Source organism: Triticum urartu, chromosome 4 (genome assembly GCF_003073215.2).
Source record: "Triticum urartu cultivar G1812 chromosome 4, Tu2.1, whole genome shotgun sequence".
Lineage (NCBI taxonomy): Eukaryota > Viridiplantae > Streptophyta > Magnoliopsida > Poales > Poaceae > Triticum > Triticum urartu.
Window position 1 is genome coordinate 604151883 of NC_053025.1, and position 69359 is coordinate 604221241.

Consider the following 69359-nt stretch of genomic DNA (forward strand, 5'->3'; position numbering starts at 1 on the left):
TTCAAAAATGGAGAAACAACCTGTCGTCTTCACTGGTATGATTATTCAAAGCAAATAAATGCCCTTATAACCTCAAAATTAAATAGAGCTTTTCTCTAGTAAAACATCTTTTTGTGAGAGTTCTTTCAATCACCTATTGTTATCCATCATTTGAGATATTTGGTACTCCTGTGGTGGCTTGAAACACTTGGCTGATGAGCAGAAGGGGCACTGGAGACAGAGGAAGGATCGAAACTAGCACATTCAGTCCACCCTGCTTGGAGCCTGAAGACGTCAGGAGACTTCCACCCCGTGTGGGTAAATTGCTTGATGTGATGTGCTATTGTTTGTGCATGGTTATATCTCGATCGGCCTGTAACAGTGTCATTCGCAATGTGGCAGTGACCTTGATACCGTGGCCAATTGTGTTTTCGAGTTGTTCAGATTGCGACTCTGCTTGGTTCATCGGGTTGCAAACCAGACCTAGCTAGCACTTGGTCTGAACTGGTTGTATCAGTACCATTCTATAAACTGTTCAGGCTCTGTTTTCCTCCGTCCGTACGGTTGTCATGCGTTCTTCTTGCATGTTAAATTTTATGACAGCACCAGTACTGAACTTGTGATCCGTGCGGTGTGTATTTGTTGTGCTAAACTAGCATAGAATAGATCTATTTTTCCTGTAATTTAAATCCATTGATTAGGAAGGATAAGTAAACTTTGAAAGAAAGGAAAATGATCGTCTAATTATGTGCTGTTAGTAGCTAGATGGCTTCTCTCTCTTTTTCATCTGACGAAAGGATAAGGAGGCAGCCTACCCAGCGCTACTGGTTCCTCGTCCATTAGAGATGAGGTAGTAGGTGACATGGGAATCGATGTCGTTGCATCCGGGTTGGGCGCCGCCGTCGCCGCCCGTCTCCACCACGAACTTCTGTCCCCGCAGGGCTGTTCGGCTCTCGCTGTGCTCCCGAGCTTGGCACAGCCTCGTGTCCGACCATCACCGGTCGTCTCCCTGTCGCAATTGCAATGTCAGAGTTGCAAATGGTGATGAAAACGACGATGGTGCTGCTGCGACATCATCACTCATTGCAAAAAAAAAATCCGCAACATCAACAATGTTGCAGAAGTCCTCCCGCAACATCATCTTTGTTGCATAAAATTCTTGATTCACAACATAGATGGCATTATCTTTTCAGTAAAAAAAATTCTGCAACATTATTCATGTTGCAAAAGTCCTCCCACAACATAATCTATATTGCAAAAAGGTGAAGATGAAAAAAAATAATTCTGCAACACCACCACCTACTGCAAAAGTCCTCCCGCGGCATCATCTATGTTGCAAAAAAAGTTGAAGACAAAAGTAACGCTTTGGTGGTTTTGCAACAAAGCAATTGTTGCAGAGCGAGCTGCGCAACATCTATCTTGTTGGAATTCCCGACGCGTCTCATTTGGAAGATCGGATGGCTATTTATTCCCCAATCCAACGACGCAGGCAGGAGTAGCGCGGCTTAAACGGAAAGGACAATTTTGATTGAGAGCCACGGAATCCAAGTCCTTGATAACACACTAATCGGCAAGGAAAACGTTTAAAATAAACCGGATGAAAACAACCAAACACAAGCCTCCGCGTGCGATCGACACGCGTCCCTTCGCTTGGCCCCACACCCATGTATTTTTCTCCCGCATCTTCGTCTCCTTCGCGACTCACAATTCTTTCCTGCAGATCCCCTCTCTCTCTTGCTTCCCACATGGCGCACGCTCTCCTGCTGCCCACTCAAGATGGCCACTCGCTCTCCTGATGCCCACTGCCGTAGCCGCACTCGCCCTTCTCTTCCATGGCCGAGTTGTTGCTACTGCAAGGGGCGCCGCTGCGTTGCAGCCAGTAGGCAGAAGCTTCAATGTCGACCACCACCTGCCATGGCCGTCGGAGTTGATGCTGCTACTGTGACGGGGAGCATCTGCATATGGCGTCAGAGCTGCGATTTGAGCATCGCACATGGCCTTCCTGAGCTGTAATGGAGAGCGGCACTGCAAAGGTGACCGCGGCGAGTGGCCAACGAGGTGACGCTGCAACTCCGACGAAGTTGCCTTGAAGCTGTTGGGGAAGCACGCCGGTGTTGCAATGGGGCAACCTCCGGCCGCTGGAAACAAAGTCGGTGCTCCAATGGAGCTTCACCGGAGTTGCAATGGAGCTTCGCCGGAAGCAAGTGCTGCATTGTAGCTTGTCGGAGTTGCATCGGAGCTTCGCCGGAGCTGCCAGTGCTGCGTTATAGCTTGTCGGTGTTGCACCGGAGCTTCGCCGGAGCTGCCAGTGCTGTGTTGTAGCACTGTCGGAGTTGCATCGGAGTTTCGTCGGAGCTGTCAGTGCTGCATTGTAGCGTTGTCGAAGTTGCATTGGAGCTTCGCCGGATGTCGTCGGTGCTGCGTTGAAGCTTCGCCAGACGCCGACGGTATGCCATGAGAGATGCAGTGGAATTGTTTCCGGGATGCAACAATGCGGCATAGAAGCAGTCGCGCACTTACTACTGTCGTTTGGCGTTGCTATGATCCAACTGCCACAGCGGGCTATGATCCAGCGGCCACGGCGGGCTAATCGGACGGCCGCCTAGCCGGATGATTTCTTAGAGAAATCATCCAGTTGATTTGTAGCATCGGCCAATCGGCAATGTTATTTCTCTACGACTAGTAAAATGTGCACGTGCAATGCACGTATCATCAAAGAGTCATGGTTCACACCCTCCTAACTTCTCCCACTAAGGGAAAAATGGGGGCGACAGTTTGCCCTTCCCTTTGTCATCGAGATAGTGGGTCCCCTCATACATATTTCACTGCTCCAAACCGAGGGGGGGGGTGTTTCGACTCTAGCACGATGAGGATGTCGTTGCACAAAAATAATACAACCCGCTCTCGTCCACCACCCAAAAAAATTGGACAATGCACCATTCATGCATTTTTTTTCTTTCAGTGGAAACAACAATCTATTAATAAATAGTTTGCAATGTCATGTGCAATCAGTTGCCTAGCAACACACCTATGCTCTGACTTTGGTTTTCACCGCATTGCTTCATCTCTAAATGTTTAGAGCAACAGTCAGTAACACCCCCCCTTTGTGGTTGCAAGCACTCACGTGGTTGGTCATTATTTTGTGAAAAAGAATTGAAAAGAATCAGTATTTACCTTCACCCATTCACCCATTTTCTCTAGTCTTAACCACCTATCCAGTTGCCTGGCCAGTTGTATTGTGGCAATCGCATCAGGTGTACCTGCAAAATAGGTTTTTCATACAATTGTCATGAGGTTGAGTTTCTGCATCATTTTCCCTTGTCATATTAGTGTTGCTTCAATATAAACATAAAAATAGCTGATTCGTTTGGTCAGAAAGTAAATACCAGGGTTTCAAACATGGTTGACGAATTGCATTGGAGCTTACAAGGTATGAATGTCAAACTAATAGTAGTAACGGCATGCGTGTTGAGAATATCTTGTCCTATATGTCTTTTTTTACGGGTAAAATCTTGCATTAATCAAATAGCATCATCATTACAATCTGCTTTACTACCTCTCGCAAGCCGGAACCAAAACGAGGAGACAAAAGATGATTGATCTCAGCAATCAATGATGCAAACATTGATCTGTGTAGATCCTTCTCCTTGAGCACGTTCACTACTGATAGCGTGTCTAGTTTCACACAAATAGGCAACTCTGATCTCTGAATGGCAATGAATATTCCCTCCATACAAGCACATAGCTCTGCTTCGTGTCCTATATTATAATGAAGAAAATAAAAGTTTAATTTCATATGAAGTATTTTAATAACCTTAAGATAAGTATGACTTCATTCATAATCATCTTTATCAATAACTTTGAAACCACAATCTCCCACACTTACAATTTTCAGAGTCCTAGTCTTCTCAAACATTGCATTCATACTTCCTGCCAAGAGAAAGGTCAAAATAGCTATTAGAAAAATTAAGGCAGCCTAGAAACACAAATATGAGTTAATCAATACTCGTATTAGTTCAGAAAGTATCATTCTTTCAATAGCCAGTCTCCAACCTTTTATGATTTAGTATGATTGCCACGTTTACTGGAGATGTGGCCAATGCGTTATCTGCTCTCTGATGTCCTGCAAGGCTACTAAAAGCAGAGAAATCATTTGCATATAGATAAGTAATTTTATGCAAAAAAATAATGGTTGAAAACTTACTTAAAAATGCAATGCTCCAATTTCGCAAACACTCATTTCTTTTTTTTTCCGGGAACACGCATGAGAATTGCATGTAAATATATTAAGAAGGGGAGAGTATATCAACCTAAAGAAGGCCAACAAGAGCAGCAGCGCCACAAAGTTTAAACAACTATAAAACAAAAAGATGACGCAGCTTGCAGCTAAATATCGTTGTCTCTTCAGCAAAAATATTTCCATGAAAAAATCTAGCTATAACTTAGTATTTTCTATTTATATGTGGCGTGTTGGTTTTTTTTTCAATGAAGAAAATGAACAATGCATTTTCTATATCTCAATTCTTAATCCGTAATTTGTTAGAGCTTCAGTTTTACTCATCGTCCTTAAACTCTGTGTTTTGAATGAAGGGACGAAAGAACCATCTCCAGAACCCTTTCCCTCTTAAACTATATAAAATTTATTTCGGAAATTTTATTTAGTTTGATTTCTAGAACACGGAAGAACATTGGTATAAATCGCTTGCACACCCTGTCCTTGCTGTGCTCTTCTCTCCTCACTCTTCTTTTCACTTACTCGCTGGTCCATGATTAGAGCATCTCCAACAGCCGCGCTAAACTAGCGCCGCGCCGCAAATTAGGCCGTTTTAGCGCGCGCGCAACGCGGCGGGTCGTTCCAGCGGACGCGCAAAAACGGCGCGCGCGCTATAACGGGTTGGGCGCGCGATCGAAAACACTTAGATGCGCGGTGTATTTCGGGCGCCCGCTGCAGCGCGCGGCACACTCCAGCGCTCACGCCCGCACTTCCTCTCCCACTTCCACCCCCCGTCCGGCCGCGCCGCCGCCGCCGCCCGCGCCCCCCGGCGACCGTTCAGACTTCCCCGGCCTATCCCCGCGCTTCCGCCCCATCCCCTCCTAGTCCCGCCGGCGCTCGCGCGCCTCCGCCGTCCGAGGAACAGCGCCCGAGTGCTCGCTGCCGCGCCGCGCCCGCAAGGTGTTTGACAAAACGCCTACAAGGTATGTATTGCTCAAACTTCATGAATTTGATGCATGTTTTGAATTGTAGTTTTTATAGTATAGTATTGAACATTGTAGATGAGTTCGTCGTATGATTCTTCCGAAGAAGAATTTGATATGGAAGAGGAGGAGGATCTTGCAATGATCCTAGCTATGCATATAAAAAAAACCGAAGCACGGTGGTTCGGTTATGGGTCGGCAGAAAATTTGGAGGGATAGGATCGATGCCCACAACAGATTGATCAGGCATTATTTTGCGGAGAATCCCATATACCCTGAGTCGTATTTTCGTCGCCAGTTTAGGATGAGCACCGAGTTGTTCAGGCGCATTGCAGAGAAACTAGCGAGCCATGACCGTTTTTTCAGCAAAGGAGGAATACCCTGAGGAATACCGCATTGCAGAGAAAATAGAACCTTTCAGAAGGTGACGACCGCTTTGCGTATGTTGGCATACGGTATACCGGCTGATCTTGTTGATGATCACTTGGCTATGGGTGAGAGCCAAGCCATCATGTGTGTCAAACGCTTTGCAGTGGGAATTGTGCAAGTGTTTGGCGAGGAGTATTTGAGATCTTCCAATGCTGAAGACGTCGCAAGGCTATTGGCGATGAACAAAGCTCGCGGTTTTTCTGGCATGCTTGGCTCAATAGATTGCATGCATTGGAGTTGGAAGAATTGTCCAAAGGCATGGCATGGGCAATTCCATGGCCAAAAAAAGGGTTCCACTATAATCCTTGAAGCGGTGGCCGATCAGGAGACTTGGATTTGGCATGCATTCTTTGGAATGCCTGGATCTTTGAATGACATCAATGTTGTCAACCGGTCACCACTGATGAATAAGATTGCAAACGGTGAGTTGCCACCAGTGCAGTTTGTAGCAAATGGCCGTACGTACAACTATGGCTATTATCTAGCGGATGGCATCTATCCAAAGTGGCAAACCTTCGTGAAGCCGTTTAAAAAGCCGGAAGGTAAGAAAAATCTTGACTTCCACAATGCTCATGCGGCGGCTAGAAAAGATGCGGAGAGAGCATTTAGGATTTTGCAAGCCCAATTTGCTATTGTGAGAGGACCGGCTAGATTTTGGGATCAAAAAATGCTTTGGTACATCATGCACGCTTGTGTGATCATGCACAACATGATCATCGAGAATGAGCGTGGCCAAGATTTAGACTACTCACAGTATGAGCTCTTGGGATATCCCGTGCGAGTGCGACGGAGGGCTGAAAGGGTTGCCCGTTTTATTGCCTCCTATCATGCCATTCGGCGTCCCGCAACGCATAATGAACTTCAGAATGATTTGATTGAAAAGTGGTGGGCATGGCATGGACGACAAAGAGCATGATGATATCTGCATTCGACATTGTATTGTTCATGAACTATTTGTTGTGTTTATTGCATTTGTTGTACTGAACGATAAACTATTTGTTTGAGTTGTAATGATAACGAAATTGAACTATTTATTGTTGATTTATTTTGTTTGTTTGCTCATAAAATACATGTATATGTGGTTTGTGCGGCGCGCGCGCTATATTTTTACACTCTGCTGGAGCGGCGCGCGCGCTGCATTATAGCGCGGCTGCTGGAGCCAGCACAGGCGGACGCGCTAAACCAGCCGAAGCGCGCGCGGCAAACAGGTTTTTTACGCGCGGCGCTTAGCGCGGCTGTTAGAGATGCTCTTAGACGACAAAAACAGAGCCCCTAAATCCCTGATGGATGCGGTGCTGAGCGACTGCACCTGTGTCTCAAGTGTGTGGATGCCTGCGTGGTGGTCGTCGCATTGCGCGATGCAGTGTCCATCATCAGCGCCTGCATGCTGGCTGCCCGTGTGCGACACGTCGTCGCCATTCTCGGCCTGCTTTTGGCGACCGTCCTCCAGGACAGCTGTGACGACGCCCTGGTCGTCATCCGCGGGAACCTTAAAGAGTCCGTGGAAGTCCGCGACTCCACGAGGCGTGCGAGTGCTGGACGTCGACCTGCGCCATGCCAAGGCCATCGTGAGCGCTTACATGTTGGCCGCTAGCATGCACCACATAGTCATCATCGTTGGGCTGCGTGAGGCGGCAATCCTTCGAACGGCATGCCGTGACGTCCATCTGCGACCTCGCCGTCGCCTTGGTGAACGCCGCCCTCCGCGGGCACGCTCGCACGACTCCGTTGCCTTGCTGGATGCCGCCTTTCGCGGGAACGCCACCATTGCCCTGTTGGATGCTGCCTTCCGCGGGAACATCACCGTGCGGGTGGACTCCGTCGCCCTACTGGACGCCGTCCTCCGCAAGCAAGCTATCTGTCTTCCCAGTTCCCACAGATGGATATCTTCCATGGCCATGAGCTTGACGGGGAGGAGAAGAGGTGGACGAAGATGAAAGAAGAAAAGATAGAAGGAGAAGGCGTGCGATCTGAAGTAATTAATGCGGGAATTACAACGGAAGCGAAGGTAGAGGAGCATAGTTGGAAAGAATCGCCGAAATATCCCACGCACAGATCTCACGCGCAGATCATGGATTATATTTGGCAAAATATTATACCCACAGTAAACGAAATCAGGGGAGTAATTAGTTAGAATTTTTTCCTAAAGAAAAGGTGCGTGAGGATGGTCTGCGGCAGAACATCCAATCTGAACCGTTCGATTGATTGGCAGACCACCGGGACATTAGACTAGCCACAATGGGTAGTAACATGGACTAGTAACATGCTCATGTTATTAGTCTATGTTACTACCTCTGTAGTGGGAAGTAACATATGTGTGGTAACATGGAGCCCTTTATTTATTAGGCTATAGACACATTTTGCCTTGATATGTGTGATGTTACTCATACTATTAGTAACTAGCTATGTTACTACCTCCGTCACGGTTTAGAAGGCGCGGTTGAAAATTCTCTGGGACCTAGGTGGTTATCTATTGGTTATGAGATGAGTTAAAAAATAGCATTCACACTACGCATGCATATAGAGATGGGCTAAAAAATAGCATTCACACTACGCATGCATATGGAAATAGTACTAATAGCTACTAGAAATAAATGCAATGCGCACTAAACTTTGTCTATTGTAGAAACGCACGCAAATTTAACTGTGCCTTCTAAACCGTGACGGAGGAAGTACTACTTTCATCTCTTTCTTCATTTATTGCATGCCACATCACCTATTTAACCTAGATATGTGTAATGTTACTATCTATGTTACTTCCATTATGGGTAGTCTTATGGGTTCTCAGATTTCACTTAATCAATTAGATCTGAGGGCTCTGCTTATTCCGTGTACATTTTATGGTGTGTCTTTAAAAAAACCTATGTTTGCTCTTTTAATAGTAGTGTAGATGTAGATACGAAGGCAGGTCTAGCCACCCTCGACACCGTCCTTCTTGTTTCCCCAAAACCCCTTCTTCCGGGGCAGCCCCCGTATTAATCTCGTTTCCCCAAAACCCCATGGACGAGCTCGCCAGCGACCGCCCCGGCCTGCCGCCGCCACTCCATCTTTCGCATCTCCCGGACAACATGCTCGTGGAGATCCTCCCGCCAGAGCCCATCCACCTCTTCTGCGCCTCCTTCGTCTCCAAGCACTGGCGAAGCCTCGTGCACGACGCCCGATTCCTCCGCCTCTTCCGTGAGTTCCACGTGGGGAACTCCTCGGCTTCTTCAGCAACCGGCTGGATCATTCCCTCTTCGTCCCCACCTCCGGCGGCTTCGCGCTCTCCGCCGCCGCCAAGATGTCCCACCGCGACTGGTGGGCCCTCGACTGCCGCCACGGCCGTGCCCTCCTGGAAAAGTTAGGGTCCCGAACGCTCCTCGTCTGGGACCTCGTGACCGGCGACCGGCGCTACCTGCCCCTTCCCCCCGCCTGCAAGCGGAGTGACAACGGCGCGGTTCTCCGCGCGGCCGGCCACGCCGATTGCCATTGCCATCGGTGCCCGTTCCTCGTGGTGTACATGTTCAGACGACGTAATTCTGCTGCAATCTGTGCGTCCGTCTGGTCGTCCGAGACCGGCGTCTGGAGTGAGACCACCTTCATCATTGTACCATATTTATCAGTTGTTCCGGAACCGTCAACTCTGGTTAGGAATAAACTCTACTGGCTGCTGGAAAACTCTGGTATCTTAGAGTATGATTTGGATCATCATGGGCTGGGTCTAATTCACGAGATGCCATACGACGCTCTCTGGGCGGGGAAGTTCCTCCTCATGCCGGCAGAGGATGGACGGCTTGGTTTGGCCGGAGTTGACGACACAGTCTTCATCTGTGGTCACTGATTGCGAGCATTGATGGGCGGGTAACATGGACACATCAAAGGGTAATTGATCTTGGGAATTTCCTCGGGCCAGAAGTGGCGGCGAACTGTATCTATGGAATTGGTTTTGCTCAAGATGCTGGGGTGATCTTCATTCATATGCACGCTACCGTCTATATGATCCATCTCAAGTCCATGCAGATCAAGGAGGTGTCAGAGAAAGGGTTGTACGGCGGCGAACTTCATTACACAAGTTTCTATGCTCCAGGTACTGCCATTGTGTCCAATGTTGGCATTGAGGAGATCAACATTATTATTATTTTTGATAGAGTAGAAAAAAGGCATCCCTATTCCTTCAATGTATTGTGCACAAAAGAAATAAATATAAATTATTGAATATTTGTTTCAAGATAGATAATCTACAGTGTCTTGATGAATCGTATTAATCTTGTATTACATGTCATTTTGTAGCAAAAGCAAGTGTTTTGTGCAAGGTGAGATATATTATAGTGGTTTCATTGAAGCGTCACCATATCTTATCAGTTCTTTAGCCCAGTTGCCATTGGTTTATTGACTAATTTTTTTCATAGGAATTACCATTGGTGGTGGAGATGATCAAGCTGAAATGTTGAACAACAGTTGAGATGATTGTGCTATCACATCTGCGGCGATGCTTTTGTTGGTAGATGATGTGACGTTCCCTTTTTTTTTTTGCTTGGATGGCTTGACAATTTTGCCGTGCATATGCAACTGGTCGATATTCTCTCCATTGGTAAAGAAGCTGGCATGCTATAGAATACAGTTAGAACCCTGACGCTGTGTTTTAGTTCTGTTTCTCTACCCCTTGGACGGCAACAGCTCTCAGATCGACCTTAATTATTCGGCTTTTCTCTTAGAGCTGGGAAACACTTCCCCCTGTGCCTGCACAATTCATAGCTCATTGTGCTAATGTGCTACCGTGATGCAATTTATCATGTCATACATTCTATATCCCTTTGATCATCAATCAAGAGTTGGAGTATGCATTTCAAAAAATATAATGACCAGAAGGTTTTGGTCCTTCAAACATGAATTCATGCTCCCATTTGTGTGGGTACTAAGAGCATCTCCAGCCGTTCGGCCTCCAGGACGTCGAAAAAGAGCTGTCTGGGGCCGAACCGGCGTTTGCTTGTCGCGTGGGGGCGATTGCGTTCCCAGTCATCGCCGTCAGGTCGCCGCCAAAATCGCGCAAACTCAGCGATCTAATACGAATCTGGCACAAACTCGGTGATTTTTCATTGAAATTTGTACAAAGACAGAGAAACATACAAACTACGCCTAGCCCTACTACGCCGCGGCCGCCACCCGCCTTCTACATGCCGAGGAGCCTGTAGAAACGGGTGTAGTCGCCGCCGTCGTCATCGGCGTCGCGCGCCCTGCCGGAGCCGCCGCCGTCCCTACTGCACGCCTGGCCAGGGTCGCCGACGCACGGGGAGTTGGACGGCCTGGCTTCGTCCTCCTCGTCGCTGTCAAGGACGACGACGCCGCCCTCCTCGCGTCCGCGGCGCCGGGCCTGGAGCTCCACGTACTCCCGGTGCTGGCGCGCCACCTGCTCGCGGACGTAGTCCGCCTTCGCCCCCTTGAGGGCGGTCTCGTCGTCGGTGGCCATCTCCGCGTGCTCCGGCTTCACGGGGAGCAGCCCCGGCTCGGTCTTCGGCCGGACCAGGCGGAGGGAGCGCGGGGAGGAGCGGTCGCCCTCTTTGATGACGAGGGCGCCGTTGGGGGTGTGGCGACGAAGCGACGTTTCCTCCGGCTCCAGCTTGATGGGGCGGAGCGCCGGCGAGCCGGAGCCCGACGATGAGGAGGTCCCCGGCTCCATTCGCTACAGCGTCCAGGAGCTGTCACGGCGGCGAGAGAATGACGAGCGCAGTGGGTACTAGAGGCGCGGCGTGTTGCCGGTCTCAATGTGGTCGAGGATGGCCTCGAGGGTGCGGCCGGGCATGCCCTACCACTCACGCCGCCCGTTGGCGTTGAGGCGGCCGCGGGGGATGACGCCGTTGGCGGAGGTGATATGCTCTTCGCGGCGGCGCTCGAAAGTGCATCGTCCACAGCGTGTGGCTGTCGGCGGCGTACATCGGCTCGTTCCGTTGCGCCTTCGTCAGCAACGAGCGGAGCGGGCAATCTCGGCCCGCCGTTCGGCCCCGGGCTGCACCAGTACCGGGACGCCGCCGACGCTCAACTTTCACGAGCCCGGCACCCGCATGTCTGGGGGCGCCAGATAGTCGGCCTCGTAGAGGAGGCGCGCCTCGTCCTCATGGAGATGGCGTCGGCCGAAGCCGTTCGCCGCCGCGGAGTCGCCGGGGTACCGCTCAACCATTGCTCGTCGGCGAGGAAGAGGGGGGAGAGGCGGCTTCTGTGGGAGACGAGGCGAGAGAAGGCGAGTTGTGGCGACTGATGCGTTCACCAACGGGGAGGTCGGCTTTTATAGCCGATTCGGGGCGCGCGTTCCGGACGCCTTCACTGCACCGCCCGTGAGGCATCAATGGAGGCTGACCGGCGCGGCAGCGCGGCAGCCTTGGCATTGATTCCTACGGGAACCGAGGCGATGAGGACGACGAAGCGGCGTCTCGCTGACTCAGCGGGCCCATTCTCGTTCGCGCCAAAATCGCTTTCCCCGGCGCCCCCCAGCGCGCCCGGTTTGGCCTGGGTCTGCCGGCGTCAGTTTCGGCCCAAACCGGCAAAATACGGGCTCCTGGGGCGCGACTGGGCCGTGTTTTGGGCGCCGGCGGCAAAAAAACGCCTTGAGGGGCCTGTTGGGGGTACGGCTGGAGATGCTCTAAATCTCAACTTTCATTTCAAGAAAAAAGTATAACTGTAAATCAGATGTTTCTTTACCATGCCTTGTGGTGTTTACATGATATTACCCCTACTGTGTACAAAGTTGACCACCATACTGCACATGACTCGTAAGCTTGGTAGTACAGTGTTCACTTTTGGCAGCATGTCATTCCTTGGTTCGTTCCAGGTCATTTTTATACTGAGATGTGCAGAGAGACTTGAGAACATGTTTAAGTGGTAGTTACTGTTTTCCTAGTGTTGTTTGAACTTGCAGATATTGTTTTCTCTGAAATTTGCCCCTCAAAAGTAGCCAAAATTGGCTCTGTTTGATGAAGTTGCTCGCTATGCAAGTACCTAGGTCATGTTCTTTGTCTCTGTGGCACTCATGCAAGGTGCTCAATATTTTGCCTGGTGATGTCGTAGATGTTAGGCGCTTTGTGTGGCTGTAACAAACTTGCAATGCCAAATGTGGCACTAGCTTGCCAAAGAGGATGAGTTTTTTTTTTGCGAAACAGGACGAGTTAATCATGCAATGTTATCTTTAGTGATTTCTATAGATGTTATCCGACTGCGACTTGCTAGATATAAAGATCTTGTTGATGAGAAGAGTCTGTTCAATTTTTTCATGAATACGCAAAGCTTGCGTATTTTTCATTGATGAGAGAAGTGCATATTTCAATTAACTCTTGCCTTAGTCTAATTTACAAACCCCAAGTCTAATAATGTCTACATTACAACTCCCAACTATTAAAACCGGCCAAGATTCAACCCTCCTCTCCCTTTTTGACTGGTTGACCATCTAATCAACATGTCCAGTCAGCAAGCTACATCAGCAAAAAATTCAAAATTAAAAAAACTGCAAAAAAATCCAAAAATATATAATCAATTTTTTAGAAAAACTATAAAATAAAAATAAAACTTCAAAATTCTGGAAAATTGAAAAAAGTATGTGCCTGTTTTTTGAAAAAAAGACTCAAAAACAAAGTTCAAAAACTTTTCCTAGATGCTTAGTATTGTTTTCTTGACTTTTTTTACAGTTTTTTATTTTTCCTGCATTTTTTATGTGAAAGACTTTTTCTGGAATGTTTGAATTTTTTTTGTGAGGTTGCTTGTTGACTGGATGGTCAACTGATAAAAACCGGTCAATGGGGGAGGGGAGGGTTGAATCCGGATTGGTTTTAAGAGTTCGGAGACGATATTAAAGTTGATAGTTTGTAAATTAGACTATGCTAAGTGTTACAGGTTGAAATATGCACTTCTCTCTTCATCGATAAAAGAAGTTGAAATGAGAATAAAGGGGGTACATCATATGACACAACCAAAGATGGCATAGACATGGTGCCTGGAGCGGAGAGACATGAGATGCTACAACAAAGCGCTAAAGTACCCTGAACAAGAGAAACAACCCGAGCCGAAACAATGTCCCAAGTCTTGAATAGCATCACCGAGTACACCACGAGATGACACCTTCATGAAGGGGAACGATGTTGATGTTGCTGTCGTCTGATCTGAAGAAGCGGATCCAAGGTTTCCCCTATTGCTCGAAGAGGGGCACAGGAAAAGGCCGTGGAAGCGGCTTCAAGAAGGGGACAACATCCGCACATGTCGCTGCTGTTAGCATCATCAAGCCGAGCAGAGATTTCACGATGTCTAGCATCAACAAGCTGCCATCATAACCTGCAAGTGGATCGGCGGGTTGAATGCGGAGCGCCGAAGTAGGCTTTCGGGCTCTGCCCCCCGTGTGATTGTCGGGTAGGCGGGCGTCTTGTCAGCCCGCCAGTCACATCCGATCTGAATGTGGGGAGGGCTCTCGAGATGACATATAGAGAGAGAGAGAGAGGGGTGTTTTGTGTGGGTCCATGTAGCCAGTCCTAGGTCTGGACTTCCCCAAACCTCTCCAATTTGATGCCGGTTTTGCGGGATTTTGGATGCCCGGACCAATCTGGGCAATCATGGTGACTACCGTTGGATGGTTAAATATTTATGCGTGTTTTTGGCTGTTTTTGGCGATCTGTGTGTTGCCTTATGGCTCAAACATTGAGAGAAAATATATACAAACTGGGTTTCTTTTGCATAAAACGCCTCAAACAAATGACTCGAGGGCCCATTTAGCAAAAAACACAACCCCATTTACCCTCGCGTGACAAAAAGTCAAAACAAAAGTAACCCCCGGCATGCAATTCCCCAATTCCCAAACCTATGGAGAAGCTCGCTGGCGACCGCCCCGGCCCGCCGCCGCTCTATCTCCCGCTTCCCCCGGACGACCTGCTCCTGGAGATCCTCCTGTGCCTCCCACCGGAGCCCATCTACCTCTTCCGCGCCTCCTTCGTCTCCAAGCACTGGCGCAGCCTCGTGCACGACGCCCGCTTCCTCCGCCGCTTCCGTGAGTTCCACAGGGGGACGCCTCCCGTCCTCGGCTTCTTCAACAACCAGTTGGAGCATCCCCTCTTCGTCCCCACCTCCGGCGGCTTCGCGCTCTCCACCGCCACGATGTCCCACGACGACTGGTGGGCCCTCGACTGCCGCCACGGCCGAGCCCTCCTGGAAAGGCTCGGATCCGGAACGCTCCTCGTCTGGGACCTCTTGACCGGCGACGAGCGCCACCTGCCCGCCCCCCCGGCCTGTGACGGGATGTACAACGGTACGGTTCTGTGCGCGGCCGGCCACACCGTCCACGGCGACTGCCGGCCGTGCCCGTTCCTCGTGGTGTACGTGTTCAGTCGAAGTAGTTCTGCGCTAGGGGGCGCAGGGACCAACTCAAAGACATGGTGCGGTCTGAAAAAGTGGATTTTATTGGCCTTGTCGAGACTCTCAAACCCTCCTTCTCCTCGAGTGAACTTTTGGCTGTTGCTGGGATAGATAGATTCAGGTGGAATTTTGTGGCCTCTGTTGGTCAGTCTGGTGGCTTTCTTCTGGGCACCAATAATGATATATTTGACTTTGTAGCTTTTGATCACGGTAGGTATTGGGCTAGTACGGTAGTTTCCCATCGTTCCCTCAACACTCTTCTTGAGTTCATGGTGGTATACGGCCCGGCTGATCATTCCTTCTCTTATGATTTCTTGGACGAGATATATGATAAAATTGACTCTTGCCAGATCCTCCTCTTGATTGGGGGTGATTTTAATCTGTTGAGATATCCTTCTGACACGAGTTCCGATAACTTCTCCTGGGCTTTGGCTGAGGCATTCAATGCTTTTATCAGGGATACGGCCATTTGTGAAATTCCTAGGGTTGGAGCCCATTTCACTTGGACTAATCGGCAAGCTTCCCCCATTCATTCGGTTCTTGATAGGGTCTTTCTTTGCCCTGGGTGGGATGCCCTTTTTCCTAGGGTGTGTTTGCGTGCCCTGGCCATTGTGGGATCTGACCATGCTCCCCTTATCCTTGATGATGGGTCCGGTCCTATTGGCTGCCACAGGTTTCAATTCGATGCGTCTTGGCTCCTCGTTGAGGGTTTCCCCACCATGATGGCCCGGAAGATTTCGGCATGTATCTCCTCTCCCCGTCGTTCTTTTGGCCCTATGGATGATTGGCATCATGTTTCTTATTGCTTGCGCAAATTTCTCAAAGGTTGGTCTAGGAATCATTTTGCTGAGTTAAGGCGCGACAAATCGAGGCTGGGTGCCCAAATTGGATCTTGATAAACGTGCGGACAACTCTGGTCTCTCTGAGGATGAATGGCAGATCCGTTACGGTCTAAAAAAGGCGCTCCTGGATATTCATCGCCAGGAGGAAGTTTATTGGAAACAAAGAGGCACGATTAATTGGACTCTTAAGGGCGATGCGCCCACAGCTTATTTCTTTGCCATTGCGAATGGCAGACGTCGTAGATGCCTAATTGACAACCTTTTGATTGATGGTGTCAGGGTTGCTGACCCTTCAGTCATTCTTCGTCATGTGGTCCAATTCTTCTCTAACTTGCTAGCGGCTAAACCTGAGCTGGGTTTTACGCTCGCCCCGGATTTCTGGCCTCCCCTTGAAAAGTTGTCGAGCGCTGATAACGACCTCCTGCTTATTCCCCCATCTGAAGAGGAAATTTTTGAAACTATTCGGACTGCCAATGCTAATGCGGCTCCCGGACCTGATGGCTTCTCCATTCCTTTCTTTCGACAATTCTGGCCCCAGCTTAAGGGCCTTATTAAAGCTATCATCCAAGGTTTTTGGCTGGGCACCGTTGACATTTCAAGGCTTAATTACGCGGTTCTCACCCTTATTCCTAAAATCAAGGGGGCCGACTTGATTTCGCAATTTTGGCCCATTACTTTAATTAACAACTTTGCTAAGATGCCAGCTAAGGGCATGGCTACCAGGGTGTCCCCGATAGCCCATCGGGTCATTAGCCCTTTCCAATCCGCTTTCATTAAAGGGAGATTCATCTTGGATGGGGTTTTGTGTTTACATGAGATAGTCCACGACATGCGGATGAAGGGGACCAAGGCTGTGGTCCTTAAGCTTGATTTTGAAAAAGCGTACGACTCGGTGAGTTGGAAATTTCTTAGGCAAGTCCTCTTGGCTAAAGGTTTTGAGGGTCCGGTGATGCATCGGTTGATGCAACTCGTCTCAGGTGGGCACACGGCAGTGGTTGTGAATGGCCAAACTAGTGATTTCTTTGCTAATGGTAGGGGTCTTAGACAATGGGACCCTGTGTCTCCTCTGCTTTTCCATTTTGTTGCGGATGCTTTATCTCGTATTCTCTCTCGGGCCGCGTTGGCTGGGCATATTTCTCCGGTGAGCTCTCACCTTATACCTCATGGTATAACTCATCTTCAGTATGCGGATGACACCATCATTATGGTAGAGCTCAATGAGACCAGTCTCATCAATCTGAAATTCCTTCTGCTTTGCTTCGAAGCTCTCTCGGGTCTTAAAATTAACTTTTCCAAGAGCGAGGTCATTGTGACTGGGGTTTCGGAGTCGGAAGCGCTACGGGTCGCTCACCTTCTGAATTGTTCCCTTGGGTCGTACCCTCTCAAATATTTAGGGATTCCTATTTCCCCTTATAAGCTCTTGGCTAAAGATTTTGCCCCGGTGGTCGCTAAAGTTGGCAATAGAGTCCTCCCTTGGCGCGGCCGCTATAACACGCAGGTGGGCAAAGTTGCTCTTACCAACTCCTGCCTCTCGTCCCTCCCGATGTTCCTGATGGGTTTTTACCTTCTGTCCAATGGGACTCACTCTGGCTTCGACAAGCATAGGGGTGCTTTCTACTGGAACTCCGCGGACAATAAACGCAAATATAGACTGGTCAGATGGAACATCATTTGCCGTCCTAAGGACAAGGGGGGCCTTGGCATTATTAACACGAGAGTCATGAACAACTGTCTTTTGATTAAATGGTGGTGGAAGATAATGACTCTTGAGGAGCGCCCTTTCTGGCTTGCGATTCTTAAAGCTAAATATTTCCCTACCTCCAGCCCAATGTTTGCCTCTGCTTCTGGAGGGTCTCAATTTTGGCGCCAATTGGTTAAAGTTCGGCCGATTTTTCGGTCCCTTGTCAAATTTGTTGTCAGGAATGGTAAATCGACTCGTTTTTGGTTGGATTGGTGGGTCGGTGACACCACGCTTGCGGTTGCCTTTCCGGTCCTGTTTTCTTATTGTGCTGATCCCGAGATCTCTATCTCTGAGCGCTCGGGGCAGGGTTGGGTATTAGATTTTCGGCGATCCCTTTCCCCTGTAGAGTTGGAAGACTGGCAGCGCCTTACTGCTTGCTTCCCCCTGCTTTCAGTGGAAGAGGATGCCGTGGTTTGGCCCCTTTCTTCGTCGGGGCGCTTTTCTGTTAAATCAACATATCATAAGCTTATCTTTGGTGGCTGTTCGGTAAAGTTTAAGGATATTTGGTCTGCCCGTATCCCTCCTAAGATTAAAATATTCCTATGGCAAGCTGTGCGTCGTAAGCTGCCGGCGGCCGATCAAATCAAGAAAAGGAATGGGCCGGGCACTGATAGGTGCATTCTTTGTGGGGCTCTTGAGAATACTGACCATATTTTCTTCCATTGCTCCTTAGCTAAACTCATGTGGTGTTGCATCAGACTTTGGCTTCATGTCAACTGGGCTCCTTCCTCCTTTGAGGACCTTAGGCGATATTCCAATTCCTTATCTGGGCAGTCCAAGCGGGTCTTCTTAGTTGGTTGGGCTGCGATCGGGTGGTCTTTGTGGACTATTAGGAACAAGTTCACGATTGAACTCATTTTTCCGGCTAACCCTGTCAGCTGCTTATTTAAAGCCAATGTCTTTTTGCAGCAGTGGAGATTGTTGACTAAGGAAGGGGACCTTCAGGCCCTCGACGACATGTCATCTAAAATGAAATCTACGGCGTCATTCCTTCTGCGGCGTACTCCGAGGACGGCTCCCTAAGTTTACCCCGATGCTTTTTGGTGAAGTGCTGGCCTGTGTGCCATGTTAGGCTGAATGCCTTGTAATGCTACTTATGATCCATGGCTGTTAAACTCGTTCTGGGTGTTGCTTCTGTTGCTGTAACTCTGCCTGGTGGCTTTATTTATAAAGTTGGGTTCCTGCCTTTTCTCTAAAAGTTCTGCTATCTGTGCGTGCGTATTGCCATCCGATACTGGCGTCTGGAGTGAGGTCACCTCCATCGATGTACAATCTTTAGTAGTTGATCCGACACTGTCAGCTCTAGTTGGGAACACACTCTACTGGCTGCTGGAATACAATAATATCTTTGAATATGATTTGGATAATCATAGGTTGGGTCTAACTGCGAAGTTACCAGGCGACACTCTATGTAGCTATCGGGGGCAGGTTGTCATCATGCCGACAGAGGATGGACGTCTTGGTTTGGCCGGAGTCGAAGGACTCAATCTCCATCTGTGGTCACTGCTGACAGGCATTGACGGGCTCGTAACATGGACACATCAAAGGGTCATAGATCTCGAGAATTTTATTGCACCGGAAGTGGTGGCATCATGTATCTATGGAGTTGAGGCGGTTGGTTTTGCTGAAGATGCTGGGGTTATCTTCATTTATGTGCACCCTAGTGTCTATATGATCCATCTCAAGTCCATGCAGATCGAGGAGGTCTCAGAGAAAGGTACCTTTGGCAACGTACTTCCTTACACAAGCTTCTATGCTCCAGGTACTGCCATCGTCTGCACCAATTTACCAACAAGTCCTTCATGTCTGAGTGGAAGATAACTCTTTCGCAACTAACAAATGTATATGAAATTATGATGCCGTTGCATTCTTACTTGCATATGTTTCTCTTCATCCAGACCCAACATCTACCATTTGTGTGCATCATTTTGCATAATGAATTAGTATGTATTGGGGAGAAATCAACTTTTGATGTTCTATCAGTGGTACTTTTAGATCTCTTGTAGATTTAGTCAATACTGCTCCATTTAAAGGTGATTTATTACTATATATACAGTTGAAAGGAAGAGCATAGCTGTTTCTGAGCGCCGATTTATAATTTCTTCTGTCATTGTTGCCCTACTGGTGTTGGATAATATGATCTCACTCACACATGAGAGTTGTGTTGCGTAATAAAATGACGTCGCCACCAATTCATTAGCGAGTCATTGCAAGATTTGTTTCTCTTTCTGTTTAAGCTACTGGATTCAGTTAAGGTATAAATGGTCTGCAGTGTCTTGAGTTGACATTGTAATCTTGTATTACATGTCATTCCTAAAATGTTCCTTATCTTGTAGCAAAATCAAGTGTTTTGTCGTCGTTGGATGTTGCTCCGGTGGCCCCGGCGCTGGTCACCGCTGTTGGGGGATGGGCAGGAGGCTCTTTCCCCAGCGCAGCTTCTCGCGAGGAGGCCATCGCTTTCGGTGGGATCCCGGATCCTGTCTCTGCAGGGAGACGGGTCAGCGGGAGACTGCAGGAGCAGCCGGATGTTGATGACATGCAGCTCAGGTGCGCGTTGAGGACGGCCAAGTTGCGTGACGTCGAGCTTTCTACTGGTTATCTTCAGGGCCACAGCATTGATCCGTATGTAGTCATTACTCACTCCGACGGAGGCCAGGGGGCGTTTGGCTACTGCGTCTACCCGATGGGAGATGGTAGCTCGGGGTATTTTCAACCGGTTTGGATGGCGGTCATGTAATAGGATAGGCATGTAGTGCTCCTATTTTATTTGCCAGCCGGTTGTGGCTTCTTGATTAGGCTCCCTTGAGCAGCTTGTTTTCTTTTCGTACCTTCAGATGTTGGAAATTTTTGTGACTGCTTTTATTTTTTAATTATGAGCCGTATGCATCTTTCTGATGCAGAGGCCGGGGTAATACCCCTTCTCTAAAAAAAATATAACAGTGGCTTCACTGAAGTGTCACCATCTCTTATCAGGTGTTTTCTTGCCCTATTGCCATTGGTTTACTGACTCATCTTCTCATAGGAACTATAATTGGAGGTCGAGATGATCAAGCTGAAATGTTGAACAACTGTTGAGATGATTGTGTTGTCACATCTGCGGTGATGTTTTGTTGGTTAAAAGAGGTGATGTGACATTTGTCTCACTGTATTTCTGTTGTTCTGCTTGCATGGGTTGATAATTTCCTTGAATCTGCAACGGGTCAATATTCTCTGCAATAGTAAAGAAGCTGCCGTGCTCTACATAATACAGTCAGAACTCTGAGCAATGTGTTTTAGTTCTGCTTCTCTAGCCCTTAGACGTCAACAGCTCTCACATCGACCTTATTCGACTTTTCTTGGAGCTGTGAAACACTTGCCGCTGGGTTTGCACAGTTCATAGTTCATTGTGCTAATGTGCTGCCGTGATGCAGTTTGTCATGTCAGTCATTTTATATATATTTTTTGACAAGTGGACATTTTATATCCTTTTGATGCATAGTTGCATCAGTCGTGAGCTGGGGTCTGCATTTCAGAAAATAGAATGACCAGAAGGTTTTGACCCCTTCAAACATGAAGTCATGCTCCCATATGTGTGGGTTCAGTTAATCTCAACTTGATCATCTTGAGACAAAAGTATACCTGGAAATCAGATGTTTCTTCATCATGCCTTATTATCCCTCGTGTTTACAGGATCTTACCCCTTCTGTATACAAAGTTTACCACCACACATGGTTGGTAGGCTTGGCAGCCTATCGTCGCTGCAGGTCGTTTTTATAGTGAGATGTGCAAAGAGACGTGAGAGCATGTTTAACTAGTAGAAACTGTTTTTCTAGTGCTGTTTGAGCCATCCTGAAGAGTGGTGGCATTTCAGCTTCAGGAACATATCCACACCTGCATGACTAATCAACAGCTAGCACACTCCACACGTGTGCGATCCATCCGACCGACAAAAGCAAAATTTGAATATTTGCTTGATTGCATGAAACATATCCACCGTGGACTAAACATTGTGATCATATTCAACACAAATTAATAGATGTTGAGTGGTAGGAACTCGGATGGCACAGCACCACCATTGTTGGCACAATCAACTCATGATTTCAGCACGCATTCTTATCATATTTTCACTAGATTTTTTCGGACAATCCCAAGGTAAGATTGATTGACGGAGTCAAGAGATGGAGATCTTGGTTTAGCAGCGGCTGCCTGTCCTTTTCTTTCGTGAAAGGTATGATCTAGAGTGTGATTCTGATCCCGTGATTGGGTGCTTGGCGTAGAATGAGTGGAGCATACTAGGAATGCCGAAGGCAAGAGAACATGGCGTCTTTAACTCTCCCAAGTCCTAACGCACATTTCTGGTTGAAAATCTTCTATACCTAAATAGTTAGCCCCCACTAACCTACTTCTCTCCACATGCAAGCATGCCATCACAGCATGCAACATACATGAAAAAATGCCCACCTCAACATGAAAGCATTCAAGAGAATTTTCATTCTATTATGTTATTTTTATTAATAAATATTTTACAACTATACAATAATCAAACATTGTAAATATTATGTATGTTTTTAGTTCTCATATTATTACACCGAATTTTCATGTTGCATAAAATCAAATATCACTAAATTCTATTACAAAACATTATCGCAACAACTTTTGGGGTAATGTCATTTAGTTATTAGCAATGGCGACGTCCAAAATGTAGCATCAAAATAGTTTTGCATACAAACTGTTTCCTACACCTTAGGTATCGAAAGATATTTGGCATGAGATATATGTACAACTTATTAATGCCATCTCTAATTTGGTTGTTGGTCATTTCTTCCTCGTCCTTCTTGGGGAATACTGAAGGCTGCACACCATGAGTCACATTATTCGTCTCCTTTCAAATTATTCATCAAAAAATATTTGGGGCGAGAATATGCCATCTCTAATTCGCCTCATGACAATTTCTTGCTCATCTTTCTTGGGGAATTTTGAAGGCGGTGTACCATGAGCAACACATGCGTCACATTCCTTGTCTCCTGTCAGAACTATCTTATTCAAGTTGCGAGATCGCTGCAACACAGATCTTATGAATGTATATTGTTGTTCTATTAACCTAAAGCCGGCGAATTCGAGCTCTTTCAGAATCCTGTTCTTGGAATTGTTGAAGTCCATCTCCCACCAAGGAGTCCTTCTTTTGAAAGTAGAGAAATGATCCCTTAACTTTAAAACCAGCAAAACTTAGTCCCTCTACTTTTAAAACCGGATAAGTTTAGTCCCTCATGTTGTTTTTGATGGTTTTCTGCAGACAACTAGCTTACGTATGCACGTTAATTGATCTAAGCTGATTCCTCTCGGGCCAAAAGCACCGGCCAGTGTTAGCTCTCAACTCACACGCTCAGGTGCACTCTGATGTGAACATCAGCACTTGAGTAGTTTGTGCAGCAAACAACTTGACGCGCTGCTAGACACTTGCAGCGACATGGAACGACATATGGATGCAGCTGTCGGACTCGACTCGCACGGCCTCGACATAAAAATAGTGAGCTCGTGCCCTGCTAACTGAATGAGAAGAAAACGGAAAAAAAATCAAGCGCATCAGGGAGAGCTTGCTTTATACTCAAGCGAGCTAGTACGAGGCTACCTTTGTACAGGAGAATGGCCGTGTGTTGGGCGCTGCTTCGGCCGGAAGGGGTGGCGTCATGGCCGATAGCCACCGCGCAGAGCACCACCCGGAGGGATTAAACTTATCCGGTATTACAAATTGAGGGACTAAACTTATCCGGTTTTGAATATTGAGGGACTAAGATTTACTGGTTTTACAATTGAGAGACCATTTTTATACTATCGAAAAAGTTGAGGGACGAAAAATATACTTATCCCTTTAATGGGCCGGCCTTTGAAGCATCCGTTTGCGTCAACACATTTAAGGCCCTGCTTGGATTAAATCATTTATTTTCCATTCCAAATACACTTGTAAAAAATACAGTCATCCGCCCGCCTAGAAACTGCTCATAGCCGGTGAGTTACACTTATAAGTAAAATACAACCATATTAATTTACATCCATTCCAAGCGCGGCCGGCCTAACCAGCACTTATCCATCTTTGATGTGCAAGTTCAAAAAGTTTCAGCTCCTAATTCGAACTACATTTAGAGGACAAAAAAGAGAAAATCAGATTTGATGCGCATGTTACCTCGCTCGTTCGCTCTCAGCGACGGCGCAAGCAAGCAGCGACCAACACATTCTTCTTCGATAACCATCCGCATCTTCTCCGCCACAGGTAATTTCCCCAAACCCATCAGGACCAGAGCTCCATCGCTGTCTTCTTCCTGATAATTTCCCTGTGAGTTACGAAACCGTATGTGTGCAGGGAACTGACCCCGTGAGCCGCAACTCAACAGGCCCTTGAGTTTCTTGGATCTTTCCTAGCTAGGATGATGCTGGTGCCGATCGATGCCCCTCCGCCTTGATTACAAGTTCACATATCACACACGCTATGGTATGAACACAGCTTTGATGCTGAATTGTCAGAATTGACTACATTTAGCCGCGCTTGCAACCAGCGACGTATATTGCCTTCCTGTGCACCAGTGGCTGTCAACTACTAGCACAAGTCACATGAGTCTTGCCCAAGCTTGGGCACCTTCATGTGTCGTTGATGCTGCATCCACAATTTAGTCGCGTTCACAATCGGCGCCGTCCATCGTGTCCATCTTGCCTTCTTGTGCACCACTGGCTGTCAACTACTAACAAGTCAAAAAAGTCTTGCACAAGCTTGTTCCCTGTGTCACCCAAGCACAGGTGGCGTTCCCTCCTCCATTGATGAATTGTATGAATATTGCTAGCTCACATATGATGGGGTTCCAAGAAAAAACAGAGGTCAGCAAGTCTTGCACAGACCTCACAAGTCAGCAAACCTGTATTCAAGATGTTGATGTATGGCACGCACGCAGACCCACCAATTCATGACCAAGTGGAATTCCATGTTCTACTTTTTGACAGATGTATGGTGGCGTGCTTCGCTCGGTTGTTGACAACGCATTCTAGAACTTATTATATGCGCGAAAGTCTTCCGGAGTTCCCACGGGAGATGGCGGGAAAGTCTTCCGGTTGCTCTGCAAATCACATCTTTGATAGGAAAGTCTTCCGGTTGCTCTGCAAATCACATCTTTGATAGGCTTCTAGTAATATACAGTACAGGGTGCTCTGTTCTCTCCCACCTTTTGGGTTCTACAAACAAAATTCTGTTAGCCAGCATGCGGCTGGTGCTCTTGTTGGTGTGGCTGTGGAGCTTGGCACCCACTGCCATGAACATCAAGGTGGCATCTGCAGCCCCCCATCCTCCATCTGCCCCTAGCCTCGCGCGCTGCCCCAAAACCTGTGGGGATGTGAGCATCTCGTACCCCTTCGGCATCGGGCCAGGCTGCTTCCGGCGAGGCTTCGACCTCATCTGCGACACCACCACCAGGCCTCCCAAGCTCTTCCTAGGCAACACCACCACCCAGGTGATCAGCCTCTTCCCTTCAGGAACCGTCCTTGCCTCCATCATGTACACCATCCCCATGGTGCCGGGTGTTGGCACCTACAACCTGTCCTGGGAGTCTCCAGGGAGGAACCTCAACATCGCGACCTACAACTACCTGGGGTTCCTCGGCTGCGGCATCGGGGTCTACCTGTACCACCCTGACACGGGTGACCTCGTCGGCCACTGCACGATTAAGTGCACCTCCATGGCGAGCTTGCTCCTCGTGACGGAAGGTGGAGGGATCTGCAACGGCATGGGCTGCTGCACCGTCACTTTCCCCGTGGCGTTCCGAGGGTTTAGGGTGACCATCGTGAAGAACAACGAGACAGTGCCACAGCCTTTTGCTAACATCACCATCAAGGCTTTCTTGTCATTCCGCCCGTATATCTTTAGTATTGCGGACCTGTTGTCCGATAAGATAAATGCGAGCACTGTCGGTGCTTCCTCTGCTGCGTACCTCTCGACTGTGATCACAGATAAGCCCAATTGCGCAAAAGCTCGGTCGGATGATAAGACACGGTATGCCTGTGGCAGTAGCAATTGTGAGGATGTGGCAAATGGAGGCTACTCCTGTACCTGCTCTGGCAGTTCTGATGATGGTAATCCCTACATTCTTGATGATTGCAAACAAGGTACTCACCCTCCTTCCACACCTAGTTTCTTTTTCATTTGATCCAATTATATGAATTATGTTTTTCAAAAAGGTACTCCATCCGTTCCTTTTTATAAGACGTTTTGGACAGCTGGCATTGAGCTGTTTTGTGCTCTGTCTGAATTGTCTAAACGTCTTATAAAAGGGAACAGAGGGAGTATATGATGTGATGTGTTAAGAACATTCTGGAAATGATAGTCAGGGACTTGAACAACAAATGGTGTATAAAGCGCTTCATTTGTTCATTGATTGTTATCTCATCACATGTGTTTGGTTATTGATATTTCTTCACTGAAACAGAGTATAATCATACCCCCAAAATGAACTGTTCTAGATCATGTGGTAGCACAAACGTTCCTTTCCCTTTTGGGTTTGAACCAGGGTGTTACGCTACCAGGAGATTTCAACTGAATTGCGCATCCAATCGCACTCTTATTGGCAGACCACCTGTAAAATATGAAGTGACAAATATTTCATTAGATGATGGACTGCTATATGTTAATAAGCTTTCAGAGTTTGAAGATGCCAACATGAATTATCTATCAATATACTACGGTGGCTCTGGATATTTTGGTCAGCAACTGGTATATGGATTGGATAAGTCTGATTTATCTGAGGAATTTGGTGTCTGGAGGTGGTCCGCGGCCAACCTTACATGTGAAAGTGCAAAAAAAGACAGAGCGTATGCATGCCGTAGCGCGAATAGTGAGTGTATTGGTGTCACGCATGGAAAACTCTACATTGGTTATCGATGCAAGTGCTCTCCTGGCTTTGAAGGAAATCCTTATGTCGAAAATGGATGCACAGGTATGTGCTCTTGTATTTTAGTGTGTTCTGTTTTATGGTATGCAGAAATAACATGGAATTTTCATGAGATGACATGCTATCGGTATAATTTTATATATGTTGTTTGCCGATATTAACGAGTGTTTAGCAGGTAGAAAGCAAATAGAAATACAAAATGACATATCATCCAATCCAGTTTACAAAATGACATATCATCCACTGCTTGCAGATATTGACGAGTGTCTGATACCCAATAACTGTAATGGGACATGCTATAACCTGAAAGGAAGCTTCCGTTGTTGCCCTCATGACATGTTCTTTGATCCAGTAGAAAAACAGTGCACTCCTGATAAGCGGCAAAATCTTATTTTGGGTATGTCAGTGCTGTTCGCTGTCTTGTGCATTCCCATTGTCAGAAAAATAAAACAAATCTTCATCTGTTGCAATTACTCATGTAGGGGTTTCTACTGGGATTGGCAGTGGTTTTGGAGTACTAGCTCTTGCACTGGGTGCGATTATACTAATGAGGAGATTGAAGAGAGGCGCTCAAAGGAAAATCCGAAGGGCATTCTTCAGAAAAAACAAAGGTCTGCTCCTGGAGCAGCTGATCTCATCCACCAGTGAAAGCGTCACTCACAGCACAAGGATATTTTCCATGGAAGAGCTAGAGAAAGCAACCAACAACTTTGACCCGACGCGTGTGCTCGGGCACGGAGGCCATGGCACCGTCTACAAGGGGATTCTATCCGACCAGCGGGTGGTGGCCATCAAGAAGTCCAAGATGGTGGAGCAGAGCGAGATCGACCAGTTCGTCAACGAGGTGTCCATCCTGTCCCAGATCATCCACCGCAACGTGGTGAAGCTCTTCGGGTGCTGCCTCGAGTCCGAGGTGCCGCTTCTCGTGTACGAGTTCATCTCCAACGGCACGCTCCATGACCTCCTCCACAGCGACCCGGACGCCAAATGCTTGCTGACGTGGGACGATCGTATCAGGGTTGCTCTGGAGGCTGCAGGGGCGCTTGCCTACCTCCATTCGTCCGCCGCGATGCCGATCTTCCACAGGGATGTGAAATCTGCCAACATACTATTGGATGACACTTTCACCACGAAGGTCTCGGACTTCGGCGCCTCCAGGTCCATCTCCATCGACCAGACTCACGTGGTGACCATCGTGCAGGGGACATTCGGGTACCTAGACCCGGAGTACTACTACACCGGGCAGCTCACCGAGAAGAGCGACGTCTACAGCTTCGGCGTGATACTCGTCGAGCTCTTAACAAGGAAGAAGCCAATTTTTCTCAACAGTCTTGGTGAGCAACAGAACTTGTGTCATTACTTCCTTGGACGGCTGAAAGACGAAACCGTCATGGATATTATCGATTCTCAAGTTGTGGAGGAGGCCAGCCAGAGCGAGATCGACGAGATGGCGTCGGTCGCCGCGATGTGCTTGAGGACTAGAGGCGGGCAGAGACCTAAGATGAAAGAAGTGGAGCTAAGGCTGCAGCTGCTGCGAGCTAGGAGGCGACCTCCTAGAAGACACGAACAAGAGTTGCAAAGGCACGGAGAGACCAAGCCGTTGTTGTCAACTCCAATTAAGTCCAGATCTACTTCTGTGGCCATGGCCAAGAACGTTGAGCTTGGCATCGTCGCTGATAATCCGCCATCGCGGACTCTCACGAGGTGCTACTCCATGGAGCAAGAGATGGCAGCTTCATCAGAGTTTCCTCGTTAGGCGGTAGTAGATTTTGTTTCGAAGAGGACTTCCCCCATGCGCCCTGTGTTGTTTATCTAGACTAGATTCTTGCAGTACCTTGATTTTAGCATTCAATCCCTGTGACTAGTAAGTAATGGAGTGGATAGTAGAAGAATGTGTTGATAAATTCAGTGTAAGAATGTATACAGAAGGTTCAGAGCAAGAGATGGTATCTTCATCAGAGTTTCCTCGTTAGATGCAGAATCTGTTACGAAGAGGACTTCCCCGCGCGCCGCGTTTTGTTTATCTAGACTGCCGCAGCGCCTTGATTTTGGTTTGAGGGTATGACAATTCAATCCCTGTAACTAGTAGGAGTAGTGACTAGTGGTAGATGGTGGAAGAAATGTGTGCACAAATTTAGTGTAGGAATGTGTACACGAATACCAGGCCCTGAGGCGGTGCCCCCCCCTCGGGCGGCAGGTGCAGCACCACCTACCCCCTTCCAGCCTGGTGGTCCGGCCAGCGTTAGCTTCCTCATTCAAGATTTCACACATGGCGGCTATGGGATTGCTCAGCTTCAGGCCAGGAAGAAATCTCTGCTCGGCATGCCGGTGCTGGCAGCGACGGTGCCCGTGGGTGTCGTTTTTCCTTCTTGAAGGCGCTGTCATGGCCTTTAGCTGCGTCCCTCTTCGAACTCGGGGGAAACTCTAGGTTCGGTTGCTCCGGACCGGATGGCGAAGACGTCTCGGCGCCGTCTTCCTTCTTGAAGGCGCTATCTTGCTCGCTCATGGTGTCCCCAGTGTTGGCTTGGCGATGTTGAGGCTTATCGCTGGTTCGGCATTGTCGCTCTTGGTCTGGGTTGGGTTGGTTCTAGCTATGTTGTTTCTTTTTTGTTTGGGCCGAGCACCCCTCTCCTTGTGCTCCGGGCACCATTTCACGCCTGTCTGCGTTCGTGTTATGTGTTGTATCCCTGTTGTACTCATTCTATTCCTTCTATCAATTCAATGATACGCAATCTTTGCGTATTCGCGAAAAAAAAAGAATGTCCACACCAGATTCAGTGTAAGAATGTCCACACCAGATTCAGTATAAGAGTCTTATTGCCTTTTTTTTTACCCCTCAAGTTTAGGTGGCCATGAATGTGTACAGAAAATGAGTTTCATGTTAGTTTGCTCCATTATTTAGCTGATGAACTGGAGCGTTTTTCTGGATTGGGCATCTTGGTTTCTGCCCAGTGTGGGTGTAAGGTATGAGATAAATATGTTTAGTTCCAAGCTGTAGACGTGGAAGGTCGATATGTCCGAGTGGTTAAGGAGACAGACTCGAAATCTGTTGGGCTTTGCCTGCGCAGGTTCGAATCCTGCTGTCGACGTTTTTATTTTTCCTTTTCTTTTCTTCTCCGTCGAGTATTTTTTACCTGCAAATGCAATAAGCACAATGTCTATTTTGGAAGAGTTATGAAATACTTTTAAGGCATGGTCTGCACTATGCAAAACTTAAAACTTAGGAAAACGAGCTTCCCGTGCTTACTCCAGAGCAAAAGACATTGCACGAATCACACCACAACATAACGATGTTAGGTTCCGCATGGACACCATGCCAAACCGATGTACTTAACTCCCCCGAGATCATCATTACGATGAAGAAATAAATGGGCCAATATTCTCTTGTTGCTTATTTCTCGGTTGCGCATAAACTAATCAAGTGAAGCCATCGACATGCTTCATATTTTTATCCATATAAACGTCTTTGTAAATTACAATCGTGATTTCCAGACCATCAACGGAGTTTGTTGGCGGCGGCGAGTTGTCTGTGGCCAGGGACGGATTAAGCGAGGGGGGAGGGGGGGCGAGGGGGGAGCCCCCAACGATCGAATCGTCCCTCGATAGCGATAAGCTATTCCGTAATCTTTCTGCTTACGTACATGTATGAAAACTGCTTCGCCCCCCCCCCCCACCCCCCTCCCCCCAAAGAAGAGGCACTGTTAGTTACGCGCGAAGCCACGTATCGATAGATGGATGCTAGTATGTTCGTTTCAACGCCGGTGCGATCTAGACCGATACGATACTACCTGCTAGCCACTCCGATCAGATCTCTCCATCGTGTCGCCATCAAGAAGCGGAGAAGGGAAAGGGGCGCTGGGACAGGCAGGCGCCGTTGTGCCGATCCACGGCCATGCTGCCGGTTGCCGGCAGCCCGAACACACGACAGTTGAGCGGCAACAACTCAAGGGGGAAAGGTAATTTATGTTGGAAATATGTCCTAGAGGCAATAATAAATTGGTTATTATTATATTTCCTTGTTCATGATAATCGTTTATTATCCATGCTAGAATTGTATTAATAGGAAACTCAGATACATGTGTGGATACATAGACAACACCATGTCCCTAGTAAGCCTCTAGTTGACTAGCTCGTTGATCAATAGATGGTTACGGTTTCCTGACCATGGACATTAGATGTCGTTGATAACGGGATCACATCATTAGGAGAATGATGTGATGGACGAGACCCAATCCTAAGCCTAGCACAAAGATCGTGTAGTTCGTATGCTAAAGCTTTTCTAATGTCAAGTATCATTTCCTTAGATCATGAGATTGTGCAACTCCCGGATACCGTAGGAGTGCTTTGGGTGTGCCAAACGTCACAACGTAACTGGGTGGCTATAAAGGTACACTACAGGTATCTCCAAAAGTGTCTGTTGGGTTGGCACGAATCGAGACTGGGATTTGTCACTCCGTGTAAACGGAGAGGTATCTCTGGGCCCACTCGGTAGGACATCATCATAATGTGCACAATGTGACCAAGGAGTTGATCACGGGATGATGTGTTATGTAACGAGTAAAGAGACTTGCCGGTAACGAGATTGAACAAGGTATCGGGATACCGACGATCGAATCTCGGGCAAGTACAATACCGCTGGACAAAGGGAATTGAATACGGGATTGATTGAATCCTCGACATCGTGGTTCATCCGATGAGATCATCATGGAACATGTGGGAGCCAACATGGGTATCCAGATCCCGCTATTGGTTATTGACCGGAGAGTCGTCTCGGTCATGTCTGCATGTCTCCCGAACCCGTAGGGTCTACACACTTAAGGTTCGGTGACGCTAGGGTTGTAGAGATATTAGTATGTGGTAACCCAAAAGTTGTTCGGAGTCCCGAATGAGATCCCGGACGTCACGAGGAGTTCCGGAATGGTCCGGAGGTAAATATTTATATATAGGAAGTCCTATTTTGGCCACTGGAAAATGTTCGGATTTTTCGGTATTGTACCAGGAAGGTTCTAGAAGGTTCCAGAGTGGGGCCCACCTGCATGGGGGGACCCACATGAACGTGGGTAGTGGGGGCAAGGCCCCACACCCCTGGTCAAGGCGCACCAAGATCCCCCCTTAGAAGGAATAAGATCATATCCCGAAGGGATAAGATCAAGATCCCTAAAAAGGGGGGATAACAATCGGTGGGGAAGGGAAATGATGGGATTTCTATAGACATCGGAGAGGGCTAAAACCCTCCGGTTTATATAGACACCGGAGAGGGCTAGGGTTACACAGAGTCGGTTACAATGGTAGGAGATCTACATATCCGTATCGCCAAGCTTGCCTTCCACGCCAAGGAAAGTCCCTTTCGGACACGGGACGAAGTCTTCAATCTTGTATCTTCATAGTCCAGGAGTCCGGCCGAAGGTATAGTCCGGCTATCCGGACACCCCCTAATCCAGGACTCCCTCAGTAGCCCCTGAACCAGGCTTCAATGACGACGAGTCCGGTGCGCAGATTGTCTTCGGCATTGCAAGGCGGGTTCCTCCTCCAAGTACTTCATAGAAGATTTTGAACACAAAGGTAGTGTCCGGCTCTGCAAAATAAGTTTCCACATATTGCCATAGAGAGAATAATATTTACACAAATCTAATCTGCTGACGTATTCCGTAGTGTGATATCACACCACGGCCAATTCTTTATTCGAATCGTTTTATGGTCCCACCTCAGCGCGTTTAGCGAGGCGGTTTCCTTGGCACGCCTTGTCAAAGCAGAGATCGTGTCCCCTTATTCCGGGATTCTCATCAATACGGGCGTGGGTAACCCAACCGTACCCGTTGGTATGTTTTCTCGATCAAAGGCGAGTCCCAAACGGTCACGGGGAGGGCCCTTGGTATTCAACCTCTTATAAAGAGACCAAGGCCTTACTCCTTTCTTTAAATCTCAAACGAGTTCGCCCTTCGCCTTGAGTTCCAACACCCAAGGCTCCAGATTTCAGGCGCTTCAGACCTTCAACAATGTCCGGTTCCGACCTTCGAGGCCGATTGATGCCGTGACGGAGGAGGACGTGCTGAAGTTGAGAGAGGCCAGGTTCTTGACCGGCGAAATCTCGCATAGGCTGCCTGCTCAAGGGCAGGTCATTCCCACTCCCAAGCCTGGTGAGAGTGTGGTGTTCATGTCTCACTTCCTTCGGGGGCTAGGATTCCCGACTGATCCCTTCGTGAGGGGGCTCATGTTTTATTATGGGCTGGAATTTCACGACTTAGCTCCGAAGTCCATCCTCCATATTTCCTCATTCATCGTCGTGTGTGAAGCCTTCCTCCGTATTACTCCTCACTTCGGACTATGCCTCAAGACCTTCAAAGTAGAGCCGAAGATGATCGATGGACGGCACGCGGAGTGCGGAGGTGCTTTTATAAGCAAGAATGCTGGTGCTCCATGGCCCAAGGGCTCTTTTCCAGGGGAGTCTAGCTTATGGCAACGAGAGTGATTTTATGTCACTGCTCCCAGGAGCACCAAGTGGGTGGCGCTGCCTGCTTTCCGCTCGGGTCCCCCGCCACGACTGGCGTCATGGGTCAATAAGGGGCTGGACTAGGGGCCGGCAAAGGACGTGCCCCTGTTGCAGGGCCGCATCCGAGATCTCCTAGAAAGAGACATCAGTCTGGTCATGGTGACGCAGGTTATGTTAATTCGCCGAGTTCTGCCCTGCAAACGTTGCCCCATCCGCCTGTGGGAGTTCAACCCGGAGGGACCACGAGTTCTCCAACATTTTCTTGGCATGACGCCCGTGGAGATGTACAAATTGTTCTTTGGACCACAAGTAGTGTGTCCGGATTCTACGGAGGACGCAGGTCTGAGCTGCAATCGTCCGGATACTCAAGTAAGTAGCCTTGTGCCCGGACTCGCTATTCGTATATTTATCATAAAATTGCCCCTAAAAGAGTTGTCCTTTAAACAGGAGTGGATAGCGAAAGCAAAGCTAATCAGGTGTCCGGCCCCCCTCCCCGAGACCACGCCGGGTCCCGTGCTAGTCAGGATGTTGGAGGTTGTGCCTTCAAAGGAAAGCGAGGGAGGGGACAAGGAAGCTACAGCCTCCTCGAAGGAGGTTGTCCGGAAGGGAGGAATCAAAAATTCCTCTCCTCGGGGGAAGAAAAGGACCGCCTCTGAAGAGCCGGAGACCATGGCCTCAAAGCGGGGGAAGAAATCTTCGCCAGAGGGTCCTGTGCTGGGGGATACTTCGGCCGAATTATGCCCTCAAGGGGATTAGCCCTCCACCGAGCCGTAAGTAGAGAGGAGTTTTATTTTTAAGGATCGAGAGAAATCCTTGCTTTTATATCTGAGAAAAGTAATCGAAAATTTACCTTGTAGCTCGGACCTTAGCCCTTCTCAGCAGAGCTCGTCTTCGGGGGATCTTCTTCCGGAGATGATGGAGAGCGGAACGCCTCCCCCTGCCGTACCGCCTCGCGAGGCGGGCGACCCTGAGGTATCGTCGCAGAGGGTTTCTCCGAATCCAGCAGGGCCGGAAGGCAGTCATATGGCCCCCCAAAGTCCTCCGTGTCCGGCCTTCGAAAAGGGCCATCGGACGAGTCCGGCACCGTCTGGTGCGCGGTCGGAGGAGCTGAAGGATCTGCTAGGGCGAGCATTTATCTCAGAGGAGCACCGTGCATTGATGGGTACGGTGATTGAGAGGATTTCATCCACGGAGAGCGGATTGCACGAGGCCGTCAGGAGTTTACTGACAGGTTTTGAGGTACGTGAAATAATGTACCCTTTTTGGACAGTTGCGCACAAATAAGATGCGCCCTGTGTAGATAGTAGCCCCTGAGACTCTGTGCGTTGTCAAAAGTGACGGCGCGCAGAGGATCATAATCCCAGGCCTAATATTCCGCCTTCATACGTAGGTGGCGAAGTGTCCGATGGCAAGCCGGACTGATGAATTTGCCGAGCTAAAGCGGCAACTTGACGTGGCAGATGCCAACATCGCGCTTGTCAACAAGCGGCTTGACGAGGCGCAAGGTATGTAATTCCTCCGGCGGCACCTGGTAAGAGGAGCTTTATGCCAGTATCTTACAATGTGTGCGCTTGATGCAGATAGTGCTGCCGCCATGGAGAATCTTCAGACGGAACTTGCCCGAGCCAAGGAGCAAGCCAGGAAAAGTGATGCGGCCGCTGGAAAGGCAATTGAAGAGCTGAAAGCCGAACAGGCTGCTCACTGCCGAAGCAAGAAGGAAATGACCGAGATGGCCATGAAGCTGAAGAACGCTGCTGACCGTTGCAAGCTTCTTGAAAAAGAAGATCGGGCGGAACAGACGGACCTGGAGAAGGCCGTTGCCGATGCCAAGGATGCTCGCTCTACGATGAGGGCTATGAAGGAGGAGCTGCGTCAGGCCGGAGAGATCGCGGCTGGAAAGCCCTTTATGCTGCGGAGGAAGTTCTGTGATCCTAAACATGCTCCGTTGGACCGGATGTGGAGTACGGCGGACACCTATCTGGATTTGGCAGCGAGTGCTGCGGATGCGGCCGAACACTTCCGAGATCAAGAAGATCGCGAAGTGGAAAAGCTCTTTTGGTCGCAGTTCCACAATCCGGAGCGTCCGCTGTCATTAGCCGATCGTTTGGCCGAATGGGCCGAGCTAAATAGGTTGTCCGGACTCGCCATGAAGTATGTCATGAGTCATCTGTGGCCAGAGAGGCCAGAGCCGAAAAGTTATTTCAACTTGGTGCAGCAGTTCCTTGGTGCGGCGCCGCATATCAATGCGATGAAGAGGTCAGCGTGCATAGAGGGTAGGCGGATGGCTCTTGCCCGTGTCAAGACATACTGGGCGGAAATGGAGGCCACCGCTTTTGCATCCCCAGACTCGGATGGAAGCCGAGTACCTGCCGAGCACTATTTTTAGGAAGTTCTGCAAGGCGCCCGTTTAATAGAGACGCGGTGCTCGAAGGACACTATATTCGAATAGCATTATTGTAAAACAATATTTTGATAAATTATAGAAGCTTTTTATACTTGTGCCTGCAAGTATTATAATACCTCCTGTGCGGCCGTTTAACATATATGTATATATAATCTGAAAGATGGCAATCGTCGACTTCAGCCCCCACGCACATAATGCGGGGGTGTTCGCAGAAGGCGCATTTTCACACTTGATCCAACGTCTTGGTCCTACAAAGGAGGTGATAGCGCAGCGAACTAGGCAATCGGACTATGATGCTTTATCACTTTCACTTAGCCATAGGAGTTTGACAGTGAGGCTACTTATATAGCCCCTGGTGGCGCCTGCGCTTGCCCGAACTCGGGGCGCGTATGTGCCTGGCCGGGAAGCGGCCCTTCGTTAATGCGGAGGAATCCTAAAGATTCCGGTAAGTCATCGAGTGGTTGACCAGTCTCACGCTATATCATGACAGTCAGTTTTCGGCTTTCTCTACTAAGGTGCTCGCCTGGCCGAACCGAGGCACAATCACAGTAGTTCTCCTGGTGCCGCCTTAGCCGATAGAGCAGAACTTAAGGAAGCAAAACATAGGAGCCGGGCAAACCCAACATTTGACCAAAGACATGATTCAGAGCTGATGCATATAAGGCCAAACTCGCGACGCTGAACACTCCCTAAGGTATTCGGTCTTTATGAGGGCGGGCGGGATACGCCCTTAGTAATAAGCCCCTGGTGTCCAGGTACGCGCAAAAACTCTGACGTGGCCACATGCCAAAACGCCAGCCTCCTCCTTGGTTATACCAAGAAACCAGGGGATGTGTATCAACAAGAGACAGTAAAAAAGGTTTACGCAGGGTCTTAATCTGAAAAGAATCCTTGGAACGGGTCCCTGCTGCACGTCTGCGCCTGTGTCTCCGTTGTACCGTATCCTGGACGGGCGTAGCACGGTATTCATCTGTAAAAGAGAGGAACTTAGTTAAAGAAAGATCATGCCGAACATGAGTTATACTAAATAAACGAAGTATAAATCGAAATGGGTAAAATTGAGCTTTATTGTCTCTTGTTTTATATGCGCGGAGCCCCTAGTACAGGGGCATACGACTATTAAGCCTTTATCAACTGTATGTTTATGCCGGACTCGTCTAGCCGTGTCCGTGGTCTTGACGACCTGTTTAGGTGCTTTGGCTGGTGAAGCCGCTTTATTGTGGGGCTGTCAAGGTAGCCGCACTGTCTTCCGCGCGGGGGGAACACTCAATGTTTTCCCTTTAATGAGATGATGCCTCGTGGACCGGGCATCTTAAGCGTGAGAGATGCATAATGCGGTATTGCGTTAAAGCGGGCGAAAGCTTCGCGTCCCAGCAGTGCTTGATAGCTACTTGAGAATGGGGCGATGTGGAAAGTTAGCTGTTCACGGCGGAAGTTATCGGGGGAGCCGAACATAACTTCTAACTGGAGAGAACCCATGCAACGGGCATCCGGGCCTGGCGTTACCCCTTGAAAGGAGGTTTTGCTATGGATAATTTTTGTTGGGTCTATCCCCATGTTGCGGATTGTGTCCTGGTATAACAGGTTTAGACCACTGCCGCCATCCATCAGGACGTTTGTAAAGTGGAGTCCGCCGATTATTGGATCTAATACCAAGGCAGTCCAGCCTGCGTTCCGGATACTTCTAGAGTAATCCTGATGGTCGAAGGTGATCGGTTTTAACAACCATTGGCGAGACTCCTTTGGGATAGGCCGTATGGCGCGTATTTCTGTTGGCGCCATTCTGTTCGTCACGTGAAGTAAGTTTACTATTTTGACTTCTTGTGGGAAATCCTTTTGTTTCCTGGTGCTCTGCTTGTGGGGTTCATCGTCGTCCTCACTTGGTGTGTCGAGCCCCTTGTGTTCGGCGTTGAGTTTGCCGGATTGCTTGAAAACCCAACAATCTCTGTGGGTATGGTTCGCAGGCTTCCCGGGAGTACTGTGTATTTGACATATCTTGTCCAAGATTTTGTTTAAGTTGGATAGCTCATCCCTATTATCCTTGAGGGGCGGCTTTCTCTGATTCTACCGCGAGCTTTTGAATCCGGCGTTGACCACCGTGCTCTTTGGGCTGTTTCTCTTATTCCGGCACTGGTCCTTGTTGCGTCGGGGTTTTCCGTTTCCATCCCTAACTTCGGATGTACTTGGGTCGCTGGTGCTACATCTTGCCAACCGGCTGTCCTCTCCTGCGCAAAAGCGGGTCATGAGGCTTGTTAATGCGGCCATTGTTCTTGGCTTTTCTTGGCCGAGGTGTCTGGCGAGCCATTCGTCTCGAACGTTATGCTTAAAAGCTGCTAGGGCTTCGGCGTCCGGACAGTCGACTATCTGATTCTTTTTAGTAAGAAATTTGTTCCAGAATTTCCGGGCTGACTCTCCGGGCTATTGAGTTATGTGACTAAGATCGTCTGCATCCGGAGGGTGGACATAGGTCCCTTGAAAATTTGCCCGAAAAGTATCCTCAAGCTCTTCCCAACTTCCAATGGTGTTTTCGGGAAGGCTTTTGAGCCAATGCCGGGCTGGCCCTTTAAGCTTGAGGGGTAAGTATTTTATGGCGTGGAGGTCATCTCCTCTGGCCATGTGTATGTGGAGGATATAATCCTCGATCCAGACCCCTGGGTCTGTTGTTCCGTCGTACGCCTCTATATTTACGGGCTTGAATCCCGCTGGAAATTCATGGTCCAGCACCTCATCGGTGAAACATAGGGGGTGTGCGGCACCCCTGTATTTGGGTGTGCCGTGATGTTCGGATATTTGTTGTGTTGCATTGCTTACTAGAGCTTGCTTTCTTGGCCCGTAGATAGATCTGGCTGGGCCATCTTTTGATGCGGATCCTTTGGTGGATCGCGTGCCGGCTTGTGTGCGTCGCCGCTTGCCGCTCCATGCTGGCCATGCGGTCATCTATCCGACCGGGTGGCTTTCCTATTTTTTGACTGTGGGGGCTCTAAGGCCTCCTCGTCAAATTTAGGCAATAGTTTTCGCTTTGGATAGCTTTTTGTGCGGCGACTGCCGCCATATTTGTCTGCGGTGTTGCGTACTTTGCTCCATCTGATTCTGGGTGCATCTTCCGCAGTTTTGAGCTTCTGCTTCTGCTTTTTTAGGCTACGCGCAGTAACGACGAGCCCTTCGTGGAGGTTCTTCTGCTCCATGAGCTTATCCGGCGTAAGGTCGTCCGGACTATTGTTTTCGCCGGGGACGGGGTGTTCGGTTTGTTTATCCAAGTTGACCTGTTCGGACGGTTGCTCGAAGGCATGTTCGTCATCCGCCGGCTCGTCCTCCTCTATGGCTGGGTCTGTATGGCTGCTGTCTCTGTCGAGGCGGGGCTTGGAGCGGCGCTTACGTCACCGCTTTGATTGCTTTTCGAGTGAACGATCCCTCGTTGCATCCCTCTGTCCCTCGTCGTCGCTTCCTTTGGGTGTGTCCACCATATATACATCATGAGATGAGGTGGTTGTCCAGTGCCTTATAGGCGTTGGTTCATGTTCATCTCCTACATCGTCGTCCATACCGTCGATGTCTTCGGAGTCGAAGTCGAGCACGTCATTTAAATTATCGACAGTGGCTACGAAGTGGGTGGTGGGCGGGCTTTGAATTTCTTCATCATCCGCATCCCAACCTTGTTGACCATAGTCCGGCCAGGGCTCTCCTGATAAAGAGAGAGACTTTAGTGAATTCAAAATATCGCCGAAGGGCGAGTGCTGAAAGATGTCTGCGGTGGTGAACTCCATGATCGGCGCCCAATCGGGTTCGATCGGTAGGGGCGCGGAGGGCTCGGAGTCTGGAGAGGAGTCTGGCTCCTTGGAGTCACGGGCTTCACAGAGAATAGGGCTGGTGTTCGGCTCGATCGCCTTAGAGATTGCAGCCCCCGAGGCGGTGTCCAACCACCCATCCTCGATTGGCGCAGTTGGCTCCGAATTAAGGGTCGGAGCTGATGCGGGTGCGGCCTCCAGGGCACTGTTCGACAGCAGAGCTAGATTATGCCCATCGTGACAGTGCGGCGCGCTCGGCTGCGGCTCGAATCCGTCGAAGATCAAGTCTCCGCGGAGGTCCGCTGTGTAGTTTAAACTTCCAAATCTGACCTGACAGCCAGGGGCGTAGCTTTCGATCTGCTCCAGATGGCCAAGCGAATTGGCCCGCAGTGCAAAGCCGCCAAATACGAAGATCTGTCCGGGGAGAAAAGTCTCACCCTGGGTCGCATCGTCGTTGATGATCGGAGGAGCCATCGGGCCTAAAAGTGACGACACAGAGGAACTCTCAATGAAAGCACCAATGTCGGTGTCAAAACCGGCGGATCTCGGGTAGGGGGTCCCAAACTGTGCGTCTAGGCGGATGGTAACAGGAGGCAGGGGACACAATGTTTTACCCAGGTTTGGGCCCTCTTGATGGAGGTAAAACCCTACGTCCTGCTTGATTAATATTGATGATATGGGTAGTACAAGAGTAGATCTACCACGAGATCAAGGAGGCTAAACCCTAGAAGCTAGCCTATGGTATGATTGTTGTTCGTCCTACGGACTAAAAACCCTCCGGTTTATATAGACACTGGAGAGGGCTAGAGTTACACAGAGTCGGTTACAATGGTAGGAGATCTACATATCCGTATCGCCAAGCTTGCCTTCCACGCCAAGGAAAGTCCCTTCCGGACATGGAACGAAGTCTTCAATCTTTTATCTTCATAATCCAGGAGTCCGGCCGAAGGCATAGTCCGGCTATCCGGACACCCCCTAATCCACGACTCCCTCAAGTGACCTCGATCGATGTCGGCAACAACAGCGTCCTAGGATGTTGTTACCCTTGTTGGAAGCGTCGTCGTTGAGCCCATTCACCTCCTTGGTAGTTGGATCTCGAGTTCTTCGGGTGAAAATCCAAACTTTTGGTTTTGGCTGAAGTGGGCGACGACGTCTTACCCGTCTCTCCCCCTTGGGGGCATCGCCTTAGATGTTCGGTCTTCTGTCTTGCTCGGTGGTTTGTGTTGTCTTACGGTTTTGCCTTTTGCTAGGCGGGTGTGCGACCTCGGGGCCGGTGTGGAAGACGAATCAGCGGCTCCGGAGAGTGCCTTTGTGTTGTAGGTGCCAATTATGGTCTCTTGGGTGGCAGAGTCATCGACTCGTCTGGTACGTGGCTTTGGGGCCGGTGTGTGTGAGCGTTGTTAGGTTTGTATGCCGGAGCGGTGGCTCCGGGTCATGTTGCAGGGTGTCGATTCTGGTTGCTCGGGTGACGGAATCGTCGGCTCGGTGGGGGTGTAGCCTGGGGGCTGGTGTGTCTGCCATAGTTGTATATGTTATCAACCATATTTTCTTGTTAACTAGTCATTTTTCTTCTTTTAATGAAAAGTCAGAGCTCCTGCTGGTTCCTTTAAGAAAATAGAACCATTTCCTCTATAAGAGAATGGTTTTTCCAACAAAAAAAAGAGAAAGATAGAATGGTTTCCATTACTTTGAAAACTGAATTCTTATGTTAAACTCTAGCTATTGATTTCATGATGCATCTAACAATATTGATTTCATATTATGAATCTCGATTTTTTTTTCTATAAACTTGGTCAAAGTTAACAAAGTTTGACTTTAACCAAATTTTATATGCAGACTAAAAAGAAACGAAGGGAGTAACTTATAGATGTCTTCAAAATCTACACGCATCCGTCATGCCATGCTAGTAGTGGCAGTCCGAAAGCAGCAGGGACTATCTTCTAGGAGTAGTTCCAACTTCCAACACAACCCACACAGAGCTTGCAGCACGAAAGGCACAATGCCCGGGCCAGTGGGGATTGTAGGGATAGAAATTATATACGTGCTGCAAACGTGAAACGGGAAAAAATTCACTCGCGCAAAAATAACTGTCCCAAACATCCGCATCTCGACTTGGTCGAATTTGAATTTGAAATTTTCGCTCTTTAAGGCCCTGTTCGGGATCCCTTCACGGAGCCGACTCTGTGAAGTTGTAGAGCTTAATTTCAACTGCTCCTTTAAAATTAGTTAGAGACTGATCTGTTCCGGGAGCGCGGTCTAGGAGTAGAGAGGAGGCGAACGCGGCCTAAAAAACTAAGAGCATCTTCAACAGACGCCCTACGGAGCCACGTGCAAAAAAAATTTTACAGCGCCAAAATAGCGTTTTAGCGTGCCGAATAACTGGACATCTCCAGCAGACGCCCAAAAATATACTGCACAGCTACATCTCCAACAGACACCCAAAATTAATCTCTCGCGTGCACACGAGGAGGCTGGCGGGCGGGCGCGCGCATGCGTGGGATGTTCGGCGCGCTGGAGCTCACGCCCCAAATATACGGCTTCGGTCCAGTTTTTTTGTGCGCGCTGAACACTTTTTACAACGTGCTTTATTATACAGCGTCCGCTAGAGTATTATTTCTAGCTCTGTGCATGTTAAACTTATGATTTTTTAGGCGCGAGACTGATATTGGACGCCTGTTGAACATGCTCTAAACTAGAAAACCACCGGCGCAAATCGTCCAAGCACAAAAATCGACCAACCAGACCCTTCCCTCCGCCGCACCGCATCCAAATCGAATCGAGGCCAGACCGCACCGCACCAGCGAGGCAGAGCAAACACAACCCTCCCCTCCTCCGCCTTTCTCTCCCCCATTCGCGTCGCGTCTCCACCCCACCCGGCCTCCCCTCTCCTCCTCCACCTCCCCCGTGTCGCGAGAAACCCTCGTCCCTTCCTCTCCTCCCTCGTCCCTCCTCCCATGGCGGAGTCGCCCGAGAACGCCGCCGCGGCGCCCGCGCCCGCGCCACCCGCCGCTCCCGCCCCGGCCCCGGCGCCGGCAACGAAGCCGTCCCCGCCCACCAGGTCCGGGATCCCGCCGCGGTACGACCTCGACGCCAAGTGGGACGCCTGCCTCGACCTCTCCATCCGCCGCGTCGCCTACTCCTCCCTCGCCGGCGCCTTCGGGGGCCTCATCCTCTTCCGTAAGCTCCCCAATCCCCCACCTCTCCATTCCCGTGGCTGCATCGCGAGATCTGTTCGCCGCGTGCCACGCTTGCCCGTGTTTATCTGTTGATCTAGGGTTGCGCGAAAATAATGCTCGTGCTCCATCTCGATTGGCCTAATCTGATGCGGGATTCCCCAGCTACCTAGGTAGGGCGCGCTCCTCCGGCCGGAAACATTTGGGGACGGGACTAATGCGCATCACCTGCTTTAGGGCGCTATAGATTGATTGATTTCTCTGCGATTGGAGCGCCAAATTTGACCAGAGTTGAATTTCTCTAGTCAGATTTGCGTCAAAGGCTGTGAGATTCCGATGAGCATAAGCGAAGATGTGCTTATGTTTCGTTTGCTGTATGTTTGTATTCTGTAGTGTAGAGGGCAGAGTCTGATTTCAATCGATTCGTCAATCAGTGTAGGAAGAGCAAGACGTCCTTGAATTGCTGGCTAGGCTATGTGATGGTTTTGATTGGTAGCCAGGGAAGCTGTTTGTGATTTTAGTTGCTGTGAGCGATGCTTTCCTTGTGGAGCTATCATCATTTCCCTGTGGCTGGTAATTTAGAGAAATAATGGTCTAACTGGGATTCTGGTCTGTGGAGGACTTGAATACTGAACGGCCCTTCAAAATTACAGCGTGTTTCCTGTTAGTGCCCAATCATATTCTGTCCTAGACAGTTATACCACTTAGGCCATAGATCTGCACGATGCTCATTTTTAGACTAAAATGTAAGATGTTTTTTATATGATCGATGGTGAGCTGCCGGACCTAGTGATTCCTGAGTTTGGTCTTGATGCTGTTCATTCCAAGTGTTAAGCATGAATTGATAGGGCTGTGGTATGGTTTTTATTGATCTTTGCTAGTGTGAATTTGTGAAATGTTGGTTTTGTTTAAATCATCATCAAACTCGCTACCTTAGTTCTGTTCTAGCAGTGACGCAAACTGCTTACACCATATAGGCTGCAGTATGCAGAGTCCTAAGTCAGTTTCATTCTTGAGCTTTAGGGGCTTGTCCATTGATGTCTATGTGATGCTTGTTATCAGCTAATCTCAAACTGTTTCCCTGTATCCTATTCTGCTGAATAACTTGGAGTCCTTTTATTTGTATCCAGAATGAGTTTGATTTCAAAAGTTCTATAACAATGCAACTTGTTACTGTGTATCTGATGTTGGCTAGGGAACTATTGAAAAAGTTCTTTGGCTATGTGAATTGTCTGTTTTCCACCTGATAATCCATAATTATGAGTTTGCCTAGCAAGTATTCATGCATTTTTCTTGAATGTTCTCAAATTTGATAATCTTATTTACTTGTAAATTATTCAGAGTTGGCACATGCCGAAAGAAATACTCCCTCTATTCCAAAATATAGTGCGCCCGCGTTTCCCGAGGTCCAACTTTGACCATAAATTTAACCAACGAGACCAACTGCGGCGGGAGAAAAAAATAATATAATTGAAAACTTCTTTCGAATACGAATTCACTGATATAATTTTTGCTCCCGCCGCAATCGGTCTTGGTAGTTAAATTTACGGTCAAAGTTGAAGCACGTGGATAGAGGAAGCACTACATTGTGGAATGGAGGGAGTACTTTGAGAAGAACTCAAATTTACACTTCGTGAAGTAACCGTCACTAAATCTATGGTCTAATGCATGGTTGACTTGTGTTATTTTATACAGGTAGCCCAACAACCCGCTGGGCATCAGTTGCCCTTGGAGCTGGCGTGGGGATAGGGGCTGCGTTCACTGAATGCTCATACATATTCAATGGTTCTCCTCCAAAGTGGTCGGCCAAAGCTTCGACTGTTCCTGCTCATTCTGAAGTAACTGCTTTCTCACTTTGTCCATATCGTACTGTTAGTTTGTTGGTTAAAATTTATGGTCAGTATGTCTATATGGTTGATACCAAATTGCCAAATATGCTGTTCATTTTTTTTCTCGTTGTAAATATATCATCATTATGATAGTTTACGCTAGGGTTACCAGATCAGTATGTTTTTGAAACATAGTGGATAGTCTGCCAAGTACATACATCTTCTTGTTTATGGCTTCAACACTTTGCTACTAAACTTAAGGCACATAGCAGGTTCATATGTTGAAAACATTGTAGGAAGGATGTATATTCTAATATAAATCAATTAGTTAGTGTATATTAAGTGGACGTCACTTATTTATGGACAGTTTCCTAACCTTCCAACTGTTGGCAATTGCAAACATATTTTCATGCCAGCACTGATTTAAACATAAGCTCCAAGTGCAGTCTGGTTGAGAGTAATGTATCAACTTCCATGCTTGTCTGGTCTATTAGCTTTTGCTGAGTCGGTGCTTGCATTTCTTTTCTATCAATAAACTTATCAAAAACTCGTTGAGATGCTCCTATGTTCTCTTGTTTATGGGTTAGTTTATTTTCATCTGCACATGGGTAAGAAAGGTTATTGCTATCCTTATGTGGCACCACTGCTTTTCAATATAGCTGTTAATGGTTCTCATGATGTTTGGATATTGCTGTAGTGGATTGATCTGTTCCTTGTGAAATGAAACAGTACATGCTTATATCGATGTTGGTCTCTCCTTTTTTTCACCAGGGGGGAGACAATTAAAACACTGTCGGGCGGGATGAGTAGCCCAATCTTGGCGGAGTTTTGGAGTGCTTGCTGATTGAACTTAGCTGTTTCGTGTCTGATGATATCGCCACTCGTCATAGTATGTCCTGAAAGTTAGCATGTGCCCCCTCTCGTGAATTTTCTTCACACATTACGCGGAAACCATTCCTGACTGAGGTCTGATGATATGACCCTATGGCTCCGTAAGTTCGGTCTGTCCTGAGGTTTTATGTCTGGCAATAAATTTTTGGTCATGTGAACTTGTTGTGTAATGCTCTGGCGCTGTTACTGTACGTTATACTACTTGCCATCTTGGTGGTTTGATTGTACCAACGCCTGTTTGATTTGAGTAGGTCGATTTGGGTTGGCCTTTTGCTTGCACGCCTGCCTTTTTAGAAAAGGCGGACAATGTCTTCCAAATTTCCCATGGATAGGTCGGCAGGCTGGACACTGGTGTTGCTTGTCCGCGCATAATTTCCTAGGACTTTTTGGCAGCGAATTCCTATGACAATGAAACGAAAACATGCGATGTTATACGTGTGCTTTGTGCTTTAATATACAGTCTGGTGAAAGGAAAGTGGTACGGCAGTACAGAGGCGCAGGCGCACGATCCACATGGCTGGCGATGTGGACGGTTCTTTCAACCTGGCGTGATTTTCGTGAGAGAACCAAATTCAAGTTGGTGAAGATCATGATTTAGGCTGGCACGGTATTGGGGTCGTTTGCTGGATTTCCTTGATTTGATCGCTACTTAACAGGCGTGTGCTCAAAGGATACACACAGGGTTTTGCAAGCAAAAAGGGGAATTCATTGTCACTTTTTCCTATCGTGTAAAAAAAGTCTTTACACGATAGCAATAGAGGTTGGGGTACACTTGATACGGATTTCTTGCAGTGAATTCTAATGTCAGGTTGGGTTAATTCCCACATGAAAGATGAAACGGATGGTGGGAGGGAAGATTGCTGCGGACGAAAGCACGCGACAATGTACATGTGCTCCGTGTTTTATTTAGTACAGTCTGATGAAAGCAAAGTGCGTACACTACATCCAGATCAACATGGCAGGCGATGTCGACGCTTCATTCGCCGCCCCGACGAGCCACCCATGGCAGCATCGATCAGCCACCTTCCAAGCAGCCGCACCCGCACCCCACCCACCGGCGACTGCACCAAGTTGGTCCACCAACCTCCCACCCAGCACCAACGACGGACGGAGAGATGATCATTGATTAGCGCAACGCAACAAGCTAGCTAGATCGTGTCCGATGGGCTCTGCCGCCGGCGCCGATGCGCCGGTGCACCTTCACGGCGACCTGGAGGTGTGGATCGCGGAGGCCAGGCGGCTCCCCAACATGGACATCACGTCGGAGCGCATGCGGAGTTGCTTCACCGCCTGCGTTAGCGGCGAGGGCGGGTCCAGGAGCGGCGGCAGCGCCGGCAGCCGGAGCAAGAAGAAGAAGAAGAAGAAGCGGCTCATCACCAGCGCCAGCTACGCCTACGTGTCCGTGTGCCTGGCGGGCGCCACGGTGGCGCAGACCCGGGTGATCCCCAACTCCGGCGCGCCCCGGTGGGACGAGCGCTTCCGCGTCGAGGTCGCCCACGCCGCCGCCACCCTCGACCTCCACGTCAAGGACAACCACGTCTTCGGCGCGCGCCTCATCGGCGTCGCCTCCGTCCCCGCCCGCCGCCTCGCCGCCGGAGCTCTAGTCCACGGCTGGTTCCCCGTCGTCCACGCCCACGGTCACCACCACCACCACCACGGCAGCAGCCCGGCCGCCGAGCTGCGCTTCTGCCTGCGCTACACCCCGGTGGCCCAGCAGCACGGCGGCAGCAGCCCGCTGTGCGCCGCCGTGCCTAACGCCTACTTCCCGCTCCGCCGGGGCGGCCGCGTCACGCTCTACCAGGACGCCCACGTCGCCGACGGGCAGCTCCCTGGGATTGAGCTTGATGGCGGCGGGACGTATGAGCACGGCCGGTGCTGGGAGGACATCTCCCGCGCCATCGTCGACGCGCACCACCTCGTCTACGTCGTCGGCTGGTCCATCCACCACCCCATCCGCCTCGTCAGGGAGCCCGCCGCCGGCACCGGCACCACCATGAAGACGCTCGGGGAGCTCCTCAAAGGCAAGGTCCACGAGGGCGTCCGCGTGGTCATGCTCATCTGGGACGACAAGACGTCCCACGACAGGTTCCTCCTCAAAACGGTACGCTCCTCTGCTTCTATCTGCTCTTCATCATTCAGTTCAGCAAGCCATTATTTTCTCTGTTTCTTCGACACCGCGCATCCATGGAGAAATGTGCTTCCATGAGTAGATTGAAAGTGAAGAATGGTCTGACGGAAATAAAATCTAGGCTGGATGCAGGACGGCGTGATGCACACCCACGACGAGCAGACCAGAAAGTTCTTCAGGCACTCGGGCGTCCACTGCGTGTTGGTTCCTCGCTACGGCAGCAACAAGCTCAGCATCTTCAAGCAGCACGTGAGTGAGGATCTCTATCTAATGTGCTGCTAAAATCAAATTGATTTGCTACTGGATTCACAATGATTCATATATAAGTAATTGACTTGCCTGTGATTTTCTCTCCAGGTTGTGGGGACTCTGTTTACGCACCATCAGAAATGCGTGATTGTCGATTCGCAGGCCGCGGGAAACAACCGCAAGATCACCGCATTTCTCGGCGGTCTGGACCTGTGTGATGGCAGATATGATACGCCTGAGCATAGGCTTTTCAAAGACCTTGACACTGTTTTTCATCAGGATTTTCATAATCCTACCTTCCCTGTAAGTTCCTCTTCCCCTGGTTCATATTTCTTACTTCTGGTCCTTATCCAAAAAACAACGGTGAATTTGTTTCAGTAGAATGTATCAGCAGCCACATTCGACAGTGTGAACTGATATTCTCTCTTAAAATGAAGCATCTATTTTTTTCTTATGATTTGCAGGTTAATTCTTATGGACCAAGGCAGCCATGGCATGATTTGCACTGCAAAATCGAGGGTCCTGCCGCCTATGACATACTGACAAACTTCGAACAACGATGGCGGAAAGCCACGAAATGGAGGGTCAACCTTAAAAAGGTTGTCATTTGGCATTACGACACATTGATCAAGATTAAACGGATGCCCTGGATTGTTTCACCTTCTACCGATGAGGCGGATGCGCGTGTTTGTCACGAACAGGACACGGAAAACTGGCATGTACAGGTATATATGACTATAACTTTTATTATCCAAATACACAAACAAACTTATAGAAATGTCAGAGATGGTATCTTTTCTTACTTACTTTGGTGATCTAGGTTTTCAGGTCAATTGACTCAGGATCTGTCAAGGGGTTTCCTAAACTTGTCCAAGAGGCACAGTCACAGGTCAGGTTAAAAAACGAATCCTTTCCATGCACAATGATATACCATGAAAAATGTGTCCATTTACACACCTTTTTCGATAACCTCGTATGTTTTCCCATTTCTTCTTCAGAATCTAGTTTGTGCCAAGAATCTAAAAATTGACAGGAGCATACACAGTGCATACGTGAAAGCCATCAGGTCTGCACAACACTTCATATACATCGAGAACCAGTACTTCATTGGGTCTTCATTCTGCTGGCATTCACACAAAAATACAGGTACACAAATAAATTAAAATCACAACCCGTTCTTGATTTGATCGCAACGATGCTAAATTACTCATTTCCCCCTTCAGTTTTGAACTTAATGCTTCACTGTCTGTGTTATTAATCTTCTTACGATTGTAATGTTTAGGTGCAGACAATTTAATACCCGTCGAGCTGGCCTTGAAGATTGCGAGCAAGATCAAAGCGAAGCAGCGATTTGCGGTCTACATTGTTATCCCAATGTGGCCTGAAGGCATCCCAACCACAGCAGCAGTGCAGCAAATCCTCTTTTGGCAGGTTTGCTCCCAACCAAAGTCTATAGGTATCCCTTTTTTTTTTTCGAGCATCATCTGTAGGTATTCTTGTGACGATTAACTCACAAAACCGACAAAATCATGGACCGAAAGCAAGAGAACATATCCCTGCAATTCCTCAGAAGAAAAAAGAGAACATCTCATTGCATACCATGTGGCAAATGTTTGAAAACACCAAGATTTATAGTCGAAGTTTCATCTGGTTTTTTGGATGGAGAATTTTCAACATTTGAAAATAAGAATTATGTATTAATCTACTCACAATATTTTATTATATTGAAGTCAATTCATTAAAATGAGACACTAGCACACCTTCAGATTCTAATATGGTAGGCATGACTCTGTTTAACCACTACAAGAATTATGAAACAAAGGGAGTAATTACTACTCCTATTAAAGTACATTAAAAATAATAAAGAGATGTAACCGATTCGTCTCAGTGGTCCTATATAAGGTGTGAGAGTACATAATACAAGGAGTATAGAATCATTTCCTTATATACGAATGATGATGATAATGATGATTTTTTGAAGGGGCAAACCATGTCTATGATGTACAAGATCATAGCGGACGCTCTCGAGAGCCAGGGTCTCCTCGACTCCCATCCTCAAGACTATCTGAACTTCTACTGCCTTGGGAGGCGCGAGCTCGCCGCCTCTCCGGAGGAGAGCTTATGCAACGACAACTCTGCTCTGGTACTGCACATCATCCATCCACCCTCCTCTCTGATTCCATTAATCACATGCATGGTGAATGTTGTATTGGAATTGGGTGACAATTGAGGACATGGTTGTTGGTGCAAACTCACAGGGCATGGCGCAGAAGCACCGGAGGTTCATGATCTACGTGCACTCCAAAGGGATGGTGGTGGACGACGAGTACGTGGTGATCGGGTCGGCCAACATCAACCAGAGGTCCATGGAAGGGTCCAGGGACACGGAGATCGCCATGGGCGCGTACCAGCCGCACCACACCTCGGCCGGAGACCACGGCGCTCCTCCTCGCGGACAGGTGTACGGGTACAGGATGTCGCTGTGGGCGGAGCACCTGGGCGGCAGGGCGGAGGAGTGGTTCCGGCGGCCGGAGTCGGAGGAGTGCGTGCGGCGGGTGAACGCGGCGGCGGAGGAGAACTGGCGGGCGTACGTGTCGCCGGACGAGACGACGAGGGGGCACCTGATGCGGTACCCCGTGAAGGTGGACAGGGACGGCGGCGTTGGGCCGCTGCCGGGCCACGAGTGCTTCCCGGACGTCGGCGGCAAGGTCCTCGGCGGGCAGTCATCGCTGCCCGATGCTCTCACCACGTAATTAAGCTAACCGATTGTCAGGATCCAAAGAACACTAACGAGACAGCACTCACTCAAAAGAAAAAAAGAAAAGAAAAACTGTAATAACATAGTACTCCCTCCGTTTCAAATTACTCGTCGCAAAAATGGATGTATCTAGAACTAGAATACATCTAGATACATCCATATCTACGACAAGTAATTCGAAACGGAGGGAGTAGATGGCTATTTTTTGGGGTGAAATTTTGTGGTTTGCTTATTTTTGTTACTACTACATGATGCCCGCCGCGTACTTGCGTTGCTAGGGGATTGGTTGCAATATGTTTTGATGAGATTTAATTGTTTGAAACATGAGTATTTGGATAAATAAATATTTGGATGAGTAACACGAGAACTAAAAGAAATATTTTGAGTACATGATTTATTGGATCTATTAATTATTGAGATGGTCCCATGTATCTTTTATGTCATGGTGGGTATTTTTCATGCATATGCTGAGATGCCGTGTGTGCATGTTAGAGAAATTTACACAAACCACCAGTTTTTGTGGTCGAATTTGTTCAAAATACAACTGTTGTTGTTGCATAAAGCATCACACATTGGTGCAATCCTTTGCAGTTGGCCAAAATCCAGCATAGCCTACCCTGCAATCCGCTGTTGTTCATGGAGAACACGTGCAATAGCCGCCCTACTTGCCCTATGGGGAGCTTCGCCCCGTGTTGTTGATTGAATTTGGCCGTTGTTTCATGTTTGATGCGGCCACATGTTACAGTATCATCTAGCGACAAAATTGTGTGCTATACCAAAACAGCGTCGGTCCTAAAATCTGCTATTAGCAAGATATTGTACAATAATTCATATAATGAGCATTCTCAGCACGCTATTGTGTGCTATTAGCGATGCTGTAGCGTCCTATTTTTTCCCGTGATATTACCCTGAAGCTAGCATGTGCTCCTCTCGTGATATTCTTACCTATGGCTGCACATTGCACTCTGCAGGAAATGGCGTCCCACTTCCAACAAAAAAGATGGCGTTTACGGGTTTTTAGTGGAAATGGCGGGCCTTTAGGGCTTAATTTTCTGCCCTGTGCAGCCCAATTGGAGCTAGGGTGGACCCAGCTGGGCTTCCTCACCCGAGCCTGGGCCGGAATTAACAAGGCCTGGGCTTTTTACACCCGTGCGCGCCCATCTCCAGCATAGGGCCCGGATGTGAAGATCGTATCTATCCATCGTTCACGTACTTCAAACAGCGGCATCTCTCCGGTCGGGAGTCCTCCGCCTTCCTTCCACCAGACCCAGGCCTTTCTTGTTCCACAATCCACTCCGGATTCCATCCGCCGCGCCACCGCAGAGTAGAGGATCTCTTCCGACATAGTACGATCGAGGGAACCAGACCTAGAACCTATCAAGGCCAAGGATATGGAGGAAGCTATGGCGTCTCTAACAAAGGCGACCAGAGGTTTCTTGGTTAAACGACATAGAGAATTTCCAATCTCATGTTTGCACCTTAAGCTCTACTTTATCAACACTTTCTTGTGCGAAGTCGGCCTACTCGTAGGCGATGCAATCGACATCGGTCTGTTGAAAGACTTAGATCTCGCCATTCTTGATGAGACATATAATTCGGAATGCAGTAAAGAGTATATGTTGCAGCGAGCACAGGAAATATATGTTCTTTTCACTGCCTACCCTAGTGTGCTCTGCTGCCTCACAAAGCTCTCTCTACAAAATGTAGCCTTTGACAAATTGGACATGCACCATATCATGTTTGATTGCTGCAAGCAACTGAAGCACCTAAGCCTCACTCAGTGTGATATTGGTGATACGTCTCCCTTTAAAATTGATGCACCAAACTCAAAACTATGTGTTCTAGAGCTCACCGAGTGTGGCTTTGTGAAACTTGAGGTAGCATGCCTTCCGAAATTGGAGAAGTGCAATTTAGATACTTGGTTTTTTAACTACTAGCACATATGCCCGTGCGTTGCAACGGGTGGATTTGAACTATGTTTAAAAAATTAGAACTATGTTGAACCACTCATTCTTCGTTATGGAGTACGTAAATGCTAGCTGTAATGAATCCAGATTGCTTGGATGATGAACTGGAACGTAGGAGAAGAGTCTCTAATGTCAAAAAGGATTCATCAACATGGTTCTTCGAGAAGCGACTCATGGGACATGATAGCTCTTGCCGGAGGATGACAGTGTGATGTTCCTCCACCACTACGTTGACAACTCACCCGGTGGCAAGCCAAACTCTTCATAGGTAGCAAGTCGGCTTGCTAATTTTACGGGCACTGCCGTCGTAGCTGAACGAGACCATATGAAGGAGGGGTTTGGACATGGGCACACGAAGAGGGGTTAATATTATAGTAGGTGCAATTGCAGAAACAATTTAATCCATGCATATAAGATTTATGAACCCGGAAGATATTTACTACACCAAAAACATTGCATTGTCTGAAAATAGTTTGTACGCCTAAAGAAATGGCACTTTCGTTTTGAGACCTAAGGAAGACACATCTCCGTTGTCTGGCCACTTGAGTATGCAGCCAGCCCACCCTTGTTCGAACCTCGGCTCTAGCGCATGGTGCTCATGGAGTTTTCTTCTATTAAAAAAAGCCAACACGAGGACACCCAATTAAAATTACAGCAAATGTTTAATCCCACAAGTTAGGGCACGTCCTCATCTGGGACCTTCATACAACTACACCACATGCAGGCTTCTACCATTTAATTACTTTACATCTACACATGATATGCATCTAGCCTAATTTATGGGTGTATTTGTCAAGTTAACAAATCATAGACTTGTCTTTGTAATGGAATCAATTTTGTCGACTGTAGCAAAGAAACAAATTATGTATCAACAGGAAGCAGACTTATAAGTTTAGATTGAAGCAAATTTCAATTGCAGCAGAAATAAAATCTGTTTCCAACAGATGAAAATCCGGTAGTTACTTGGTGAGTGAACCCACGTAATTAGCGGTTTCTATTTTGGAAGCGTGAGGTGGGTGGGAAGCAGCACCCCCTATACGGCTAAGGGGGTGTTTGTTTCCAGGGGCTTTTTTGTGTAGGGACTAGAAAAAGTCCCTTTTAGAGACTTTTTTTTACCAAACGGGAGGGACTTTTTAGGGACTAAACTAGGCATTTGGGACTAAATGAAGAAGACTCTCAAGGAGAGTCTTTTTTGAGACTTTTTGGGACTTTTCCAACAATGCCCCTCCATGCATCCATTGACCCGCCACCCCATGGTGTTGTTTGATTGTTATTATTCTATATACTAGGGGCAACATGGTCATTTAATAACCTCTAGAAAGGGACTAGGGACTTTTTAGTCTCTGGAAACACAAACAGGGATGGAATTTTTATGGACTAGGGACTTTTTAGTTGGGACTAGAAAAAGTCCTAAGACTTATGAACCAAACAGAGCCTAAGCTAAATCCAATCATCCCTGACTGCACTACTATAATAGCCTCTTTATTAACTCCCACAAATTATTCCAATTAAATTTAATACCCATGCATGGCCACAAGTTATACGCCCATAATTCCCCGTTTAATGTCATGCTCATGCACCTCGAGCCCTTCTCTGTATTCACTTTTTGTTCGTTGATTCCTGAGCTCGCTTATTGCCAGGTAACTCAAGACCGTATTTAAATTGGTAGAAATTGTTGTAAATAGCCCAGGTGGGACTATTAAACTGTGGAAACTTATGATGAAAAAGAAACTGTGAAAAGTTGTGCGTTCGCTGTTCAGGATACTTTTACGGAAAGCTCTCTATTGTAATCACATGCAGGTGCTTAGCCCAGTTGGTGCCTGCAGTTTCAGCTGTAGATGAGATTGTGAGTTCAATTCCTCATTTAGCTGCAGGAACCAATTCCTCAGAAGGCTTGCCTGCCTCATGGCCCATAAGTGGGCTGGAACCAATGCTTCGCTGAAGCAATTTCACGGGCCCAGGCGCAAAACTAGCACCCCCGGGAAGCCCAGCCATGTTGAGACTTCTGGCCCAGCTGACCTATGAAACGATTTTTAACGGGCTGCGTGGATTTTCTTATAAATAGTACCATCTTGTTTATATATCTTAAATACAAAATCATCTAAGCGGGACGAAACTAAGAATATTACCTTGCTTTAATAGTAGGTATAGATATAGATATGCCATTGGCCTTTGGTTTTGCCCCGTCTCTTGGAGAATTAGAACTCGCATATGGTGCAATATGCTCTAAAGATCAACTTAAATTAAGTGAGCTTATACATGGAACCACAGGCGTACATACTCTCACATTGGATTTCGAAGGAGAAAATGTAAGTTGTAGTTTATTTTTGCGAAGTGGTCATATTTTTGTTTGCATTCATTAGTTATCACAGCTATCAAAGTTCATAGCTAGATGTGTTTATTCATGATATTGATTAAGCATAGCTTAAATATGTTTGATACCTTCATTTTTGTGCTTGGAAATTATCCACTCTTGATTGTTTTCTTCTGACCAGCTTTGGATGCAACCTGAAATGAAGCAACTATGCACAGCTTTCAACAAGCTAAGGAAGTTGTTTGTGCGTGGTATTTTTGTTGAATTTGACATTTTATGGACGATGGCCTTTCTTGCAGCGGCACCATCTATCGAGATATTACATATTGAGGTAACGTAGTTGTAAATTATGTTGCCTTTTGTTTGGTTCTCCACATATAGAGGCTTCTATTCTTGACAAATTTAGGTGAAAGCTGTTAAACATTATCCAACTACATGTGTATCCATTTTTCATCCAAATAGGTATGGGAACATGTATGCGATATGGATGAAGTGAGTGAGGATTGCAGACGACGGAACAACTTTGAAAGAAGGACTCCTCAGTGGGAGATGGACTTTGACCACACCAAGAATTGGATTTTGAAAGAGCTAGTATTCGTTGGCTTTAGGTCACTAGAACAACAATTTACACTCATAAGATCGGTGCTCCAGCGATCTCCCAACTTGTGTAAGATAGTTCTAAAAGGAGACGAGGAATGTAACTTATGCGCTGCTCATGGTGCGCCGCCTTCAAAATTTCCCAAGAAGGATGAACAAGAAATGGTCATGAGGCGAATTAGAGATGGCATATTCTCGCCCCAAATAATTTTTGATGAAAATTCTGAAAGGAGGCGAGGAATGTGACTCATGGTGCGCTGCCTGTGAAACTCCATGAGAAGGATAAGGAAGAAATGGTCATCAGCCCCAAATGAGACATGACGTATTCTTGCTTATATAATATACTACGCTTATATCTTAGGCCAAATACTGTTTGGTGCGTAAGATGTAGGAAACAGTTTGTATGAAAAAAACATACTCCCTCCGTCCCATAATATAAGAACATTTTTAACACTACACTACTTCGGTTCTATGTTTTATTAGACCATCACTATTGCTAATATTTTTCGGCAAAAAGGGGCCGTTAGAGGAGTTAGAGATATGCCTGTTGTCACTGCAAAAAATATGTTCCTTGGGCATGATTGACAAAAAAGATTGAAAATATCATAACCATGCGTGCAGCAGAGTACAGAACAATAATAATGGCACAAATGCAACAAAAAAAAATTGTCGACGGAGAAAAGAAAAAAAAAAGCGTCGACAGCAGGATTCGAACCTGCGCAGGCAAAGCCCAACAGATTTCGAGTCTGTCTCCTTAACCACTCGGACATATCGACTTTTGATGCCTATTTTGGAAACTAGTTTTATTTATTACATGACTTACATCCACACTGGGCAGAAACCAAGATGCCCAAATCCAGACAGATGGTGCAGTTCGGCAGCTAAACAATAGAGCAAATCAACAGGAAATTATTTTTCTGTACACACATTTAATTCCTGGCTACTACCAATTTTTTTTAGGGGTAAAAAAAAGGCAATAAGACTCTTACACTGAATCTGGTGTGGACATTCTTACACTGAATATTCGTGTACACATTCCTACACTGAATTTTGTGCACACATTCTTCCACTAGTCACTACCAGTTCCAGGGATTGAATTGTGAATTTGTGATACCCTCAAACAGTCAAACTAAAATGAAGGTGCTGCAACAGTCTAAATAAACTAAACGGGGCGCACGGGGAAGTCCTCTTCGTAGCAGAATCTGCATCTAACGAGGAAACTCCGATGAAGATACCATCTCTTGCTCTGAATCTTCTCTAGACATTCTTACACTGAATTTATGGACACACTCTTCTACTATCCGCTGCTTACTAGTTACAGGGACTGAATTTGGTATACCCTCAAGCTAAAATCAAGGTACTGCAACAATCTAGATGAACAAAACAGGGCGCAAGGGGAAGTCATCTTCACAACAAAATCTACCGTCTAGCGAGGAAATTCGGATGAACATACCATCTCTCGCTCCATGGAGTAACACCTCGTGAAAGCCTGCGATGGCGGATTAGCAACAACAAAACGAACCTCAACGTTCTTCAGCATGGCCACAAAAGTAGATCTGGACTTCATTGCAGTTGACAACAATGGCTTGGTGTCGCCGTGCCTTTGCAACTCTTGTTTGTGTGTTCTAGCAGGCAGCCTCCTAGCTCGCAACAGCTACAGCCTTAGAGCATCTCCAATAGAAAATGCAAATTTGAAGATGTAAAACAGGAAATGTAAAATTTTACATCTTCAAAAAGTACATTTTACATCTCCAAAAAAAGGCAACTCCAACAGAACGATAAATGGTCACGAGGTGTTAATATGTAACGATGATTAATGTTGATATGTAACGGCGCAGCAAATCGGGCAAACCACTTCTAGTTCCACCCTAAGCCTGAACTTATACCACTTGGACCAGGTCACACACATTTTCGTGCATCCATGCTTATTTAGTTGGTATTGTCTGTCAGATACATCAACACGATCACGCTGCCAATAAATTTTATTGGGTCTATGAAATAAATTTGAAACTAGACTAGACGCAAACTAAAATCACTTGATCTTTATAATCTTATTGTGTTACTAATTAATTTTATTGGGATTACTCAAATTAATCCCAAAGGTTTTGAAATTAATTTTCGCATATGAGAGGAGGAAACAAAATCCATAATGACCTATGTGGATTTTCTGTCTTTGGAAGTATTTTTATTGGATGATCCATGTCCAATTTGATTTACTTGTAAAGTTTCAGGTTTTTCAGTGACCATTTGCTCTTTCTTTTGACTTAAATTTATTTCTGCATTTATTTAACTTTTGAGGTAGATTTCTGCATTTCTTTTAATTTTTAGAAACACCTGTAATTTTATTCATACTCGTAACAATTATAGGTACACTGATCTGGACCGAAAATAAAAAAAATCCATAGTAACTCTTATGATTAAGAATTACAATGAAATCTCTTAAAAACACCTTCTTCGCGGTATCAATCTCTGCTCGAAGAGCATTTCTTTTAATTGGAAAAGCAATTCCAGCCGGGCTTGGCCGAATTCCCTGGCTCAATATCTCTCTTCCCAGGCCCACAAAGCAAGTCCTCTCTCTTCAATTTAGTTTCTTTTCCACCTGGGCCTTGGGCCATTGCAATCACGTCGCTGGCCATGCAACGCCTTCTTCTTCCGTACAGAAATGGCAGCCTCGCGTGATTGCCTCCGGTTGCCAATTTCAACCGCAGTGCTACTGCTATCTCCTCCGTCCCAGACTCCCACTTCCCATCCCCTCCCGAAACCCTCACCTCCACCGATCGACCATGCCGCCGCCGCCGCCGCCGCCAGTACTATCGCTGCCGGACGAGCTCATCGAAGAGGTCTTCTTCCGCCTCCCGCCAGACGAGCCCGAGCACCTCGCGCGCGCCTCCCTCGCCTGCAAGCTCTGGCTCGGCCTCCTCACCGGGCCTAGCTTCCGCGGCCGGTACCGCGACTTCCATGGAGCGCCCCCCATGCTGGGCTTCGTTTATTCCTGGCCACCGTTCTCCCGCCAACGGTCGGAGGACCTCCTCATCCCACAGTTCTTCCCCACCACAAAATTCAGCGGGCGCATTCCGGACGACGGCTGGCCGGACTTGGAGGACTCCGAGTGCGGCGTGTTGGACTGCCGGCATGGCCGCGTTCTCCTTGGGGACTATGGCGAGCCCATGCCGCTCATCGTTTGGGACCCCATGACAGGCTGCCGGACCAAGCTGGGAGCGCCCAAAGGATGCAATATGCCCTTGGACACCGACTTCGGCGGAGCCGCCGTGCTCTGTGCCGTGGCAGGATGTGACCACCGCGCGTGCCATCAGGGCCCCTTCCGGGTTGTCTTCTTCGGCATGAGCACGGATGATGATGATCGTTGTACTGTACACGCGCGGGTGTCCTCGCTGGACACGGGTGAGTGGGGCGAGCCATGCCCTGGTCTTGATCTTGGCCTTGATACAGGCATCACGCCAGTGCCCCCTGTCTTCATCCAAGACACACTTTACTTCACGCATAGCATTGGTGAACGTGATCGCACAGTAGGAATTCTCAAATACAACTTGACCTCTAATTGCTTGTCGCGGATTGATGCGCCACGGGCATGGGCTCTCAGGGACGATTTCGCCATCCTCATGGCCATGGAGGACGGCAGTTTGGGTTTTGCACAAGTGCATAGGTTAACCTTCTACCTGTGGACAAGACAGATGGGTTACGACGGAGTTGCATCATGGACTCAGCCTAGAGTCATCGATCTCAGGAACCTTCTTCCCATCCAAAATCCTGAAAAAAAACTTAGACTGATTGGGTCCGTGCAAGGCAGTGATATCGTTTTCGTTACCACAGATCTTGGCGTCTACGAGATTAATATAAAGTCGCTACAGTGGAAGAAGCGATGGAAGAGAGAACAATTCTATAGATTGATTCCGTACATGAGTTTCCACCATCCACAAGGTATATCTATCTATCCTTTTTTTTATGATTTGAGGACAAATCTTAAGTAATTATATATTAGTTAGCCAAACAGACAAAATAATTGAATGGTTAATTAGACTGAAGGTTACATTGGATGTTTCATTTTGTGGTAATATATCGGCTTGAGCAAACTTTTACTGCTATGTACAATCGAATGTTATAGTGTCTTGTCTTCTCCTTTTTGGAATCACACTGACAAATCTACGTTTGCAGAAAGGGTGATCCCTTGCGATGTGGCTCATTGACGACGTAGGAACTGAATATAACGGCAGTCATCAATAGCAAAGATGACCAGTTGGAGGCGACATGGTCTTGTGATGAATATGAAGTATCTGGCTGCTTGTCTGGTGCGATGGTGCTTGTTTTCTCATAGTTTTGGTAGCTTTCGTCGGTATGCTTTATAAATTCCTAATGTTAGTGGCGTGCGTTATGTGTGAATGGATTGCCTTGTACTGAACATCTAATTTCTTGCCGCACCAGCTATGTACCCATTTAAAATAACTCTCTGATCCATTGTCCTCCCAAGCTTTGATCCATTATCTAAATGTTAGGTTGATCTCCTCTGTGGTCAATGCGCCCTGATCGGGGACGCCCAACCCATTATGGTTGATGGGCCCTATGACCCGCGCTATATAAACAGAGATGGGGCCAGGGCACGACTTACGAGGTTAATCGCTGCCGCAAACCCCACCGATATTCCTTACCGATCTAGTGTTAGCGCGGTGCTCACGGGAAGCACACCGCCGCCGCCATCTCACTGCCATCACAGCCGCCACAACATCACCATGGCTGCTGGTTCAAGCTCGCAAGGCAAGGCAGAAGGTAGGTTACCGGATTGATCTAGCCTACCCCGATCCAGAGAACTTAACAATGGTGTCAGGCCATGCTAGCCTACGATTTTCGGTACAAAGAATAAATAGTGAAAGAAAAAAGATCCCTCCCCAAAGAACCCTAAACAGGGCAAAGGAAAATTTCTCAACGGAGAAAGTAACGCCGCCGTCATGGCCGCGCCGTTCCTCTCGATCCGGGCGCGCATCGGCAAGCCGAGGCGCCGGACGAAGAACCACCCCGAGAGGGGCAAAGGGCAATGCAGCCAATCCATTCGACGGTGGCGCGCTTACCGCAAGGGAAAACGCGCTACCGGCGAAGGGGATGACCACGGCGCCATCGTAGAGTGCTCCGCCGTCGTCGAGAACAAGGGGAGCAGAGGAGGGCCCAGCCAGCGTTCTCTCTCTCTGTGGTGAATGGAGAAAGCAGGGAGGGAGAAAAGAGAGGCGAGGTTCGCGCGCCGCGGCGGCGTCCCATGCCGTTTCCGGCTTGCCGGCGATGCGACGGGACCGCTGGTCAGATCCGCTGCTGCGGACAAAGAGGAAGAGCGGGGGCGCGTTAGGAGAGGGAAGAAGAGAAGGCCGGCACGGCACGCCGTTTTCGTTGCCATCGCCGGTGATAGGCGCGGCGCGGCTGCCGAGCGGCCGGCGACCGTGCGCGGCGCGGTGGCTCAACGTGCGGGCAAGAGCGACAGGAAAGGGAATGAAATGCGTTAGGGTTTGATCCGAGCGGCGCAGTGGGGGTTTTTGTTCGGGCGAGATCGGCCCTGGACCGTCGGATCACGATGGACAGCCCCGATCGGAAACCTAACGCGGCCTGGGCCTTTTGGGCCAAAAGAGCCAGATGCCGGGAGCGGCGGCGCGGGCGCAGCCACAGGCGCAGCCCACGTGAGCTGGGCTGAGGCCGGCGGCCTAGGCCGAATCAAAGGCTTGCTCTGCGCTGCAGTTTTGTTTTCTCTTCGTTTTATCTGTTTTCTGTAAACAGAAAAAGTTTCTGAAAATGAAAATAGAAAGTAAACAGATTTTTTTTTCTGAAAATGAAAATAGAAATTTTTTCAGAAAAAGAAATGTTCATGAATTTTATAAAGAAATAATAAAGTTCATAATATTTTCTTTAGTAAAAGTAAAGTTTCTGTAAAGAGTATAAAAAGTTCATGATTTTTTATTCATGTTTTTCCGCTGCGTAAATAATTAATAGTACTCTTTTACAAAGAAAATAAAAGTTTAGATAGAATTATATTTAAAGAGCATATTAACGTAATTATTGAAATGAAATGATTATGTTATTTTTATGACCAACGTTGTTGATAACATGATCATGTTTTATTATTGAAAATAAAAGTGCTCTTTTAAAAGTGAATAGAACTAAAGTAAAAGATTAAATTGTTGCTTCTCTAATGCATTTTTGAACCAACCGGTTAAAATTGTTTAGAGAGTAAAAGAGTACAGAATTGTTTTTGAATAGAATATTGTAAAGTTTCCGCTGCAAAGTAAGAGTTTCATCCTCCAATTAAATTGGAACCAACGGGAAAATTTAATTAGAAGAAATGCTCTTAGCAATGTTTTACCCCTGTGGGTGAAATAAGATGCAGATAGTTTCCGCTATGATAAAAGAAAGATATTTGTTTTAAAGTTAAAATATGGTATTGTTATTTTCTGACCAACGTTGATGATAACAGTGCCATAAGTCTGAGTCTTATGTTCAAAGTTTAAATCTCTGATAAATTTTGTATCAAAGTGATTAATTTCCCGAGAACGTATAAAGATCAAGAAATGCTCTTGAACTAGAGAAATGTACATTTCTTGTTATCGCTGCAATAAAGTTAATGATGATGATTAATTCTTAGCAAAGTTGTTTAATAGAAATACTATCATCACATTGTTTATGAGTTATATGCATTATTTACATTTCCGCCCAACGGTGATATGGAATTAATGCAGAAGGATGATGTTTATTCTAATTCTGCCACAACGGTGATTTAGAATATAAAAGAAAGTTTCAAAAAGTTTAATGTGCATTTCTTTTAACCAGACCAACGCAGGGTTATTTTTATGCCCATTATTGTTGATTATTGGCTAAGTTTTCTCAGACTAAAAGTTTTCCATGCTTTCATTCGTGAAAGAGAATGGCTGGATACTTGTGACCAGAAAGATGACCAAGAAAGGTCATAACATGAGGGAGGGAGTATGTTCTCTCTAAAGAATTGCATCAAAAGAAAAGAAATAGATCATTGAGAGTCTTGGTTGATGAATGTCTTTCATGTACTCTCTATGAAGAAGATTTTTCAGTCAACATGATTTGAGATGAAACAAGCAACATACGTGTTTAATTTGACCAACGTCGATCAAGCATGTGTGTCAAAGAGCATTCGGATTTATTCCTAAATTTGATGATTGGATATGCAGTCAAAAAAGCCAATTCTGGCATTTATGTTCCCTTACAGGGAATTACCCGCATGGCGGGAAAAGATGATTATGATAAAACCTGCATGGCGGGAAAAGTTTGGGAAAATACATGTGTAATGGGGTAAAGCTGACATAATATTATGTCAAAAAACCTGTATGGCGGGAGAAATTCTGGCAAGAGAAAGATATGATAACTCATGTGCTTTTAATGTATCCCACTCTAGGAGAAAAGAATGGAGTAGCTGAAATGCGCAACCGTACACTTATGGATATGGTGCGCAGCATGATGAGTTATTCCAACTTGCCATTGGGATTATGGATGGAGGTGCTTAAAACCGCCATTCACATTCTCAATAGAGTACCAAGCAAGTCGGTGCCCAAAACACCGTACGAGCTATGGACAGGAAGGATGCCCTCCCTACAACACTTTAGTGTGTGGGGGTGCTCTGCTGAGGCCAAAATGTTTAATCCAAACATTGCAAAGTTAGATCCCAAAACAGTAAATTGCCACTTCATTGGCTATCCAGACATATCAAAAGGTTTTCGTTTCTACTGCCCAGACAGATATACAAAGTTTGTAGAAATGAGACATGCAGTCTTCTTAGAGGACAAAATGATGAGGGGGAGCTTGGTAGCTCGGAAAATTGATCTTGAGGAGAAGAGGGTGCATGCACCTAATCCGATGATTCAGGAGCCAATTTTCTCACTACCAGTTGTAACTCCACCCATGACAACTATGGGAGTAGACCCGGAACCTATCCGTCAGGAGCCGACTGAACCCGTTGTTGAGCATGAAAGGGATGTGCAACAACAAATTTTAGAAGAAGTGCCAGAAGTTGAGACACAGAGTGTGCCAGAAACTGAGGCCCTTAGAAGGTCTACAAGACCAAGAAAGTCAGCTATTTCTACTGACTTTAAAGTTTATAACACAGAAATGGTTCATATGGAAAAAGATCCCACCTCATATGAAGAAGCCATGAGAAGCCCTCATTCATCGAAGTGGATGAAGGCAATGGAAGACGAGATGAAATCGATGAGTTCCAACAATGTTTGGGACTTAGAGGAAATTCCTAAAGGAGCCAAAACAGTAGGTTGTAAATGGATCTACAAAATTAAGTATGACTCTAAAGGGAATATAGAAAAGTATAAAGCATGACTCGTGGCAAAAGGATTTACACAGAGAGAAGGGATAGATTACAATGAGACATTTTCTCCCGTCTCATGTAAGGATTCCTTCAGAATCATAATGGCATTAGTTGCTCATTTTGATTTAGAGTTAGATCAAATGGATGTTAAGACGGCATTTCTCAATGGGGATTTAAAAGAAAATGTCTACATGAAACAACCTAAGGGTTTTATCATGGAAGGCAAGGAAAATATGGGATGCCGCTTGAAGAAATCCATTTATGGATTAAGACAAGCCTCTCGGCAGTGGTATCTAAAGTTTAATCAAACGATTAAAAGTTTTGGATTTAAAGAAAACTTGAGGATAATTGCATTTATGCAAAGTTTAAAAATGGGAAATATATTTTCCTAATCTTGTATGTGGATGATATCCTGCTCGCTAGTAGTGATGTTAGTCTACTACAAGAAACAAAGAAATATTTATCCTCAAATTTTGACATAATATCTTGGTGAAGCATCATATGTTTTGGGCATAGAAATTCACCGAGATAGGAATAATGGAGTCTTAGGACTATCGCAGAAAGCATATTTAGAAAAGGTTCTTAAAAAGTATAATATGCATGCGAGTAAAGCCACACCTGCTCCTATAGTCAAGGGCGATAGTTTTGGGAAATTCCAATGTCCCAAGAATCAGTACGAGATCGATCAAATGAAAGCAGTATCATATGCTTCGACAGTTGGCAGCTTACAGTATGCACAAGTGCGCACTCGCCCTGACTTAGCTTTTATCACCGGGGTACTCGGTAGATACCAAGAGAATCCAGGCATGGAGCACTGGAAGATGGTAAAGAAAGCATTGCGTTATGCGCAAGGCATGGAGGACTACATGCTAATATACAAGAGAAGTGATTCCCTAGAGACAAAAGGGTATTCAGCCGTAGATTTTGCGGGGGACATAGATGATAGAAAATCCATGTCAGGATACGTCTTCACTCTCGCTGGGGGAGCTATTTCGTGGAAAAGCTCCAAACAGTCGATAGTTGCATCATCCACGATGTATGCAGAATTCATAGCATGCTTCGAAGCCACGGGGCAGGCGATATGGCTAAAGAAATTTGTACCCGACTTGAAAGTGGTAGATTATATTCACAAACCACTAAAGATGTACTGTAATAACCAGCCCGCAGTATTCTATGCTCACAACAACAAGTCGAGTAATGTTGCCAAAACAATAGAGATAAGGTATTATGTTGTGAAAGATAAAATCCAGGATCAAACTATAAGTCTCGAGCATATAAGGACAAAAGATATGCTTGCGGATCCGCTAACGAAAGGCTTACCACCCAATGTGTTCAAGGAACACTTAGCCGGCATGGGTTTAAGGGAAAGCCTTATGATTTCTGGATAGGCCCAAAAGGAACATAATTTGCTTCCGAACATAACGTATGTTGTAGCTGTATGATTCTATCGGCAATTAAGCTATGACGATGAAACATGCTCTATGTACCAATATGTGATGAAACAAATAAACTAGAAAGTATAAAGCTAAAAGTAAAGTTGAGATCAAGGGGGAGAATGTTAGGTTGATCTCCTCTGAGCAGGCCCAACGGCGTGCCAGGCCCTTGGTCAATGCGCCCTGATCGGGGGCGCCCAATTCATTATGGTTGGTGGGCCCCTATGACCCGCGCTATATAAACAGAGGTGGGGCCCGGGGCACGACTTACGAGGTTAATCGCTGCCGCAAACCCCACCGATATTCCCTACTGATCTAGGGTTAGCGCGGTGCTCACGGGAAGCACACCACCGCCGCCATCTCACTGCCATCACAGCCGCCACAACATCACCATGGCTGCTGGTTCAAGCTCGCAAGGCAAGGCAGAAGGTAGGTTACCGGATTGATCTAGCCTACCCCGATCCAGAGAACTTAACACTAAATTCATCTTGCACAAGAGGTCAAACTCATGAGTAAATTATGAGAGAATGTCCAGAGTTAGTGGTTCTATCTCTGAAGGGATCATGTGACATACTTTCTGCATGTTGGCTTGCAGATGTGTCAGTGAAAACTCCTCTTGTTGCAGATGTGTCGTAATTAATAGTCCAGTGGATTTAGTTAGTGCTACATGTCAAATCCTGTTGTTACTGAAGTTTTGAACTGCATATGTTTTCTGCAACTCTAGGAATTTGGATCATCCCCAGCTATACATTTTATCACTTGTTCTTTTCTCAGAATATGGAACTTATTTGTGTACCCTGATCTATCTCTCCTTAATTTTGATGTTGTTACTAGAATTGCAGCGAATGCTCTCAGTGTATACATTTATACTGGTTGGATGCTCATATTATACTGTTTGAGACGTTCATAGTGCTGCAATAACTCTAGGCAGAGCACGGCCAAGCTGGCATGTAACTAGGTTTTAAGCTCCAAGGTCCTACCGTAGATGTACCCAAATCTGTAGGTGTAGTTTGATTGTTTTGAGAGTTTTGTGGCATTGACAGTGTTTTGCCAAACTTCATATTAACAAGAAGGCTTTAAAATCGTATTAAGGAAATAACTATTCTCCAAGATTTGATCCGATCTCCAAATTCATCCCCAAAAAGGGGTACAGCTGTTGAGCAGATGATGGGGGCATGACCAGAGCTAGTGGTTTCTGTAATCTGATTGTAAATCCGGGCTCACTTAACTTTTCCACAATGGCATTACAATCAATATATTCATATCACCAAGGTTGCAGGTCTATGTCTTGCATCCAGGGCATTATGCTGTTGTCAGCTCAAGTATAATGCACTAGATAAGGGATAACAGTTTGAGGGTTTCAGTTTGTCATTATGCTCTTGTCAGCTCAAGTATAATACTTGTGTTTCACTGTTAAGTTGGGTTTCCGTTTGTCTCAAGTAGTACTAGTTGCCAAGATTATGAATGCAAATTCCCTTTCTCCTAGTAAAATGATTAGTAGTATATCACTGCTAAAGCCGTCTTGTAATGCTTTTGCATTTAAGGAGGAAATCTTTTGCTGGCATTTAAGGAGGAAGTCTCTTAATGCTTACCCGTACTGTTCCTCAGCTCAGTTCCTCAAGTGGGCAGGATATCTAGAGTTGTACTGGCAGAAAGTGGTGCCAGACTGCTACTCCCTCCGTTCCGAATTACTTGTCTTGGATTTGTCTACATACGGATGTATCTAGACTTATTTTAGTACTAGATATTTCCGTATCTAGACAAATTTAAGACAAGTAATTCGGAACGAAGGGAGTAGGTCGGATGGTTTCAGATGAAACTGGCAGAAGGTTGGTGGTATTTCACCTTGGCAGTTTCTGCACTATAATGTGCACTTCTACTTTGGTTCTGGACTTGTACTACTGTGGTCACTGCTGTGCGGTTTAGAACACAGGAAAATGAACTATTGTCTGAAGTTACTTCGAAATCCAGCAGGACTATATATATATTTGTTGTCGTGTGTTTACGTATCATTTTGGTAATGAACTCTTAAACGTGTATTAGTGTCTCAAAAATTTATAGAAAGAATCAGTAGTGCATGATGGCTTCTGCATGTTGGCCTTGTGAACTGAACTTGTACTGGCTACTAGTGTCGTCAGGTGCTGTTTGCTGGGGAACAGGGTGAAAAAAAGGAGCCCATGTCAGTTAACAGATCAGAGGACATATGTAGTACAAAAAACGAAGAGGGCTATTTACACGATCGAGAGAACCGTGATTCATAGAGTTCTCGCTAATTTTCAAAATATGCCACCGCCAAAGATGTCAGTTTACTCTCAAGTAGACAACCATGAACAAAATAAAGCGCATCGCCTACACATTTTCCTCGTCGTCAAAACCATAGCGGCGACCCTTTCGTCGGTCGCTCCTCCGGGCACTTTGATCTCGAATAGCCCTGATCCTTATCATGCCGTCATGGCAAACTCGTCCTCCCGTCTAACTCGCGTTGCCCCTAACGCCAAGCTCCTCCTCCCCATCATCATGATGAGCTTGTCGTACCGCCGACCTCAACCCACCGAAGCCTCCGGATGACACCTACAACTCTCACTGCATCCTCTCCTCTCCAAGGACCACCTGCCCACCTCCTCATTAATTTTGGTGAGATATTTACGGTCGGGACATGGATATTGACATGACCTTATATTTTTCGAAGACGGACAATGTGATGAATTTTTTAAGGGTTAATGTGATGACACTTTACTACTTGGAAATGTTCCTTCAAAATGGGAAAAGAAAATTTATGGTCCCTGACTATTGTTGGAGTCCAACTTTGTCCCCTCAGCTCTATGGCGGGTGGATATTCATCGCTCAAGTGTCAAACCCATATAGCACGCCAAAGAGATCATTTTCTTTACCATTAAAGAAAATCCAGAAGAGAAAAAACAATTTCTCCGGGAAAATTAGCTCACTTACAAAAAATCGAGGAAAACAATTTTTATAACTAGACAGACTAATAAATTAGCTCACTAATCCAAGAATGTTTGATCAGAGGCAATCTTATATTTGCCTCTAGCCGATCAGAGAAAAATGAGAGCACCTCACTGTCGCCCCGGCCCCACCCGTCGGATTCCCCTTCACCCGCCGCGCGCACCAGCTCCAGAATTTGCCTCATCGGAAACCCTCGCCGCCTCGACCCACTATGCCGCCGCTGCCGCCGCTGCCGGACGAGCTCCTCGAGGAGGTCTTCTTCCGCCTCCCGCCGGACGAGCCCGAACACCTTCTGCGCGCCTCCCTCGTCAGCAAGGTCTGGCTCGGCCTCCTCTCCGGCCCTCGCTTCCGTGCTCGCTACCGCGACTTCCATGGAGCTCCCCCAATGCTGGGTTTCCTTTGTTCCTGGCGCTCCAACTCCGTCCGTCAGGTGGGAGATAACATCCCACGCTTCTTCCCCACCACGAAATTCCGTGCGCGCATACCCGACGACGACTGGGGGGACTGGGACTACGCTCCGTGGGACTGCCGCCATGGCCGCGTTCTCCTCGGCAATCCCAATCTGACTTACCAACCCATCCCGCTCGTCGTTTGGGATCCCATGACGGGCTGCCGGAGGGAGATGGACGCGCCCGACCCGGTGGACGACAGCTACGGGGCCGCGGTGCTCTGCACCGTCAGCGGCTGTGACCACCGTGCGCGTGCCTGCCACGGAGGCCCCTTCCAGGTGGTCTTCATCGGCCTGGACAAAACTGAATCTGGTGAGTGCGTTGCAAGCGCCTGTGTGTCCTTGCCGGTGACCGGTGACTTGAGCAAGCCGTCATAGACGATATGCGCCCTGTCCTCATTGAAGATGCACTTCACTTCAAGCTTGCATATGATGATGATCGTGTAGGAGTTCTCAAGTACGACTTGAGCTCTAATTCCTTATCACCGATTGATGTGCCGCTTGTGGGTTTCGTCATTACTCATACTGCTATCCTCATGGCGATGGAGGATGGCACTTTGGGGTTTGCAGATGTGGACAAGTTAACCCTCCACCTGTGCTCAAGGCAGATGGGTTCCGATGGAGTTGCATCATGGACTCGGCGCACAGTCATTGATCTTAATAACCATCTCCCCGTTCAAAATCTCAATAAAAGACTTAGACTGATTGGATCCGTGGAAGGCAGTGATTTCATTTTCGTGACCATGGGCCCTGACATCTATGAGATTGATCTCAAGACTCTATGGTGGAACAAGCTACAGAAGAGAGAAAAGCTTCGTCGTTTGATTCCGTACATGTGTTTCTACGATCCACAAGGTATATTTGAAATGTGCTCGAGCAAACTTTGAGTTCTGTGTAACTATGACTAATTATGCTTACTCATTGGCAATTTTATATAATATCATGTCATCTCCTTTTTGGAATTACACTGACAAATTTACAGTTGCAGAAAGAGTGATCCCCGGCGATGTGGCGCACTGACAATGTATGGTTGAGTATGCTTGGGGTTGGAGGATGCAGTGGTGCTATTTAGTACTACTGTAGTTGGTTTTCTGCAGTGGTGCTTGTTTTTCATACTGTTGTTGGCTTTTGCCAC

General features: G+C 47.3%; 3 protein-coding genes, 2 non-coding genes and 1 pseudogene across 6 annotated transcripts; 5 read left to right on the forward strand and 1 right to left on the reverse strand.

Annotated features, from left to right (window-relative positions):
• The first annotated feature begins 24100 nt into the window (after positions 1–24100).
• On the forward strand, positions 24101–28428 carry LOC125553103 (wall-associated receptor kinase-like 6). The gene is made up of 4 exons (XM_048716875.1): positions 24101–25674; positions 25995–26501; positions 26710–26853; positions 26939–28428. Exons 1-4 carry the CDS (start codon positions 24774–24776, stop codon positions 28210–28212), a joined length of 2826 nt encoding a protein of 941 aa, XP_048572832.1. The 5' UTR covers positions 24101–24773; the 3' UTR covers positions 28213–28428.
• Positions 28429–29463: 1035 nt separating this feature from the next.
• Positions 29464–29545, forward strand: TRNAS-CGA. The gene has a single exon. It is a non-coding gene; the product is annotated as a tRNA-Ser (tRNA).
• A 12427-nt stretch (positions 29546–41972) lies between these two features.
• LOC125553105 (protein SPIRAL1-like 1) lies at positions 41973–45255 on the forward strand. Its single transcript, XM_048716878.1, has 3 exons — positions 41973–42312; positions 44004–44146; positions 44909–45255. Exons 1-3 carry the CDS (start codon positions 42090–42092, stop codon positions 44921–44923), a joined length of 381 nt encoding a protein of 126 aa, XP_048572835.1. The 5' UTR covers positions 41973–42089; the 3' UTR covers positions 44924–45255.
• Positions 45256–45400: 145 nt separating this feature from the next.
• LOC125553104 (phospholipase D delta-like) lies at positions 45401–50553 on the forward strand. 2 transcript variants are annotated; one of them, XM_048716876.1, is made up of 9 exons: positions 45401–47129; positions 47289–47405; positions 47514–47708; positions 47870–48130; positions 48226–48294; positions 48404–48551; positions 48688–48861; positions 49387–49548; positions 49664–50553. In XM_048716876.1, the coding sequence occupies exons 1-9, from the start codon at positions 46191–46193 to the stop codon at positions 50239–50241; spliced, it is 2643 nt and encodes an 880-aa protein (XP_048572833.1). In that variant the 5' UTR covers positions 45401–46190; the 3' UTR covers positions 50242–50553. The 2 variants fall into 2 exon arrangements, with proteins under 2 accessions (XP_048572833.1, XP_048572834.1); XM_048716877.1 differs by having other exon boundaries at positions 48688–48836.
• Positions 50554–55735: 5182 nt separating this feature from the next.
• TRNAS-CGA lies at positions 55736–55817 on the reverse strand. The gene has a single exon. It is a non-coding gene; the product is annotated as a tRNA-Ser (tRNA).
• A 12170-nt stretch (positions 55818–67987) lies between these two features.
• On the forward strand, positions 67988–69244 carry LOC125554956 (annotated as a pseudogene).
• The last annotated feature ends 115 nt before the right edge of the window (positions 69245–69359 follow it).

Coding starts and splice junctions, on each gene's coding strand:
- LOC125553103 (XM_048716875.1), top strand. CDS start 24,774: ATGCGGCTGGTGCTCTTGTTGGTGTGGCTGTGGAGCTTGGCACCCACT. Junction 26,502..26,709: donor TGTCGAAAATGGATGCACAG/GTATGTGCTCTT, acceptor CACTGCTTGCAG/ATATTGACGAGTGTCTGATA. Junction 26,854..26,938: donor GCGGCAAAATCTTATTTTGG/GTATGTCAGTGC, acceptor TTACTCATGTAG/GGGTTTCTACTGGGATTGGC.
- LOC125553105 (XM_048716878.1), top strand. CDS start 42,090: ATGGCGGAGTCGCCCGAGAACGCCGCCGCGGCGCCCGCGCCCGCGCCA. Junction 42,313..44,003: donor CGGGGGCCTCATCCTCTTCC/GTAAGCTCCCCA, acceptor TATTTTATACAG/GTAGCCCAACAACCCGCTGG.
- LOC125553104 (XM_048716876.1), top strand. CDS start 46,191: ATGGGCTCTGCCGCCGGCGCCGATGCGCCGGTGCACCTTCACGGCGAC. Junction 48,131..48,225: donor CGGAAAACTGGCATGTACAG/GTATATATGACT, acceptor TTGGTGATCTAG/GTTTTCAGGTCAATTGACTC. Junction 48,552..48,687: donor GCATTCACACAAAAATACAG/GTACACAAATAA, acceptor TGTAATGTTTAG/GTGCAGACAATTTAATACCC.